The 72,089-nt window shown below is 34.0% G+C and overlaps 7 protein-coding genes and 1 pseudogene across 10 annotated transcripts; 3 read left to right on the plus strand and 5 right to left on the minus strand.

Moving 5' to 3' along the window:
* Nucleotides 1-2,048: 2,048 nt before the first annotated feature.
* LOC142526959 (protein RGF1 INDUCIBLE TRANSCRIPTION FACTOR 1-like) lies at nucleotides 2,049-4,260 on the plus strand (annotated as a pseudogene).
* Nucleotides 4,261-5,020: 760 nt separating this feature from the next.
* LOC142526086 (uncharacterized) lies at nucleotides 5,021-5,437 on the minus strand. The gene has a single exon (XM_075630355.1). It carries the CDS (start codon nucleotides 5,435-5,437, stop codon nucleotides 5,021-5,023), a length of 417 nt encoding a protein of 138 aa, XP_075486470.1.
* Nucleotides 5,438-26,867: 21,430 nt separating this feature from the next.
* Nucleotides 26,868-29,551, plus strand: LOC142527844 (scarecrow-like protein 6). The gene has a single exon (XM_075632819.1). It carries the CDS (start codon nucleotides 27,323-27,325, stop codon nucleotides 29,393-29,395), a length of 2,073 nt encoding a protein of 690 aa, XP_075488934.1. The 5' UTR covers nucleotides 26,868-27,322; the 3' UTR covers nucleotides 29,396-29,551.
* Nucleotides 29,552-31,582: 2,031 nt separating this feature from the next.
* LOC142527845 (vesicle-associated protein 1-2-like) lies at nucleotides 31,583-34,872 on the minus strand. Of its 2 annotated transcripts, XM_075632822.1 has the most exons (8): nucleotides 34,635-34,872; nucleotides 34,382-34,452; nucleotides 34,185-34,266; nucleotides 33,719-33,834; nucleotides 33,458-33,625; nucleotides 33,316-33,357; nucleotides 32,483-32,560; nucleotides 31,583-31,912 (listed from the first exon to the last, which is right to left on the minus strand). In XM_075632822.1, exons 1-8 carry the CDS (start codon nucleotides 34,684-34,686, stop codon nucleotides 31,802-31,804), a joined length of 720 nt encoding a protein of 239 aa, XP_075488937.1. In that variant the 5' UTR covers nucleotides 34,687-34,872; the 3' UTR covers nucleotides 31,583-31,801. The 2 variants fall into 2 exon arrangements, with proteins under 2 accessions (XP_075488937.1, XP_075488936.1); XM_075632821.1 differs by lacking the exons at nucleotides 31,583-31,912; nucleotides 32,483-32,560 and having other exon boundaries at nucleotides 32,567-33,357.
* Nucleotides 34,873-40,353: 5,481 nt separating this feature from the next.
* On the minus strand, nucleotides 40,354-42,663 carry LOC142526766 (SPX domain-containing protein 3-like). Its single transcript, XM_075631340.1, has 3 exons — nucleotides 42,221-42,663; nucleotides 41,038-41,182; nucleotides 40,354-40,921 (listed from the first exon to the last, which is right to left on the minus strand). The coding sequence occupies exons 1-3, from the start codon at nucleotides 42,452-42,454 to the stop codon at nucleotides 40,548-40,550; spliced, it is 753 nt and encodes a 250-aa protein (XP_075487455.1). The 5' UTR covers nucleotides 42,455-42,663; the 3' UTR covers nucleotides 40,354-40,547.
* Nucleotides 42,664-44,972: 2,309 nt separating this feature from the next.
* On the minus strand, nucleotides 44,973-54,937 carry LOC142527348 (uncharacterized). Of its 2 annotated transcripts, XM_075632121.1 has the most exons (18): nucleotides 54,046-54,937; nucleotides 53,128-53,670; nucleotides 52,916-53,035; nucleotides 52,394-52,832; nucleotides 50,862-52,300; nucleotides 50,641-50,757; nucleotides 50,317-50,499; nucleotides 50,171-50,233; nucleotides 49,237-49,308; nucleotides 48,895-49,155; nucleotides 48,670-48,789; nucleotides 48,457-48,516; nucleotides 47,383-47,423; nucleotides 47,124-47,201; nucleotides 46,957-47,041; nucleotides 45,861-46,267; nucleotides 45,680-45,717; nucleotides 44,973-45,420 (listed from the first exon to the last, which is right to left on the minus strand). In XM_075632121.1, exons 1-16 carry the CDS (start codon nucleotides 54,862-54,864, stop codon nucleotides 46,133-46,135), a joined length of 4,575 nt encoding a protein of 1,524 aa, XP_075488236.1. In that variant the 5' UTR covers nucleotides 54,865-54,937; the 3' UTR covers nucleotides 44,973-45,420; nucleotides 45,680-45,717; nucleotides 45,861-46,132. The 2 variants fall into 2 exon arrangements, with proteins under 2 accessions (XP_075488236.1, XP_075488235.1); XM_075632120.1 differs by lacking the exon at nucleotides 45,680-45,717.
* Nucleotides 54,938-57,169: 2,232 nt separating this feature from the next.
* On the minus strand, nucleotides 57,170-58,600 carry LOC142527153 (zinc finger protein ZAT9-like). Its single transcript, XM_075631878.1, has one exon. It carries the CDS (start codon nucleotides 58,430-58,432, stop codon nucleotides 57,425-57,427), a length of 1,008 nt encoding a protein of 335 aa, XP_075487993.1. The 5' UTR covers nucleotides 58,433-58,600; the 3' UTR covers nucleotides 57,170-57,424.
* A 2,812-nt stretch (nucleotides 58,601-61,412) lies between these two features.
* On the plus strand, nucleotides 61,413-63,127 carry LOC142527933 (protein transport protein Sec61 subunit beta-like). 2 transcript variants are annotated; one of them, XM_075632933.1, is made up of 2 exons: nucleotides 61,413-61,561; nucleotides 62,761-63,127. In XM_075632933.1, exon 2 carries the CDS (start codon nucleotides 62,763-62,765, stop codon nucleotides 63,006-63,008), a length of 246 nt encoding a protein of 81 aa, XP_075489048.1. In that variant the 5' UTR covers nucleotides 61,413-61,561; nucleotides 62,761-62,762; the 3' UTR covers nucleotides 63,009-63,127. The 2 variants fall into 2 exon arrangements, with proteins under 2 accessions (XP_075489048.1, XP_075489047.1); XM_075632932.1 differs by having other exon boundaries at nucleotides 61,414-61,572.
* The last annotated feature ends 8,962 nt before the right edge of the window (nucleotides 63,128-72,089 follow it).

Here is a 72,089-nt window from a genome sequence, read left to right on the forward strand (position 1 = left end):
GTTATATTATCCGAGTTCTTACTATCCGGGTTCGACTGAGATCCCGACTCCTTCCGAGCGCTGGTTGGCTTGCTGAGCCAGAATAATCCATATTGTGTAACTTTATTTTTATTTTTTATCTAGTTCCATTTAAATTTCAACAATTACAATTTTTTTTGTTTGATACTAAACATTTTAGCAGAGAAGGTAGAAAAGTCGCTTTCTCTGGTGTTGTCATTTAGCAGATATTCATAGAGAGAAAGGGTTCGGTCGACCCTACCCCTGCGGGCATTGTCTGCAGGGGTCGATCCAACGGCTCGTATTTTTTCGAGCCAATTTTTTTTTTTTTTACATGGAGGTGGGCCCGGATCACTCATGTGGAATGATCCGGGCCGTTCATTGCCCGTGCAGACAGGGTAGGATGAAACAAACCGAGAGAAAGGGATATTTACTGGTCTAGTCTGCAAGCCACCCAACTCCACGGACCACCAATTATTTAACAAGTATTATAGGTTTGTTCTTTAATTAAAACTTTTAATATTTTCCAAATATATAACCAAATTCCAAGATTGTCGCATTAAACTAAACGCTTAACCTTTGAGCACTTTTATGTATTTGTTTCTCTTTTATTTTATATATTTATTTAATTTTGTTCGTATTGTATATATAAATATAAGTAAATAAAGTAAAAAATGTTTCTCTAATTTTATATAAAATCCAATTACTGTTTAGAATAAAACTTTTAAATAATAATCTTCCAGTGCATGGAGCCATGAAATACAAGATTTTATATTGATTAATAAATTCGAGATTAATATATTTCATTTTTCATATTAGATTTTCTATCAGAGATGTCAGCGTCAAATATCTTCGAAAAGTTTCCTTTGAGTTAATATTGTTGTGTAAGTTATTTCAATATTTTGGTTCTTGTGTTAATACACAAATTGTGTCTATACATCTATGAAAATTCTGGTAGAGCTAATACATTATTCTGTAATGGATTTGAGCATTTTAATCTTTTTTATTATATTTTTTGAGTATGTAGACTCTTGTTTCTACGTGAAAATTGCGAAAAATTCTCATTGATTAATTGACTTAATTAAATAAAAAAATTGCGAGAAATTTTGATTTGTAGTAAAAGATTAGCATTTTTAGAATTAATTGGCTAACACGTTGAACTAATATCCCAATTTGTAACAATATTAGCTCAACCTCAATTCGTAACAGCATAACTCAACAATAATTTGAAATTGTTCAATATTTTAATCAATTAATTACCAAAAATTATCTTTTTTTACTGCAAATCAAGGTTTTCCACAATATTTTTAATTTAATTGCGACAACTGATCGTATATTGAATAAAAAAGAATGAAATACATGAAAAAAATATTAATAATTATTTGGCGTAATTTTCTCTCATAGATAAAAGTTTATATGCTAAAAATATATGTTTAAATATGTTACGAAGGGTGTTCTCAGCTCGACAAGATTTTTCACATGAACATTGAAATAATTTCCGTAATAACAGAGAGACTTAAAAGGTTCAAATTCGTTACATCGAAAAGAGTAGGTTTCTTGTGAGACGGTCTCACGAATATTTATCTGTGAGACGTGTCAACCCTACCGATATTCACAATAAAAAGTTATACACTTAGTATAAAAAGTAATAATTTTTCATGGATGACCTAAATAAGAGATCCGTCTAACAAAATACGACACGTAAGACCGTCTCACACAAATTTTTGTCCACCAAAAAATATTAACTTAAATTTCAAAAGTATTTCACACAATTATCACCTTCCAATCCGACTAAATTAAAAAAAACTTGAGTAAAGCTATTAAAGCAATTTTAATATTTTGTTTAAGCAAAATTTTTAAAAGTTGTCATGAAATAATTGTTTGTATATATCAATAAAATAAGATGGAAAATCCCATATTATCGGTTGTCACCGTGTACGAGAGAGAAAATATTGGTTTGGTACAAATAATGAGGCAGTCCGAACGAAAATTAGAGGAAAAAATAAATAATAAATAAAACAACAAAAATTTTAAATTAATGAGGCCAACCCCTCCACTCCAATTCCTGTTTCTGCTCCAGTTGTTGTTCTTTCATTGGTAACAGTAAACACCACAAGTCGCAGTTTTTTTTGCAGGCGCCGCTCTTCATATCCCATCCTCCATTACTCTCTCTCCCCCTCAATCTATACATACACACAGATATATATATATATATATACACTGATGTACACAAAAGAAAAACTGGCCTTAATAAGTATTTATGTACTGCCATTATATATTATATTGTTTGTTTTTTTACAGCGAAAATCTTTTCTTTTTTTTCTCTCCTGATATTCTGATCATGGGTTCCCTACATCTTTATTTATAGTGTAGATTTGCTCAATATTTCAAACCATTGAATTTTTAGTCATGGTGGGCTCCTCTCTTTTTTTCATTTTCCCTCTTCTTGTGATTGATGATAGTGATTTCATCTCTGGTTTTTTTCAGCTTTTGATGCAACTTTGGTTCTGTTCTTTGCAGTTGGATACTTCGGAGATTCCACGGTGGCTTTTGGCCCTTTTGCGGGAGAAATTCTTCAATGGGTGTATGATTCACGAGGATTCGAAGAAGAATGAAAAGAATGTTTTTTGTTTGGATTGCTGTGAGGGAATTTGCTCTCATTGCTTCGTTCATCGTCTTTCTCACCGACTCTTGCAGGTACGTCTCTAAATTAGTGAAAATTCATTCATATTTATATATATATGTTATTTACGTAATCTAATGCCATAATTTAATCGATGATTTGAATTTTTTTTGGGGTGGAGTTTGCTTTATATAATGGACCTTTTTCCAGTTTAGTGGTTGATTTGTTTGGTGTGATTTTTCAGATACGGAGGTACCTGTATCATGATGTTATAAGGCTGAGGGATGCTGATAAAGTAATGGACTGTGCTCAAGTGCAAGTAAAAATTGATATTTTTTCTTGTCTTTTACTTCTCCTTTTTACGATCTAATTTTGTGTATACAAATGCAGGTTTCTAATACTTTTGAGTGTATAATTTAACTTTTTGCAGTCTTATACAACAAATAATTCAAAAGTAGTGTTTTTGAGAGAGAGACCACAAGTCGAGGCCAGGCAGAGGCGGCGGCAACTTGTGCATCAGCTGCGACAGGAACCTGCAAGACTCATTTCTCTTTTGCTCTCTTTCTTGCAAGGTCCTTTTTCTGTTATCTGGAATTTTTTAAATTCCAAATTTGTATTTAATTTTTAAGATTTTTGAATTTTGATTCCAAGTTCTAACCCATTTTATATTTCTCCGGGTCTTGTTTTATAATCATTTATTTTTTAAAAATACAGGTCTTATTTGATTAAGTGTATAAAGAATGTGTAACGATCATATAAATGATGATAGAATGAAAAATACTTCGTGATATATAATTTTAGGAAAAAGAAAAGATTTTTTGTTTTATTTTTTTTTATTAGGAGCAAAAGTTTGATATATTTTTTATTTGAGAAAATGCAACTGAGAAGTCAAATCAATTTGAAGGCAAAACGCATGTTTTGTCTTCAAGAAAACGAATCCGTAAATTTGATCTTTTTTAAGGATGTTTTTGTTAGCACTTTAGGGTTTGAAATTTTGGAATCACTTCTAAAATTTTATTTTATTTTAAAAAAGAATTGAAAAGTTATCGACTCAAGTTTCTTGTTATTCCTGAATTTATTTTCTTGTTTTGCACAGCTTCAACATGTACTGAGCAGTGGCTGCAAAGTTTCAGACTATCTCCGAAAGTGTGAGTTTCTTGCATTGCCTGAACCAGCTTTTGATGAAGGCCAAAGGACACCCGATTCAGTGCTAGAAGCCACCGGCCCGGGAAGTTCAGACTCCGGTTCCGACTATATCGGTCCAGCTAGATTAGTGGGATACCCAGCCCTCACCAGCACGGCTACCACGGAGGTTGTGAGGACGAAAAGAAGTAATCTTGCTGGATTCCGGTCTGATTTCAATCTGGATTGTGAACCGGTTTTGGAAGTATCCGAAGTGACACTGAGCCGGAGGAAGGGAACCCCACATCGGTCTCCGTTTTACTGATTTGTACAGGAATTAGATGGAGGATATGTGAGATGAACGGAAAGGGTTGGGGGCAGATGGGTAATTTAGATATCGTCGCCAGGGGCAATAGAGGAAAAAGATTGCATTCCAAATCTTATATCCTACACTTTCATTCCCATCTTTTGTGCTGTGTAGGTCTCGGTTATAAATGTATACAACCTTCTTTGGACTAGCCATATCGACTTAATTGCTAGACTCTTTAAGAATTACCAATTTTAACCTACAGTTATAATTTTTGTCCATTTTTTTGTTTTATTATGGATATTAAAGTCTGTTTGCCTATTTTCTCGTTAGAAAATAAAAAAGGATAAATTTGTGAAAATCTCTCCATCAATGTTTGAATTAAAATTCAGTATCTAAAAACAATCTTTTAAGAATAACAATGTTATAATTTTAATTTTCTATAAACTCAAATTTACATTTTTTTTATTTTTTTAAAAATATATTATTTTATCTATAAAAATTACACGTGTCTTCGTCTAAAATACAATTTTTTAAAAATATTGTTTCTCAATTATAATTGAATAAGAGTAAATATTTATTTTGACATATAGAATATTTATCATGGTGTTTCATATACTTGATTTTGTTCTTTAAATAGTTCAAATATATAAGAAAATATTGTATTTTTGAGTAATTACTCCAAATTCAGTTATCGTAGATCTTTTCATGAAAAATGCTTTAGGATGACTTATTCATATTCAATATATTTTCTTGCAAACTCTTGTATTCCATTAAACAACCGGTGAAATTGATCTCCGGAGCATTTTCTCGCAAGATACTGTTGAATATGAGATATTCGTACAACACGTTAATATCAGTATTTGAACCTACTCGACCCCGAAGAATGCGTGTCATATCCAAAAGTCTTGAAATGCGACACCTTTAAAGTACGATTGTCACTTATCCACAATCTCTTGTAAACTGGCCGACTATTTTTTCATTTCTGGTGCATACAATTCCTTGCCTTTCTTAATGTATTTGAAGAAAACGTTGAACATCATCTGCATTCGATCTTCTGAAGTATCGATCACCAAATAACTCAACCACAATTTGGCAGAACTTGAAAGACACTCGATATCAGCTGATTCACCTATACGTAGGTACTCGTCAAGAAGGTCAGCAGACACTCCATAAGCTAATTGACGAATAGCATCCGTGTAATTTCGTAATGGTAACAATCTTTTTCTGATAGCAAAATACGATGAATAAACCTCAAGTGCATTCGTAATGCATATCTTCTTCGAAATATATGATCCAGATACACAAGTTCGTGGTAAATAATCATTGACGAGCTTCAAGTGACCGACTTCACGTTTTCTTTGGATGAACCTTCTTCTTCGTCGCATCTCGTTATTACTTTGATATGCTTCATGTATTTGTCTGCTTAGCTAAATGATGCACTACATTTTTTATCCTGGATCATAAATTTCATCAAGAACTTCAACTTGTACTCGTCTTTTCTTGTTGAGTTAGAGCTGATCGATTAATGAGACATTTGGATAAATACTAGTATTCAAGAAATAAATATTGAAAATGAAAATGAGAATACGATAATGGTCGATAACATATATAGGGTGTGATTGTGAATAGAAATGTCTTGGAATGAAGGAACGAATTTTTAGAAATTGATTAGTATTTAAAATGAGAGTTTTTATTATTTTATTATACTAGCCGATTTTAATTGTATTTAAATTTTAATATTTTAATTTTTTTATTAAGTTAAATAACTTTAGGCTCTAGGATTTTTAAATTTTTTTTAAAAAAACATCAACTACATGGAAAGAGCTAAACGACTCGTTCCAAAAAATTAATTACAAAATATAAAAAATCTAAAAGATAATCAGATTTGAAATGAATTTAGCACAATCTGACTTGTGCCTGCAGATGCTGAAGTACTCAAGCAGACGATAAATCATTATTAGTTAAAATAACATAATATTATTATTTTAAAATTTATTAGTAACGAATAATTTGGAATTAATAAAATTATATATTTTATTAAATTAAATTAAATTAAAAGAGAATTACATCAATCGAAAATTACATTCTACAATAATTTTTAAAAGTAATTTATTGATTGAAATCGAAGTATAATAAATGAAAAAAAAATTACATCAATTAAAAATTACATATTTCATTTCTTCCTAATTCGATCACACTGACGTCCATAAACCATTAGTAACTACATGGAAAGAGCCACGCGACTATATATATATATATATATATATATATATATATAAAAGACGATAATACTTTAAAGTAAATTTAGAACAATCCAACTTATGTTTCATATGCTGAAGTGAAGCGAACAGTAACATTATTTATTTATTTATTTATTATTATTATTTTATTTTTTTTAAAAAAGGGAAGAGTCAGGTGAGAGAGTCGGGTCTCGCCCTCACTTTCCCCCAAGGCGTGTGTCATGCACATGTCATACATTTGTGTTTGGCGCATGCTTTCATGATGTCTTTTCTAAAAAAAAAAAATTTACGAAAATTAATGAATTTAAACGGTTTGAATTTTTGATCTGACAACCAAAATTAATAATTAATTATCTCATATGTATGTATGAACATTAATTGGTGTTATAAATCACACCAATAATCCACCAATGTTGTGCTCTAATGATATTTTTCCTCTCTTGAATTAGTATATGCAGAATCAGGACGGATTCAGAAAGTAAAATTGAGATATGCTTGAAATTAATATAATAAATTAATTTATATATATATATATAAATATATATATATAAATAAAATATATACTGTATATATAAGACAAGTTTCACTTAGATTCAAAATTTATATTTTAAAACTATTTTTAATATATTTTAAACGTACTTTCAAAATTAAATTCTATTGAATAAAAGAATTGATAAAATAAATTTATCACTTTTATGAGTTATTTGTACCGAACTCCCTTTGAAATATCGAAAATCTACATTTATTCATTGTAAAAGTTAAATAAGTATTCTAGATATTAACTTTTATGAGTTATTTGCTCCGTGATATCTTTTAAAAAAATTAGACTGTGCTTAAATCTTTATATATATTTACCCAAAAAAAATTAGAATTGGCTCGAATCTCAATAATTCCTTGTAAAAATAAAAAAATTGGGCTAGACTACAGCCTAGGACGGGCCAAGCATAGGTCTGTCCATGTGTAGAATCAATGTAAAACAATCAGTAGCCTCCATCTTGAGATCAATGGTTAGCTCTTATATATTAGGGGATTAATTGAGGTTCTTCGCACAATTACGTCCCTTTTTTGGTGCTATTTTCTGAATAATTTAGATCATTAGTTTAATATATAATCTGAAAGTTAAATTTTCGAAAAATAATGAAGAAATGACAACAATATAATCTTTTTGAATCATGGGTTGGTTGGCAGCCATGTCCAAGTTGGAGCTGGGCCGTCCGTACATGATGTTTTTATCGTTGTCCTTAATGTCAATGTTTTGTCTATGCTAATTGTTTGTTTAATTTCACAATTTTACATCGTACGCGCCACGTTAAAGTCTCGTCAGTGTGCTATACTCCTTGGGGCATAATTTGTATCCATACACTAAGAAATTTAATTTGATCTCGAATTTTGGTTCTAGATGAAAACATTTTATCGAATTCGATCTAACAATCATGATCTATTTTAATTTTGGATTTTTTCTGGGCTTTTCTCGTAAACAGATTTTTTTGTAAATCTTGCGTACGAGTGTTTGAGGAGACGAAAGATAAAAATGTGTTTATGTTTCGTCAATCTTTGAACACACCACCAAAATGTTGGAATTGAAAAGTATTCATATTGAAACATCAGTTACCAAAATTTATTGGAATGTGACTGATAACTAAAATAGGTGTACTGGTGGCGTGTATTTCAATTATCAAAGAATTATTATGTTTAGAATTTAAATCCCACATCTTTTCAGTAGCTTAGTAATTCATATTTATTATATCAGCTAAATCACATGCACGGTATTTATTTAAAGACTAGCGCTCCTGCTATACAATTTTATGAATATAAATCTATAGAGTAAAAATAATATTTTTTACAAAAAAAAAAATTATTATATGGAAAGAGTAGAATGGGATATAAAATATATCTCACAAAATTCACTTCTGCAATCGTTTCACAGGAGTTTTGTATTATTTAAATATCAAGTAGGAGCTTTTTAGAAAGTGATTTTTTTAGATTTTTTTTGTCTTTTTAGTTTATTGTCAAGCTTTAATCTTTTTACCACACGACAAAACAATATTCTAGTTGTTTCAATAAAGTTAGATTTTAAACTTGATTTTCTTTACCTATTAGACTTCAATAAAATAACAATAATGTAGACCAAATAAATTATACCATACCCTACATTTTTGTGCCAGGCAACAAAAAAGTTGTTTTTAAATGTAAAGTTTTGGATTCACATATGGTTAAAAAAAAATTGTTATGACATACAACGTTATTGGCTTTAGGATACTTTAGGAGATTAGATTTAGAGCACGTGCCTACGACACATCTCCCACACAACTGTCTATTTTTAATGATCGATAAATATTAAGTCCTAAGGAGAAATCATTTTTTTCCTTGAGGATGATAATTTAATTAATTTCTCTATATTTTAATTAGGTAGATACGTATATATTTATATTCTAATATATGTTATGTATATTGTCGTACAATAGATTGAAAAATAGTTTTTATATGTGCTCTATATAATTGAAAATCATGGGAGCTTTACCGGTGTGGTTGGCGATCGAACTCATCATAAATTCAATGTTTTAGCAAATTGTATTTTAATTTATATAACACAAAGCTTACTGACCACTGAAATTTCATGACAATAACACTAATTTGTTCATATTAATCAGAAATTTAAAATAAAAGTTGAACAGAGAAAAATAGCGTCATCGTTGATCACTATATTATCGATTCTTCCAGCGAGAAAGAGAAGAAAAAAAAATCAAGCATCATATATTGTGAAATTAATATATATTCAACATCTGAAAATCAAACATTAATATTTACACTGGATTACAATGAAAATTTATTTGATACTTGACGGTTTAAGATATCGACATTAGTTAGAGAATGTTCCTCACTAATCGATATACTATTTTTTGGTTTTAAAAATACAAACATAGTTTTATTCTTGCCACATTGAGCTTTCGTTATAAAAACAACCTATTAATTAATATATAATATCCTTGTTAAAAAAATTTATAAATTTTAAAGAAATATGAGAAATCAAAAATAAGCATTGTTTGATAAATAATTAATTATAACACTAACTTGTTACTAGAATCACATTCGAATTGCAAAGACTCCTTAAATCGAGCATACATGGAACTTGCTAATTGCCAATAAGCTTAAAAAATTCCCCAAAATTCTCTAGACCATTTGACTTTTAGGAATCCTACATCCTACTACTTTATCATATACTCTATTTGAGAATCATCTCAATTGATTCGCATGTATCTTAATTTGGTATGTTTGAACACATTATTGAGTACACTTACAAAATAAATCAAGAAGTAGGTCTCTTGTAAGATCTGACGTTTTCACGGATCTATATTTGTGATATATGTCGACCCGATTCATATAAATACAATTTAAAGTAATATTTTTGACAAAAAAAATAAAATAAAATTCCACAAGTCGGGTTCGGTTGGAGATCCGTCTCACAAAAATAGACTTTATTTCACATTTTCACATAATGCAACATATCGCACCACATGTTACGATGGAGATATATTATTTTAAAAACTCTTTTGTATAAGTCTATTATTGCAAATCATCCCTATACCGCCGGTCTCGCTTCTGCTTTCAAGAATTGGTTCCGATGGTTATCGTTCGCTCTGTTGATGATAACTAAAGTAATTTATACAGTTTTCGACGATTTCTCCTGGTTAAACTTATTTCTGCTGGAAGCCGTAGCTTGTTTCCGCCACTTCGAATTAACTAAATTAAACTTTAGATACGATAGAAACACTTAATTCATGGTTTCTTGTCTGTCTTTCGTTATGTTGAGTTCGCAAATGCTAATGAGGCACTCCTTACGAACTAATGTTTTGTGGCATGCAATATTAAATTTTATTATTTGATATTTTTCGTGTAAAAAATATATATTATTTTATTAGAATATTATAATATAGATTAGATAATTAGTTCCGAATTTTAGATAAATTTGCGAAAAAATCGAAAAAATATGTATAAAAATTACTAACAAAATCACATCAGCAAAATTAACTAATAAATATTATTAAGGGTAAAACTACAAAGAAACTTTGGTATCACATTGACGTACCAAGTTGGTATAAAGTGTTGAAATTTAATAATGTAATATAGATAACTAAAATATTTCATCTTGGTTTTGATTGATGTTATATATGTACGTGTATCGAATTTGTAAAAGGCCAACGCACTATTTGTGTGTGGTTTCGATTTTTTCTTTTCTGGTTCGTTGACATTAAATAAGTGATAAAAATACTTCTCCAATTTGTTTCTTAGTTAATTCAACTCTTTTTATTTTGTCTCCATGTGAATTTTGATGAGGAAAAAAACAAAACATTCACATTTTATATATGGTATTGTCTCCCACTTTCTTGAATATATTATGTTGTGATGGTTGAGTAAGAGGGCGTTTGTCTCCACTAAATGCAAAATTTTCAAAAACTTAATAATGGGTATGAAATAAATTTGTCAAAATTGAGGTTGAATGTTTGATCATAATATATTCATACAAGCATGGTAAAAACATTTTTTTTAAAAGTATGTGTTTATAAAATGTTCGTAATGTATAGATTCGATAATGTTTTTGAGCCTTTGTTCGCGACACATACACTCATTCCGAATACTATTTTGTTCGATATCTCCATAACTTTTGGATCAGAAACTAGGGTGTAATTTGATTTCAATATTTTACATCAAAAGGACCGCATTATTGTTTTTCAAATCAAAGATGGAAACAGCTTTGAATAGCTCAATCTAGTGTCTCGTTTTTGTTTTATCATGAGTGTCTAAAGTTGACCATCACAATTTTATAATCAAAATATATATGGGAACCAACGTAAAATGATAAACAAAACAATTCCAATCTTGTGAAAATTACAACTGGGTCTTTTTGAAATTTATGTGAAACATTTACAACTCTCAATGAATTAATTGCTGACAAAAATCAAACCAGAACCCTACATGGCATTTTTGCAGGAGGACTTTCTGTTCATTGTTGTTGCATTCAGCCATAAGTCTGATCAAGAACTAGATAAAACAACCATTTAATTAAAGAAAACGCAAAACCTAACTAAGAAAACAAATCTTGGAGATGGAACTGTACGCCGGCTAGCTATCAAAATCGATCGAGTGCAATTACAAATGCAAGAAGGTCGGATGATCAAGAATCGGAGTCGATAAAAAGTCATTAAAAACTTATCATTATCTTAAAAATTAAGACTCTAAAAATATACATGCGTGAGGCATGATTATAATCTGGACATCATATCTAAAAAAGTGAAGCATTATAGAATAAATTATGTATCATGTAAAAATACCTAGAGACCCCCGTCTTCTGGCTAATTAAGATCAATTTAGTCCTCTTTTCCAGAACATTCCCAGCCTAAAGTTAAAGAGGTAGTGAAATGAATACACACCGCAAATTCATGACTACTCGTTGCTTGATCAATCTATATTAAGATAATACCTAACGCTGGTACGATCAAGTTCTGTGAAGAGGTATGTATATGATCATATTATCATGAGCATCAGTTATGAATCGGAGGATGAGTCTTTGGTGGCAAATAGTCTAAGTTAAACCCTGGTTCTGGATCTTCACTTTTCTTGCTAGGAACCCTCCAAGAAACACCTGCTAAAGGCTTGTTTTGTGCGGCATCCGACACTTGTATCTGATCGCCTTTGGCCTTTGTACCGTCCTTATTTCCATGGTCTTTGGTTTCACTGCCAACCCTAATCATTTCCTTGGATCTGTCTTCATTTTTCACCCCCTCGGACACTTTAGGTAGCCAAGACTTCTTGTCACGTTGAATCAAATCCCCAGTATCATTTAACTTCTCATCATTTTCCTGTATATAACCCTAAACCCACGTTAATACTTTCAAAATCATCTACCGTAGCCACAAATTGGCGATGATACTCGAATATTGTAAAATTAAAAACTGATAAACCGAAATTTTAGGTAAAAGAAAAAATTTTATAGCAAAAAATGTTAACGATTAGTATTCGAATATGGTAGAGACAAATGGTGTGGAGGGATTGTTTGCCTCAGCCTCCGATACCTATCCGATCCGCTCTTCACTACCGAGTTGGAAGAGAAGTGTAAAAAGAAAACAAGTATAAGAACTTGAACTTATTACCTGTCTTTTTGACTGAAATTCATGAGTAGGCTCCTTATTCACCACTCCAAGACTTCTAGCATTACATCCGTGGCAAGAACACATAAGAACTAACACAAGACAGGATATGACTGACATTTGAAGGAAGAAAAACAAAGATCTCCGAAATAGGCTAGCTTCAACACAAGATTAGATAAAATCGTTCGTCTCAAATCCGTATTGAAAACGAGTAATCCAGGTGGTTTCTGTACCAAAAATGAAGATCAAATGAAGGTTTTGGAGGAATCAACTAATTAGTTTCTTACTTTTCCGATAACATGCAGGCGTATGAGAATGTGAAAATTTTAGATGCATATATATATATGGGTGTGGCCAACAACTTCTTGCATGCCACTTTGAATTGGGAACCCAAGATTTGACAAAATCCCCCGCCAAAGAAGAAGCATAAATATATATGGGCTTATTCTTAACTACACGGATGTGTACTAATTAGTATATAATATTGATTAAAATTAACAATAATAAAAACCAAGCACTCGTTTACACGTGAGTATTGATTATAACTAAGAGTATGTCCGACGGTCTCAAGAATCTTTATATGTGAGACGGGTCAATGCTACTGATATTCATAATAAAAAGTGATACTCTTAGCATAAAAATTAATACATTTTCATGGATGACCCAAATAAGAGATCTGTCTCACAAAATACGATCTGTGAGACCGTCTCACACAAGTTTTTGCCTATAATTAATTCATGATTTTTTAAATCTCTCGTTTAATATAATTAGCATGTAATTAATTAATATTCAGAGATGGAGTACAAAACAAAAATTCGACCTAGCTAGTTAAATTTTTTCTAGATCCTAAATAATTTAAAATAATTTAACCATAAAATAAAGTATAATTCTTTGCGCGAAAGAACGAGAAAACCGATAAATAAGCAAGATCTTGTCCGATTTGTTTCCTCCAAGGAACTGACCCTCGTTGTCTTGTCGTTGTGTTCCGGTTTGGGGTTTCTCACTTCTTGTTCTAACTTTTCCCGAACCATGTTGCATGGAAAACATAAAAATAAATATTATATATTTTAATCTTCAATGTTAAAAAGTGAGAAGCCTTTATAAGATTGTACGAGTTCTCTAATTATTAAACAATTATATTGCATGCTATATTTTTAGTGGAATGTTCAAGTATAGGATTTTGTACTTTTGATGTATTGACGGATTGACCTTCGAATTGTTTGAAGATTAACTTATTCGCTTAAATTCGAATTGATGTCTTCCAAAGAATTTGAGAAACCATAATTGAAAATAAGAAAGAAATTGATGTCGAAAATATGAGGTCCCTGAAATATTGGAACTCGCGGCAGGACTGAATGTAGAATTGAGAATTAACATCATTTCATCAGTCTCATATTTGACTCGACTTATATGCGTCTGATGTCATGTCAAACTTCTGGTAAAAAAAACTAAAAATAAGAAAAAGAATGCAAGTTTAATTAGTTGGCAATAATCAGACAAAAAATGGAAATTGTACAAGTCATGAGACCAAAAATATCATTGTCCTTTTTTGAAGTAATGTCTCTGTATCATTTGAGTGAATAGGATAAGGTTGCGTTTAGATTAAAGTATTTGAAATCCATGTTTTTAAATTTCGTAATTGATAGGTTTAATTTAACTTATAGAAAAAATGTACGCACTTCGCGTATTCATAGTTATTATTTTGTAATAAGATACTAATTTGAGATTTCTGTTTGAAATCATTAATTTGGGATTTATGAACTAAAACTTGTTATTTAAAATCTTTAGTACATTTTTATCGTGCTATTTTAAACTTGTAATTCATTTCAATGTGTGTCTCGACCATTCGTCTGGTAAGAGAATCCGATTTCTGCTTTAGGTTCTAAATGCTTTCTTATTAACTTTTGTATGTGATAATAGAACGGTAACTTGACAATATGAAATACCTATTTTATTATTATTATTTATTTATGTATGCTATATAATCCAATTAATGAAGTGAATGAACCTAACAGATAAAGATCATAAGCGATTGATTAATCTTTTGAAAATTCAAATTTTGCTCTTTCGCATGTGATGATACTAAAATTTTACTTCGGATTCGATTTGGAGAGCATGTCTTCAAATCTTCGCAGTTGAGTGGATCAGATCGGTACTCTGGCTTCTGCACAGACAGAAATAAGGTTGGAGACGCCAAAGAATTTTCCGACATTCCCATCCGATGATTAAATAAGTCCGGAGAGCAAATTTAAGAGAAAGATATAGCAATGCTAAATTAACAAGAGAATGTGAGTGATTAAACTGTGTGACCAATGCGTGATATTTCTAGATGCAGGAGATGTTATTTACTTTGTTGGATTAGGATTTTTGCTGAGAGAATCCTACTTGAGATAGAAAACATCATACAGTAGGACTCATTAACTATGGCTCCTAGGAATCTTGATGGCGGTTAGGACTATTTTCTTATCTCGATGAGATTTTATCGAATCTCGTATTTATCGAGATATCTTGTTTATTAACGAGAATATCTTCACATTCTCTAACGGTGTTAGTGCTTGGATTTCCTGACCCCCTTGGTAGGCTCGAATTTTTAGTAAACAGGGTTGACGAGATCCACCCTATTGTAGATTCATTGACTCGGACATATGAGTTCAACCTTTGTAGTATGTCAGCAACCAAGTCTGTGCTCAAATTTGACAGTTAAAGAATCAGTTAAAACAACTAACTGTTGGTTGGATAAGGTGGAGTGGTTAGAGGTCTGCACTTGGTTACCGAATATACTCTCCTGGAGGGTTGCCTCAAAGATGATGAGATATATATGCAGGTGGAGTGCTCAAGAACTTGGTTTTGGTTATCCAGAAAAGAAAGTGAACAAGAAGCAACACGTTTTCTCACATTAGGCACGAGAGTTTTTCTTTGGAATCCATAGAAGAGGAAAACAGTGGAGTTGAGGAAATATATTGCAATTCAAATTGTTCATTTGTATACTGATTCATTAATGAAAAACACCTCCCGTGGATGTAGATCATTTTTCGATCGAACCACGTAAATCTCGTGTTCGTTTTTTTCTTTTGTTATTGTTTTGTTGATCTTCTGTGCATTGCTCTCGATTCGATTCACGGTCAAACATTAGTTCAAATCAAGTGAGGTTGGATTCAAATTCAAAACAACAACTGGTATCAGAGCCAGGTTCTTGGCTATCAAGAAACTCTAGAATGGGTTCCAAGATTGAGGTTGATCGCTTTGATGGAACTGGAGATTTCTCGCTATGGCGTAGAAGGATGCACGCCATTCTAGTCCAACAGAAAGTTGCTAAGGCATTAGGCGGTGAAAAACTACTACCAGAAACACTCACCGCTGATCAGAAGATGGACATCATGGAGACAACGTTCAGTTCACTCACTCTCCACCTAAGTGATAAAGTTCTTCGCGAAGTAGCCTCAGAAAGAACAGCCGCAGGGATCTGGGCAAAACTTGAATCACTTTATATGACAAAATCGCTGCAAGATAGAATTTATCTTAAAGGTAAATTCTTCGCTTTCAAAATGAATGACTCGAAATCTATCTGTGAAAATCTTGATGAATATAATAAACTCATTCTTGATTTGAAAAACATTGGAATCGAAATTGAGGAAGAAGACAAGTCCATCATTCTCTTAAATGCTCTTCCAAGTACCTATTCAGTATTTGTGGATACGATGAAATATGCGAAGGAGAATATGGTATTTGATGAAATTCTGAAAGCTTTGAAGGCAAACGAATCACACAAACAAGTAGAAAAGGAATTCAAAGAACAGGGAGACAGTTTGTACATAAAGGGAAAGTCAGAGAGGAAGGGCAACAATAACAAGAAGAAGGCCAAATTCAATTTTAAGCCAAAGAAACTGAAATGCTTCATATGTCACAAACTTGGCCACTTCAGAAAAGACTGTCCAGACCGATTCAAACATGGTGACAAGAAAAATGGAAATGGAGAAGCATCTGTAGCACATGATGGCTATGAGTATACATGTCATAACGGGCTGACGGGGAGGGCCAGCCCGCAACCCACCGCAATCCGCCATTAGGCGGGGCGGGGCGGGCCTCTAAATGGCCAACCCAGCCCAACCCACCTTGGGCCGCGGGCTAGGCGGGCCAACCCGCTTATTATTTTTTTAAAAAAAAATATTAAACAATATTAAAATAAATATAGAAGAAAAATATATTTCAGTTAAATATTTTCATAAAAAACTTAAAAACATTGAAATAAGACATTGAAAGCATACAACAATCAACATAATACATAAAAAAAATAAAGTGTTTATTCTAATTCACACAAGATTTCATCGTACACATGTACTAAAAATTAACTCATGTAATATTATGTTTTCAATAATACAGATAATTACTTTATTTACTATATTATTTTGATAATTCTGGATTAGTTTCGAGTTAAACATTAAAAAAAAGGGAGGGAACTGAAGAGTATAACATCTTCAAAAAAAAATAGAAGCATATAGATTTTACCAGAGTGATTGAAGTTAGGCACATGAGAAAAAATAAGGAAGAAATAGGAATTTTTATATAAAACTTAAAAATATAAAATTCTACCCTAATTTGGCGGGCCAGTCCGCAACCCAAACGGGCTCAACCCATTTGGCCCGCAACCCAAACTGGCTCAACCCGTTTGGCCCACCTCCAAACGGGCTGCTATTTTATCAACCCAACCCGCTCAATTTTATGGCGGGGCGGGCCGACCCGACGGGCCTGACCCAATTTGACAAGCCTAGCTATGAGAGTGCAGAAGTTCTGTGCGTGGTTGACCAGAAAGTAGATCTAGATTGGATCTTAGATAGTGGATGTTCTTTCCATATGTCACCAAACAGAGATTGGTTTATGTCCTTTGAAGAGATAAATGGTGGACAAGTCATCCTCGGTAATAATAAAACTTGTCAAGTCCAGGGTATTGGCACCATAAAGCTGATCATGCACGATGACACTGAACTCACACTTAAGGATGTGAGATACGTTCCTGAGTTAAAAAGAAACTTGATATCCCTTGGAAGTCTTGATCAGCTTGGATATTCTTTTAAGGCTCAAGAAGGAAAACTGTCAGTACTCAAGAACTCACTCACTGTAATGAAGGGTGTAAGATCAAATGGACTCTACACTCTCCAAGGAAGAACTCACTTAGGATCTGTCAGTGCTGCTGAACATACCCTTGACAACTCAAAGATGTGGCACCTGAGATTAGCACATGTCAGTGACAGAGGACTACAAGAACTTCAAAAACAGGGTCTTCTTGGTAACAAATCGCTAAGAAAACTTGAGTTTTGCGAGGACTGTATAAAAGGTAAATCTACGAGAGTGAAATTTAACAAAGGAGTTCATGTGTCCTCTGCCCCTTTGGAATATGTACACACTGACCTTTGGGGACCATCAAGAGTCATATCGAATGGAGGAGCAAGATACTTCATGTCAATCATTGACTACTACTCTCGAAGGGTATGGGTGTATATCTTGAAAAACAAAAATCAAGCTTTTGACAGATTCAAGCAGTGGCTCATTTTGGTTGAAAATCAGTCAAACAAAAAATTAAAGAAACTCAGAACTGACAATGGTTTAGAGTTCCGTTCAAATGAGTTCAATGATTTCTGCAGGAGTAAAGGAATAGCTAGACACCTTACGGTCCCATATACACCACAACAAAATGGCTTGGCCAAAAGGATGAATAGAACCATCCTTGAGAGAGTGAGATGCATCTTGGCACACTCAGGAGTTCCCAAGAATTTTTGGGCAGAAGCTGTAACTACAGTGTGCCAACTAATCAACAAGACCCCTTCTGTCCCATTAGGATTTATAACACCCATGAAAAAGTGGTCCAAATCACCACCACTTCTAGATGACCTCAAAGTTTTTGGTTGGGCAGCATATGCACATGTAAAACAAGGAAAACTAGAAGCAAGAGCAATCAAATGCATCTATCTGGGATATCCTGAAGGTATTAAGGGATACAAACTTTGGTGCATAGAACCTGGAAGACAAGGCACTATAATCAGCCGTGATGTCACCTTCAAGGAAGACCACTTCCCTTATAAGGACTCAACCGACGCTAATGAGCCCTTAGAAAGTGATGAAAATTCAAATAACACAAAGATTGAGGTGGAGCTAACTGATAAACCTCCACTGACCACTGAAAGAGGCACATCTGATGATAATGGATCAAAAGGACCTACATACGACATGGATAACCTCAAACACTATCAGTTGGCAAGGGACAGAAATAGGAGGGTCATTAAACCACCAAAAAGATTAGGACATGCAGACATGATCTCATACGCATTCTCAGTTGCATCACAAATTGGAGAGGATGACCCAGTAAGCCTAAGAGATGCCATGAGCTCTGATGATAAGGAATATTGGTATCAAGCAATGACAACAGAAATGAAGCTCTTTGGAAAAGAATCATACCTGGGAGTTGGTACCAAAACCTGACAACCAAAGGATAGTTGGATGCAAGTGGATATTCAAGAGAAAGGAAGGAATACCTGGGGTTGAACAACCAAGATACAAGGCAAGATTGGTTGCCAAAGGTTTCTCACAGGTAGAAGGAATAGACTTTCAAGAAGTATTCTCTCCTGTTGTTAAGCATAGGTCTATAAGAGCTGTACTGGCCCTAGCCGCAAAGGAAGATATGGAACTTGAGCAACTAGATGTCACTACAGCCTTCCTTCATGGCAAACTTGAAGAAAATATATACATGCAACAACCACATATGTTCGAAGTCAAGAGTGAGACTCCACTGGTATGCTTGTTAAAGAAATCCCTTTATGGCCTAGAGCAAGCTCCAAGGCAGTGGTATAAACGCTTCGATGACTTCATGATAAGCCGTGAATTTTCAAGGAACAATTATGATTGGTGTGTATATCATAAGATCCTGAAATCTGGCAATGCCATGTACCTACTGCTCTATGTAGACGATATGCTAATTGATTGTCCAGATATCAATGAAATTCTGTCGTTGAAGGTTGAATTAAGCATGGAATTTGAGATGAAAGACCTGGGACAAGTCAAAAGAATTCTGGGCATGGAAATCAAAAGAAACAGACATAAAAAGGAATTGGTCTTGGTACAACAGGGTTATGTGTTGAAAGTATTAAAGAGATTTGAAATGGAAAATGCTAAACCAGTAGCAGGACCAATGGCTCACCACTTCAAACTCTCAATAAACCAAGCACCAAATACAGAAAAAGAAAGAGAATACATGAAGAAGTACCTCATGCCAATGCGGTTGGTAGCCTAATGTATCTAATGGTATGTACCAGGCCTGATCTTGCTTACTCAGTAAGTTTAGTGAGTAGATTCATGGCAAATCCTGGTGAAGAGCACTGGAAAGCTGTCAAATGGATTCTAAGGTATCTTAAAGGAACTATTGACACCGGGATAATATTCAAAGACTCAAGAGATGCTGATAACCTGATAGCAGGATATGTTGACTCTGATTATGCTGGTAGCATTGACACAAGAAAGTCTTTAACTGGTTATGTCTTCACAATCAATGGCACTGCAGTAAGTTGGAAGGCAAATTTACAGCCAGTGGTAGCGCTTTCAACCACAGAAGCGGAATATGTGGCGGTCACTGAAGCATTTAAGGAAGCTAAATGGATGAAAGGCTTCATGGAAGAGCTTGGCTACAAGCAAAAGTCAGTGAATGTGTACTGTGACAACCAAAGTGCCATACACCTGTCAAAACATCAAGTCTTTCACGAGAGGACAAAGCATATAGATGTAAGGTTACACTTTGTTCGTGAAGTAATTGAATATGGTGAGGTTCAAGTGCTAAAGATAAATACCGAAGATAACCCGGCTGATATGTGTACCAAAGTGTTAGGGACAAAGAAGTTTGAGAAGTGCAGAGAGCTGGTTAATGTAACCAGATGCAGGCTGCCTTAAGATAAGGGGCAGGTGGAGGTGTGTTCGTGGAAAACTTGGGTGCAGATAAGGTGGAGAATTGTAGTATGTCAGCAACCAAGTCTGTGCTCAAATTTGACAGTTAAAGAATCAGTTAAAACAACTAACTGTTGGTTGGATAAGGTGGATTGGTTAGAGGTCTGCACTTGGTTACCGAATATACTCTCCTGGAGGGTTGCCTCAAAGAGGATGAGATATATATGCAGGTGGAGTGCTCAAGAACTCGGTTTTGGTTATCCAGAAAAGAAAGTGAACAAGAAGCAACACGTTTTCTCACATTAGGCATGAGAGTTTTTCTTTGGAATCCATAGAAGAGGAAAACAGTGGAGTTGAGGAAATATATTGCAATTCAAATTGTTCATTTGTATACTGATTCATTAATGAAAAACACCTCCCGTGGATGTAGATCATTTTTCGATCGAACCACGTAAATCTCGTGTTCGTTTTTTTCTTTTGTTATTGTTTTGTTGATCTTCTGTGCATTGCTCTCGATTCGATTCACGGTCAAACATTAGTTCAAATCAAGTGAGGTTAGATTCAAATTCAAAACAACAACCTTCTTATTGTATGATTGGGCTTGGTATCCGACCCTTGATCAACAATAAGGTATGGACATTGAAGAACTAAGACTATTTTTAAATGGACTTAAATTCCGCTCAGACGTGTCAATTTTGGGGGCATCATATTCCAAATTGGATCACTTAGGATGTTATCCTATCCTTTTTGGTAGATATTAATGGTTGATTTTCAGGTCCTTTTTACGTCCAATTAATTTGATCTGACTAACTGATCCAACAATACTTCTATAACAAGAAATTTCGTTAATTATAATCTTTAACTTAATTAAGATATAAAATCAAAACGAATATGATATTCTATTCAATGTACGTTGTCAAATAATAGAAACATTTCTAGTTCGCGCCTATTTATGGTTCATATATTAATCTAAATTGAGCAATGCACCATGCCAGCTTCTCTTGTTAACTAATGGTGAATTCTCATCCTCAGAAAATTCAAAGTGCCTCAATTGATCATTTATCTTGCAATAAACGATCTTACCACATTTATACGACAAGAAAATTTTATGATTATCTTTAACCTAATCGAGACCAACTGAAAATTGATAAGGTATTCTATTCTATATCAAAAACTTGTGTGAGACGGTCTCACGGGTCGTATTTTGTGAGACGGATCTCTTATTTGGGTCATCCATGAAAAAGTATTACTTTTTATGCTAAAATTATTACTTTTTATTGTGAATATCGGTAGGATTGACCCGTCTCACAGATAAAAATTTGTGAGACCGTCTCACAAGAGACATACTCGTATTCTATATACCAAACTGAGTCACTCCAAAACGACGGAAAACTTTGTTGATTATGTCAAACATAGGTAATTGATTCGAGATAATATCAAACATTAATATGGCAATGTTCTATTCAGCACTGAGACGAAAATAATAAAGCATTTTCGAGTTCAACAGTACATTTTTAAAGTTAAAAATATGCAATTCAAATCAAGGCTTAAATAATTCGATCGATCGATCGATCTCAAGAGCCCAACCAATGGTACTTCTAATATAATAAATTTAATTTGTTGAACAACTTTAACATAATATACGAGTCAAAATTAATAAGGTATACACATAAACAATTTATATACGGACATAATTGTTGGTGGAGGCCACGACAATTTGAGGAGTCAACCCATTATTGGGGAGAAGAGAGGCCAAAACAGTGTCTGGAAAAGTTTACAGGCTATCAAAAATTATTTGGCAAAAATATATATAGAAGAACACTTGATTATACTATGGAAAAATTTAACTGTTTTTCCTAACTTATTTCTAATAGATTTCAAATGACAATCATTTTTAGTGTACTATTGAAATTGCATGAGTTTATATCGAGTGAATTTGGTATTCAATTCGATTTTGTCTATCTAAATGGGTCAAAAAATTTGAAATTCGTCAATCTCAAATTCATCAAAACAAACACAACCTAAGAAAAATTCACAAAAACTCTTGTGAGACGATCTCACGGATCGATTTCGTGGGTCAAATCTCTTATTTGGGTCATCCATGAAAAGTATTACTTTTTATGCTAAGAGTATTACTTTTTATTGTGAATATCGATAGAGTTAACCCGTCTCACAGATAAAGATTCGTGAGATCATACTCAGAAAAACTTTAGGTTATATTTGGATTTGAAATAGCATTTGAAAGATTTGAAATGACTTTATATTTTTTAGATGAATTTAAAATCTATCAAAATTTCCGGGGATTTGAAATTCATTGTCGATTAACTTTACATAAACAAATCAATATTTGAAATATTTAGCTTCAAATACATTAATCACAACGCTTCTTTTGATCTATCATCGTAAAATATTATGCAAATTCTTTCATGATAGTAATAATAAATACAACTATAACAACAATATTAGGTACTATTAATCATATAATAAAAATATTTAAATTTGTGTTTTTTTAAGTTTTTTCAAAGCCAACAAAAAATTGTTCAAATTAAGTTTAAGTTACCATCCATTATTCTAAGCAGTAACTGGTAAGTACGTACGTGGTAACCCCTTCTTCTAAATATTGAGCTCATATTTTTCCACATCTTTTCGGCTGGGCGGTTGACGGTGGTGACTGGAGTGGCGGCGGCACGGCAACAGTTACCGAGGCGGCTGTGGGATTAGCGACACTTTCAATACATTAAACGCCTCCTTAAAACTCGGCTATGTGTCTTCTAAAACATCTGCATTCTTGGGACCTACCACCTTTGTTTGTCCCCACCCTATATATACACACATATGTGTGTGTGTATATATGTATTTATATAAATAAACATGTATTATAGTCGTGAAATTCATTTTAATCTAGTTTATAATGATAATTTACAATTTTTATTAAAGACCTCTTATAAGATATTTAGTAACTTACAAGATATTCGAAATCATATGTTAAATTTTTTAAAAAAACATATAATTTGAAAAACTAAGATAGTAATATCTTATAAAATATTTTTAATTTAAAATAATTATCGAATATTAATTTAAAAAGATTTTACTATTTTTAAAACAAAATGCCAAATTTGACCGATTGTCGGACTCGACTGCAGTAAGGAACGTTTGGGCATTTCTTTCGTCAACACACCAAATTGGGCCAAACCCGAAAGCTCAGGCTTTGCCTATGTTTGGGCCTTTTTACTGTTTATTATGTGAAGATGTTGAGTTGGTGGTCGAAATTATTTTGTCCTTCGGACCAAACTCGATTTTGAATTGTATTTTTTATAAGCTAACTTGAGTTGTAAAGATTTTACAACTTGGGAATTCAAGCAAGGCCGCCCGAGAAAATTGAACTTAAATATGAAAATGTTGTGAGGAATTCAACTCGATTATCCTAAAGAAGACCATGCATCTTATTATGGAGTAGCCAATATTCTTTAGTTACCAAGATTTTCAATTGGCGAAAGGAGAAGGACAAATAAATAAATAAATAATTAAATAAATAATAATCAGTCTCTCTCATGTTTCGAAAACTTGAGTTTCAATTTACAATTCATGAGTTAGGTTTCTGTCTCCATTGTAGCAAAGGCTCGAAATAAAACAATTCGTGGCCGCAGATATTTTATAAGAGGTTTAGGTACTTCCAAATTCATGGAAAGTATATCTTATCTGAAGCAAACTACGGAACACGTAGTAACATTGACATTTCACCAGAGTCGATAAATTATATTCAAAAGAAAACCGCCCTTGGATTGTACGCATTCATTGTCCGAAATATCAAAAACTTGCAAAATTAATATGTATGATTTGTGTGGTACCTTGAGACGAGAGCAAAGAACATGCCCTCTACTTTTTTAGTTATGTAGGATACAAGGATAAAAACACTGTGACTGATTTAATTTTTTTTTTTTAACTTATGTAAAATATTTCATTGATTAACAATAATATTGTATCTGCAAATATTACAAGTATTATACATATACATATACATATATATATATATACATGTAAATTTAATTATATATAAAAGGCTTGAGATTATAATTAATTATGGGGAAAAAATAGCTGGATATACACTTTCCACTTCATCAAGGAAGAAGGAAAATTGCAGCCCATCACATGGATTAACAAAATAAACATATATTCTTTGCACCCAAAATTATTAATCTTTTAAACCTACGCACGTTCTCTCTTATCGGACACGCAAAATAAAAAAATCTACGACTTATAATCTGTCTTTGGATAAAAAAAATAAATGGTCCCTTTTATGTTTATGATACATTCATGCTAATTTGATCTTTTAGAAATTTGACATGCATATCCCTTCTGTCTCGAATTAAAATCGAAAAATTATTATTTATGTAAATATATCAGAAATAAATTTTTTTTTTTTGAAGAAATATAATTGTATTTTCATCATATGCAATATGTTGCAATTCCAGGTTGAATGCGCAAGAGTTGGGAATTTGCGAGGAGATAGGGACGGAGACATACATTTTCTCCAGGGGGGCGAATTTTTTTTTTTATATATACTAGTTATCCTGCATGTGTTACAGTCTTTTTTATTATTATCGATGTACTAAAAGTGAAATTTGACATATTATGAAAGGACTAAATTGATATTTTAATTTTTTTAAATAAAAAAATAAAAATAAAAGTGTGTATTGAATATTAAAACAAAAACCAAAACAAAAACAAAAACAAAAAACAAAAGTTTAATATTATTATCTTATAAGGATAAAGTTGAAAGAAAAAGTTGGTGTCATTTTCTACGTGATTATTATCATTCCATCAACCTTAATAAAATACGAGTGCACCGACGCACGCGTTGCTGCGTTGTATAATATTTTTATACTTTATTTGATTTATATTTAAATGATGATCAAAATATAATTATAAGAAATAGCGAGGGACTACACTGTAATTTCGATATATAAATTAAAAAATAAATTGAAAAATAAAATAATAAAAAAATGACTTCAACAAGAATTGAACATAAAACCTAAACCTAAGAAACAATCTCTATCCGTTGCAATACATATAACTTGCATTACAATTTTAACATTTTATTAATATATATAATTATTAAAACAGATCATGACACTAAAGTTAGTTACTCTAACTATTTCAGACTTAATAAAATAGTATAAATAATAAAAACTAATCGATAAAAAAATTAAAATAAAGATACCACTTGTCTCCGAATAATAGAGTTAGACATTTAATTACAATGTATGACAAATATTTATGAGGAAAATTGGAAAATTATACTTGAAAATAATTTTAATAAAATAAAATTATCAATTCAAAATAATTTACTTGAAGATCAGAAGTATTTAGAAAGAAAAATTATACGATACTTTATCCAAAAAAAATCGAAAAACCAGTTTTATTTTAAGAACGACATATCTTATAATAATAATCCATTTTCTCATTAATGAATTATAACTAACATAGAATTAGTACTTAAAAAAATGTTATGAAAAAAAAATAAAAATAATAATAATAATAATAATAATCAAATTCTCATGAATGAATCAGAACTAACATAGAATTAGTACTTTAAAAAATGTTATGAAAAAAATTAATAATAATAATAATAATAATCTAACATCTTCGAGAATTAAAAATTATGGCAAAAATATTATATTTGTTTAGGCAAAAACCAAATTCGCAGATTTTAACATATTTTACTTATGAATGGCTCACTTTTCCATTTTCCCGTTTGTTAATAGAAAGCGACAGTCGATTCATAGGAACCCATTGGTTCACAGAACTCAAATGACCACAAAAAACATGAAATCACGACCGTAGATTCCCACCCATCTGGCCATATCCTGTACGTTAATCTTCCTCCAGATAAGCTTGATTCATTACCTCGTGCCGTCAGATTCAGTTCTCCTGAAAGTACGGATTTGCCCCCAGCATTGAAATGTGAGTGGTGGCAGGGGGCAAGGGTAATTTCGGATGGAAAAAAGCCACCGGTTAATCCCTCAAATCCTATTTTATTGCTGGTCCCTGTTGGAAAAGTACTGGAGAAGAGCTCTCGTTTTCAGTTTACCCACGCTCCTAGTTGCGCGTGTAATTGTTTGTAGCATTATATAAAAACTTGTGTCACATCCAAGTTTTATTTTGTGAGACATATATTTTATTTGAATTATCTATGAAAAATTATTATTTTTTATGTTAAAATTATTATTTTTTATTGTGAATATCAATAAGATTCTCACCACGTCTTACAAGAGGTTTACTTTTATCATTATTTTAGGTTGTTTATGATGTGGAATTGTGGATTCAATGAGTGATCACGGTAAGATATGAATAAGGAAAACAGATATAATTTAGACACATTTCCATTTCGTGACAGTCACGCGCGAGTTCTTGACGTGGTTGCGGGTAGAACGATAAGAAACCCTTCCAAGAAACGTCTACAGACAAACCACATAAATTAACTAAAAAGAGTGAAAAGGGAAAACAATTGAACAAGAAAGAGAGAGACAGAGAGCAAGGCGGGGGTTTTTTTTTTTATGTTCCACGCATCCATGGCAGTAAACACAAGGCAAGGACATCTCTACTTCTTCGTAGATTAGAGGAGAGAATTATTGACTGTGAAATGAAATTGCTTCGAACCTCCATTTTCATATTTTCTTGACCATCCATCCAATTTATTCATTATCCCATTATAATGATACTGAAAGGATAGCCGCAGCTACAGATTGATACATGTTCTTGTGGGTATACATGCGCATACATGCACATAGGTACTTGTATATATTCCCGAGTTTCCTGCATTTGCAAAGATTTTATCTTGTGGATTCATATCAAAGATTTTAATTATCTTCTAAAATATTCTGGCCCGTCTTGTTTTGGTTGGTTGAATCTAGAGGGATTGAAGTAGGTGGTGGGTTTTTGGGTCTTTAGTTCTTAAATGAAGGGGATGCCCTCACCCTTTGATTTTGAGGGGACGGGGGTGTTAGATTTGGAGCTGATTTTGAAAAATAGAGGTTTCTTCTCAGATTATTGCAACAAAAGTCACTTCTTTAACGGTAATTGTGGTGAGCCTACTTCTGTCCTGGATTCTGCGCGGGTTCCTAGCCGGCCTTCATCTTCCTCAACCCTGAGTTCTTCTTTCGGCGGCGGCGGCGGCACGCCGGGGGTGGTGGCTGTTTCTGACACAAACCCATCTCCCATTTGGCTGCATGACTCTACTACTGCCACCAGCTCCAATGCTGGAGGAGCTGATAGGGAACTCCTCCCTGTTCCTCCGTCTCTTGAGATCGAAACTGCCTGCCGGGGAGGAAATGCGGAGAAATGTGGTATGTGGGACTGGGAGAGTGTGTTTTCAGGGTCTGTCGCCCCTTCTCCGAGCCAAGAACAACCCGTTTTCAGGTGGATCACGGGGGATGTTGAAGACCCTGTGTTGGGATGTCTGAATAAGGTTCTTCAAATCTCCGGCGGCGGTTCAGCTGCAGCGGGGTTTGAGTCTGGTGGTGGTTTCGGGGTTATGGATCAAAGCTTTGGTGGAGACCAATTTGGTGCGATTCCTACCAGCCAATTATCTTCAAATCTCCATACTAATCTTGTGTACCCTTCTATATCTAACAATCTAGGATCTTTTGCTCTTAATCAGCAACCTAGTTATGATTCTTCCACAGAAATGAAGTCTCCCATTTTCAATCCACAGCTGCTGTCGAACCAAAGCCAAAGTCAGTATTCTCAGAATTCATTATTTTTCTTACCTCTAACTTATTCGCAACACCAAGAACCGGTCATTTTCGCTACACCTCAGGCCAAAAGGCTCAATTCTGGCTCCATTGGCGGATTCGTCGAGCTTCCCGTTGACCATATCCCTAAAGGGTCTTCTTTTTTACTTCCACAGAATCTGCATCAGAAGCCAATTGAGTCAGAACAGCAGGCGATTGACCAGCTATACGAGGTAGCGGAGCTGGTCCAGACAGGGAATCCTATACTCGCGCAAGGGATATTGGCGCGGCTCAATCACCAGTTCTCTGCCATTGGCAAGCCTTTTCTAAGGGCTGCTTTTTACTGTAAGGAGGCATTGCAAATGCTCCTTCACACGAATAACACCACCAACACCTCCATCATTAATTCATCCCCATATAGTCTCGTTTCCAAGATTGGTGCTTATAAGGCTTTCTCTGAGATTTCACCCCTAGTACAATTTACTAACTTCACTTGTAACCAAGCCATTCTTGAAGCCTTGGATGGATTTGATGGAATTCATATTGTAGATTTTGATATTGGGTATGGTGGACAATGGGCCTCTCTTATCCATGAGCTAGCATCAAGGGGGAGGGGCGTAACACTTTTGAAAATAACCGCAGTTGTCTCCCCCTTGACATATGATCAGATAGAATTAGGCCTTGCTAGAGAAAATCTCATTCAATTTGCAGGTGAAATCAATCTTGAATTTGAGTTTGAGGTTATGAGTATTGATTCCTTGAATTCTAGTTCATGGTCTCCATCTTTTCTTGCATCTGGAAATAAAGCTGTTGCAGTGAATCTACCATTTGGTTCCTTTATGAATCACCAATTATCAGCTCCTTCAGTTCTTCACCGAGTCAAGCAATTGTCACCAAGAATAGTGGTCTCTGTGAACGAAGGATGTGATAGAACTGACCTTTCGTTTTCTGGCCGGGTAATCCACACTGTTCAATCATATTCGAGCCTGCTCGAATCTCTTGATGCTGTTAGCATGAATACTGATGCCTTGCAGAAGATTGAGCGTTTCTTGATCCAACCTGGAATCCAAAAGTCTATAATGGGTCATTTTCATACTGAAAAACTCCAGAACTGGAGGAGTGCATTTTTGTCGTCTGGATTTACCCCGGCAACATTTAGCAATATCAACGAATCACAAGCTGAATGCGTCCTGAAGAGGACCCCGGTTCGAGGATTCCACCTAGAAAAGGTCCAATCTTCTCTGGTTCTTTGTTGGCAGAAGATGGAGTTGATATCTGCTTCAGCTTGGAGATGCTAATAGTAATTAGCTGAATTTAATCCCTCCCTTCAACTTTACGAATTTCCTTTTGCTAATTCTATATTTGGCTTAGGCAGGATTTTAGTACTTAATGTTCTGATATTAATCTTGATTATTGGCCTTTGCTGGTATATTTTAACTTTTCTTAGTATCGAATATAGTGTTCACCAATTTGGATGTTTGTCAGTTCTAATCTTGTCCTTCAAATCTTGTTTTACCATCAAGATTTCGCCATTAAGCCTCCTGTACCATTTTCCTGAAATTGTAGTTTGAGAAATCCTCTGTTTTGCATCGACACTTACTTCATATTGACGCTGTCTTGTCTTTGTATCAAGCCGAGATTTCTTCTTGTCTTTACTCGAATTAAGCTTATGCTCTGTGCGTTTTCACGTGATTTCAATGCTCATACCTCCACTTTACTTGATGTTATTGAAATTTTCCCAATTAAAACGTCTTTGAGTCGATGTTTTTTCACATAATATCCTATTTCTTGCGAGTTTTTTTTCCCTTCGTTTTTTGAGACAGGAAATACAAATCGCACGCACGCTTGTGGAATATCAGTTCATTAAATGTATGTTTATACTTTAGTACTCTTTAAATGTACAAATTTTACTAGAAATTATAAGTTTTTCCCTGCAAATGACCTCTACGAGGTCTAATCCTTAGATTAATCAAAACCTAGTTACTTCCCTAGTATAATTTAAAAAGTTTGTCACCGCCATAAATTTCGGGGATTTAATAATAGATGGTAGGCTTAAACTATAATGGATGAAAGACAAAATTCTATTTAGTACATGCATCTGCAATAGGGTATGCTCTGTCTCCATCATTAGTTTATATAAAACAAATTATATAACTTGATAATCCTACAGAAATTGAATGTCAGCTTTTGTAATATAATTACATTGAACTTTAAGACTAATTAGTTTCTTAATAACGTCTGTCCAAATCAAATCACATGGGACTCGTACCATTCTTGATTAGTTTTAGCCATGTCTTTCATTTTCCTTTGGAGTTTTTTATTCATCAATTTAATGTTCAATTGTATGATTTTTATTTTAAGAGAGAAAAACCATGTTGTGACATTGAGTTAGAAATTACTGATCGAGGACAAATAATAAAATTCAAGTACAACTTAAAGAAGAATTTCTATAATAAAATACTGTTAAATAGTCATTGTACATATAACCCATCTGAAATTGTGTTAGGGTGATGTTAATGAGCATTAAGCAATCTACCAATTGGCCGTAGGTCGTGCGGTCACTTCTTTAAAAACGACAGATTGAGGGTATTCACGAACATTTGCCAAATGCTCTCCTGATTTACCAACAACTAATATCCATGTATATCGAGAACTATTAGTTCTAAGCCTTTACACGAAGCTGAAAAAATCCATGTTATTATGCACTGTATATAGATAAAGTTTGATGCTCCGTAACTTGTTTTGCGAGTTAACATCTTTTTAGATAACCCTGGACGACTTCCGCAAGATCGTATGTCGATGCAACATGCTAAAAAAATCCGATCAAGACATGAATGGTAAGATGTCCTCACACTAGAATGTTGCAACTTGACACTGTAATAGTTTCTTGCTTGTGGGGTTTGATAAACTTGGAGAAAAAATATAGTTTGAATTTTGCAACTCATAGTTGCCATAATCTAGCGCCTTGATCATACATGTGTAGCAGTAGAATTGTAACTTTGATTTGACAGAGGTGCCAAGTACTGTTTCATTGCATTGTCGTACTGATAGCGTAAAACTTGTTGAAATCACTAATTCACTATATATCTTTGGTCTCCCAGTTTTCAAATTGAGTTTGATGCCCAGATTGTGTTTTTTTTTTTAAATCCTATAGATTATAAATTGCTTGCAAGTTTGAATGCATTCATGAAAATGTCACAAATGTATCTAGAATCGAGGGAGACGACTTAAGCCATAATTCAATATCTTGTTAATAGAAATTCATAGTTAATGATAAATAAAATCTCCCTTCTTTTTGTTTGCATAATCATCCCCAAGCCTAGCCGTACCGCACGTATCTTCCAAATCATGAAATGAAATAATTTCTGAGCTATTTTAACTTGCCACTGAGCTGTCGAAAAAGAGCGCCATTGCAATCTCGCCTTCATGTAAAAGATGAAAAAGGAGACCTATCCATGTTTCGAAACATAAGAGAATATACCTGCTTAAGTTATGGAAATAACCATGTTGAATTTGTTAGTCACCCATTTCCAACAAATTACAAAGAACATGAAACCCAATCTAGGCATATTTTCTACAGTCAAACAAACTTCTAAATTCAATAATAAGTAACTTACAAGCAACACATTTTCTTCAACGACCTAAATCTTTTAACAGACAGGCATAAACTGTGGTTTCCCTTCGAGCAGATCGAGTTTCATCCTTCATGTTCTTTTAAACAGATACCCAACCAGAATCCCAATCAAGCCAATGATGATGACATACTTAAACGGTATACCACCATGGCTTCTATTGCCTTGACGTTTCAAAAGTTCCTGTACATCATTAGTAAAATAGAATAAAAATGACAAGAACAAAGGACAAAATATTAGCATCATGCACGAACTGCACGTGGTGTGTAAAAGACATCAGTATAATACACATAAGCATACTCCATGGTAGCCCAACCAATCTCATTTCCAAAAACTCAACTGGGATTTTCGCAAGTAATACCACATTTCAACATAAATTTGGACTCAAACCCGATGCAAATTCTTTGGTTGAGAATTTAGCGAGAGGTTTCAAATCATCGATTTTCATTCATCGCTTGAGCAATTTCCTAACAAAATGAAACTAAATAATTTCAAAGAAACCCCTACATAACCCAGTCGTTTCTCAATCCACGACTTAAAAATCAACAATTATTTAAGAACATCATGAATCATGTTGTTTCTCGTTCTTCATACTTCCCATTTGTAAAAAGCTTGTCAACCGAAAGATATTTTTTACTTTTATTCTATTTTGGGGCAGGGTTGTTAAGAGGAGACAGTTACAAGCTCATCAAATCCTTGTTCGTCTAACAAATCAAATCATTAAGTACCAGAAAGCAAACAACGAAGTGTTACCATTTCTTGGTGAAGCTTCTTATTTTGCTGAATAGCATTTTTTTTCTCCTCGGTCAACTTAGAAATAATGGCCTTAACCTACAGTTGAGACGAAAATAAATCCTTCTTGATAGAGAAAAATATTCAGAAGATTTCATCATTTCTACCAAAGCACAACCATATTATCCACAAATGTGCTCCAACAATAGATGAGTAATTGATGGGTCGGAAAGCACGACTCTAGATTGAGGGAGTGTTTGCACCCCTCTAAGTGATTAACTTGTGAAAGAAAAATCCATAATCACTTGTTTTTAGGGGTTGCACGAGTAACTTGTTAGTAACAGCTAGCTGGCTACAGATAGAGTAGTTTAAGTACATGCCAGGCTCAGACATTCGTCAACAAATTATAAGTCAAAGCAGTAGCTGACAACTGCGATCTGCTAGTCATGATATGAATGCTCACTTTGTCTCTTTAATCCCAAGGCGTTTTACAGTATACAAGTATTCAGTCAGGATTCAATCAACAGAAAGGACATCTGAGCTATATCAAAACAGACCATGTAAATACGAGTAATGTCTAAAAGAACAAAAAAATTCACATAAACAGAAATTAAAATATCTTAAACCGACCCAAAACGTGCAACAAATGAGATATAAAGCAGAGACAAATATGTCCATAACAATAAAAGCCAGCATATGCAGAGGGAATACTCGAAAAAAAGGCAATGATGTGAATAACCTTGTAGGCTGTAATGGTTAATGCTAGTAGATGCCAAGGTGAGGATATCTTTGCACACTAGTAATAATATTATAATAATAACAAGCAATAAATTACAAAAAATGATGGATATAACCTCTGGTATGCTCTCGCGAGACTCACTAAATGGTTTGGACATCTGCGAAATTATCAAAAAAAAAAGTTCACTTAGACATTCATGTACTTGACAAATACTATTATGATTAAAATCGAGACTCAATCAAGAATCCAAAACTCACAATGTTGAATTCAGGAGTCTGATTCACCGTCCCGTTGTCTGATACTGAAGCCCGAGGTGAAGAGCCTTCCTCTGACCCTTCTCGCACAGGAGAAGGTGGTTGTGGCGGTGGAACATAGGTAACCTTCAACTTACATTCATCAACGTTATTTCCCGAGTCTTTGTTGAACTATCATACAGCTCACACATGAAAACCTTTTACTTTTTTTTAATAACAAACATAACTTATCTGATGAAGCACATGAAAGTAATATAATATTACCATTTCTGGAGTAATATCCTTTGAAGCAATACCGGGTCTCACCACTACGCTCTGAAGGAGAAATTTATCCCTGCATTGCATGTCTGGCGGTGCCTCTTTTTGGGCTTGCATAGTAACTGAATGACAGAACTACTAAAGATCAGCAATCGGTCTAATTCTTAAAAGAAGCACCTCAACATTAAATAAATATTTCAAAGTCTTTCAGCATCCATTAACTTCTAAATTTTACATGCGAATGATAAATAAATGAATAAAACATGAAAATATAAAATAATTAATTGACAGGGACAGCATATGCACGCGGACACGGGGGCAGAACAGGATTTTAGCGAGGGGAATGACGTGTCCATTTATCCTAACCATTCAGAAATACACAAAAATTGAATCTTCCATCTTCAGCACGGAGATCTCCCCCACAGCCTGCCGGCCGGTTATACACATACCAGAGAGAGAGAAGAAGAGATACCTATGACATCACAAGACGAGCGAGGAATAACTACACCAGTATTCGGCCTCACACAATACTTCTTCGGATTTGTAGTCTTCACCTGAATATCACAAATTAAACAGAATAGAATAAAAAAAATCAAAAATTCAGATACCCCAAGAGAATGAATGATTCTTCAGTTGTTTCGTATCCAACTGAACACAAACAACTTATACCTTGAAAGCGACATATTCATCTGATTTGTTGGTTAATTGCATGGAACAAGAGATCTGCTTCTTCAATTCGACTTATTTTGCAAAAACAAGAAATAAAATTTATTAAAAACAAATAACTCGAAATAAACTCAACGCGCAGATCTAAACAAACAGAAATTAAGGCAATTATTCATCTAAATGTTAACATAAGACAAAGGAATTTGAAACCATAATAGACACAGGATACAAATATATTAAAAAAAAAAAAACTTACATGGGAATTGAAGTTCAAGAGGATCGATTAGGAGAAGGTCCCCGTTACTCATTTTCAAGCGGATCGCTGATCTACACGCCTATAATTGATCGTTCGGATATTACCGGAGGCGGAGAAGAGCTTTTCCGGCAGCGGCGATGGAACTTAAGTACGGTGTCACCGCAAAAATATCGATATTATTTATTTATTTAAGAGAGGAAAGGCCGAGGCAGATAATATAAATATAAATATAAATAAATATAAACATGAATGTGAAACGTGGAAAGGGCAATCTCTATCTCTACTAAATAAATTAGCAGTTTTTCTAAACGAAGTCGCATCCGGAACTGTTGTAGCTAAACATATTTCTGCGTAAAAACGCGTTTTATATATATAGCATTTTCAATTTTTTTACACAGTAAATCAAATTTTCATTTCAATTTCAATTTCAATTTCAATTTCAATTTCTTTTGCTGATAAATCACGGTACAGTTAAAAAAAATAATAATAATAATTTTAGCCGTCTCCAATATAATTCGTAACATGGAGGAGGTTTATTTCTCAAAAAAAAAATATTTGACGAAAAATTTACCATTTTCGATTTTTTCTATGTTTATGTTGCAAAAGATTTAAATGTGGAGGCGTGGGCCATTTTAAGTCGACTTCAAAATTGGGAAATAGTGAATGATCTACATAAATCTTACAAGTGTAAAAACTACCTTGGGACCATGAAATTAAAGGGCACAGTAAATGAAGACGTGGCTTTTGGCGCAATCAATCCCCCGAGCTGACGAAGGTTTTCGGATCCAATTATTTGGCCCACTTCATGACATAAATAAATCCAGATGAATTTAGGAATATTCGTGAAGATTGAGGAAATATCGTATGAGCAGAAAGCCAGAAACAAGACAAGTTTTAAATTTTCTAAAGATAAAAAGACATATCTAATATTTGTAAATAGGTCATGTATTTTAATTGTAGATCCATTCACATTTTAATTTACACAGTTTTAATTAATTCCAATATCTTCAGTTCTTGAATAGCTATTCCATGCTCAAGTCGAGTTAGCTTGTGAAGCTGGTGAACTAGTTCGACTCGTCTTACAGCTTAAACATATTACTTTCATCAATTTGTTGCTTACAACTAAGCAAATTGCGAATTCTCAGACTTTTATATGATAATGTGTTTTTTTATTACATACTGATTGAATGTTTAATTATGCATCAAACATGACAACTCCGTTCCAATAACTAAATACTTGCAACGTATCATCTGATAATAGGACAGAAGATTAACATAGTAAATTAAAATACATCAACAATGTACTTGTTACGCATAAGCCTGGCTTGACAGCGATGCTAAGCATAATGAGCATTTCTATCATTTTCTCAACACCAACTTGGAAGTACATGTATATACACATATATATTGTATCTAACCGATACAAAGACCAGTTGTAACGATAAGCCAATCTTGGCAGGAAGTTTTGTCATACTACTCTATTTGACAAATGCATCCTGCTTTTCGGTATGCTGTTTGAAAAATATAAATTATGGTTTTTGCTCCTACAAACTTTTGTACTTGAAATGGACATCACTGTTGATCATGCACCATCATGAGCTGTATGCCAAGAACCAACACCCAACAACATACCAATCCCCGAATGGTATTGAGTTCAGCACCAAGCTTCAGCGTTCTCATCAGCTGCAACAAACGATATGACTTGTAAACAACCGGTGTCACTAACCATACGGATGATTGCCGGTGCCATGTTAACAACTCAGTAAGCATTTGCAGAAATAAAAGCAGAAAGTAATGACCTAATAGGATCGCAAATGAAATGAAGGGCAGTTGAGGCTGAAGAAATCCCTTTTGAAAATCGAAAACTATTGCTAAGGCGACACCATACCCGGTAACATTTGCAACCGTGTTCCAGAACTAATGACTCGAGGGAGGTTTGCTGATGCAACCTTGCGTATTATCCTTGGACCGGGAAGTAGTATCCGCCATGAGAAGAAAGAGGGAGGAGCCAAGATTGAAAATACAGTCTACTCATGTTAATGAAAGATGGCTAGCTATGTTGGGAACCATGCCTGTGACTAAAAGAACAGTTTGTCCAAGAAACTATAAAGGCCATCTAAGGTACTGGAGCTGCATGCGTGGCTGATTGTTTGTATCTAGAAGGTGTTCATTTTTAGTTATTGAAGCATCTGCTGGATCACCAGCAGAATTTACGGTCTCAAAGTTCAGTAATTTTACTTCATTTTCAGGGCACACGTTGTAGGAGCAGGTTCCCATGGAGACATATTTGCATGAACAATAGCGCAGCATTTCCTACTAATACAAGGAAAATTAATCCTATATTGCTGATTTTGAAATTTCCATGACTTTGTAAGAAAACGAGAGAGTAAATATTGGAACACTAGATAAAGGCTGGGTCAATTATGTCTTCGGTTCTTGAACTGAAGATTAATTGTAAAAATATCCGATTAAGCTTTCAGATTACCTGAAACCTCAATACAAACACCACGCATCATTTTTACTAAATTGTCGAGGTGGGTGATTATGGTTACAGAACAGCAGAATCCAAAAACTTTCTGAAAATAGATAGGTCCTAGTTCTTCAAAGTCAAAAGCAAGCTTATGTTAAGGAAAGCGCCACATAAAACTTTTGGGCATTCCAGTTCAAAGCAAACTCAATCTCTAATAAAAACATTTAAAAATTGATTCGACAGTTAGTTTACAACTCCATCTAGTACAGTCCACGTATTTACATGCTTATGATAACAATAGCCCATAAATAACTCAAAGAGCACATTCCCCACCTTCTGTAGCACATAAATAGAAATGTTTCATCCCATTTGATCCTAGCTATTTCAGCTGCACATTCACATCAGTATTTATCTGCCAAAACCTATTTACCCTTCCCCCGAAAGTTATCACAGTGATATATACTTCAGCAGTAGCAAATAAAGAATCTTCAGCGCATAAAAAAGTAAAGGTAATTCAATCTTTCCGGTAGCGGAGAGGAGAGGAGATACACAAATTAAAATTACTCACTGATTCGAAACCTTGAGTATTAACCTGATTGATTTTGAAGTTTGAATAGATGGATTAATCAAAGGTTTACCATTACTAATCGAAATCGAAATTCCCCGGCATACCGAACAGAAAGCTATGAGATTCAGATTGTGACGAGAAGAGATGCTAACCTCGTAATCATAAAAGCACCTTCGATGGAGAATTCCTGAGGATCAGAATCGAATATTTTCTTATGATGGAGCGAAATTGAGAAACGGAAGAGGACGATCGAAGCTCAAAGTTCCTCGGCTTCTTTAATTAAACCTTAATTAAACTAGCATCGCCTCATATACCATATGAAACTAGTGCACCGACCCACGCGTAGTTATATAATATTTTTTTTATAATTTATTTGATTTATATTTAAATAGAGATCAAAATATAATTATAAGAAATAGTGAGAAACTACACTGTAATTTTGATATATATAAATTAAAAAATAAATTGAAAAATAAAAGAATAACCTCAAGGAGAGTTGAACCTATAACCTAAACTTCAAGAAACAATGACTCCATCCACGTGAACAACATATAACTTACAATAAAAATTTAACATTTTATTAATATATATAATTAGTAAAACAGATCATGACACCAAAGTTAGTTATTTTAAGTGCCTCAAACTGAATAAAATAGTATAGATATTAACTAATAGATATTTTAAATTTCAGTAGGTCTCTTGTGAGACGTCTCACGAATCTTATGTGAGAAAAAAGATCAACCCTATCGATATTCATAATACAAAGTAATACTTTTAGTATAAAAAGTAATATTTTTTCATGGATGATCCAAATAAGAGATCCGTCTCACAAAATACGATTCGTGAGATCGTCTCAAACAAATTTTTGCAGAGATTAAAATATGTCGTGGAAACGAGTGTTGAAGATAAATGAAAGTTGTTTGTTTTTATTTATAAATGAAAATATATTGTGGAATTAAAAACTTTGTTAATTAATTATCTTAACATGAGGTGCATAATTTGATGAGGTAAGGGTTTTTTTATTTAAAAAAAAACAAAAAATAGAAAAACCAATCATCTCACCAATTTAGTAGCGATCAAATCGCTAGTCTACATGCACATGATCGTTGACTTTGCTATTATTAGAGAATACATGTTGAATGATTGGGTTAATTTATTAATATTTTTTTTTCCTACTCTGACAAAAAATAATTTTGTTCGTTCTGTGTGCTCATGGGTTTTCATATATTTTCACTAAAGCATTGGAACGAAGGCTATTCAAAGAAGTTGAATTGGTGAATTTTTGTGAGTTTGTAGGACCGAATGCTTACTATTTTATCAAAAACTATAGCGAGTCGGTAATGGTGCAACTCAAATCTTTAAATTGCATAGCAGTTCAAGCATCACGGTTCGATCGCTCTACCAAGCAGAGCAGGACAATTATTGCACTCAACAATCTCCCTCCCAATAATTGCACTCATTGCAATCAATGAAAATCGAACTCGTGACCTTGACTCTGATACCAATGGTAGGGATCGAGTGCTTACCGCTTTACCAAAAACTACAGTCGGTGTTAATGTTGCAACTCAAATCTTTTAAACTGCATAGCAGCTCAACCACGGTTCGATCATTCTACCAAACAGGGACAATATTGCACCCAACACAGTTGTTTCTTGTCTTTTTTTTTGCAGACGATAACTTAATCTTTTCCGAGCAACTCGGGAAGATTGCTTAAATGTTCGTCGGTGTATTCAGCTTCTACCAGCCATTGCCTCTTGTTTTGCCCGGTGGTTAGAAAAGTTTGGAAAAACACCTCATGTTGGTCTGTATTAATTTGCTTCGTGAAGCTCTTTTTTTATTGTGCTTTATTTCCACTGAAGAATGTTAAGAGATAAGAGTTTGAATTGTTTGCTATCCTTTATTGGGCGATTTGGAATGAGATTTGTAAAATTATACATGACTCTTCAGGAAAGAATCATAAAATTCAAGTGGATTGGGCTTATGTTTTTTTTTAAAAGAAATATTCGAAAAAACAAGTTTGGAGTGCTCTATTGCTAGTTCTGATATGATGCAGCTATCGGAACATTCTTCCAAATCACTTCAGATTGAATATTGATTCGGGTTTTTATTCTAACAGCAATAGATATAGCGTGGGGTAGTGATATGTGATGATCAGGAACGTGTGTGTGGTGCTTGACTTGTATCAGAAATCCAGGTACTGTGGCAGGTGCGGAGCTGATGGCTATCAGACGCGGTATATCTTGGTTTGACTAATGTGTGTATCGATCTTCTTGGATTGTCTTGCTGCTGTGCGTGTGGATGATTCATCCTACTGACGAAGAGCTTTGGCATTACAAATTTGTTTCATGTTACAATTTTTTCTGCGTTCATTTCTATCAAACACTTGCGACCAAACACATGCGACGGACTGATAGCCCTTAAAGCTTTGTGTTTATCTTTGAATGTTGAATGGGTGTAATGATGTTTTACTATCTTGGCTTATGAATGGACTTTCTGATCTCATTTTAGCGATGGTTTTTGACTATATTAGCGACGGAAACCATATTATAAACCGTCGTTAATTAGCGACGATTTTTGACGATTTTTTAAAAAAACCGTCGCAATATGATAGTACGACAACGGTTTTTATTCGTTGTCGTTTAGCGTTTCTCTTGTAGTGTGTATTGGAAAAATATAGGACATACAAAAATTATTAATATTATTTCAACCGTGGAAGAAAACAATCCATACGCGCATATTAGTTCCCATTGTTACATATCACACTGCAAATTGCAACAAATATGAAACCAAAAACATTAACCCTAATATATATATATATATATATATATATAGTTAGATATTTATAAAAAGAGAGTAAGTTGTCCTAAAAATATCATCAAGGGATTTGTATAGGTGGAAGAATCTGCAAGGTGTGGAGTATGTCGGAATCAGGAAATTTCAGCGGCGGCAATGAGAAATGGCTATGAGTAGAGCTCCCCCTTCTCATCTCCTGCATGGTGAGAAGTGCCGCCACGGTGTTCTGGAATATTCCTTCACCGGCCAAGGCTAAAGCTTCCTTTTCTCCACGGAGTGTTCCGGCATCCGATACCGATGGCGGGAACACGGAGTCTAAGGTGTTTTCACACTCTTTGATTAGCTTTGAGATTAAATCCGTGGTGAAAAAGGGCTGTTCCAGTACTTTTTGGATGAAAGGCAAACGCAGTACTCCACCTGTTCTCTTGTCATATTTCTTGAGTATCTTAGCCAATCCTGAGGTTTACATATATAGTGATTTCAGTATTTTTAATTTGCGTTTCATTAAAAACTTTTATTCAAATATAAATTAACAAAGACATACATATATTTAAAAATAGTAAAACTTGTACCTGTGTAATTAATGTTGCTGTAATTCATTAAGAGGACCATTTCACCATGGAAATTAACAATGTCTTTTCTGATCTTTGCCAACTCCTCCTTGTAATCCTTTTCAATCCCATTTTCCATCACTTTCTCTATTCTCTGCTGCAATTCCTGCATCATTTTAGAATAACCACTTTTCATTAATTAATTCTGAACCATCCTGCTTCACCACTAACCAACTTGCTAACAGTGTCAGGAACAAAACTACAAATTTAACCACAAAAGGCCAAGCCTCGTATCCATAGAACAATATTGGGTATATCATTATAATATTAGCAAGCTACTTGAAATATGTCGAGCCATATTTGGCAGCTCTATGCTTTTTTCGTTTAGGTAAATTCGATCGCATTACGCAATCAATACTCATCGTCTAACCCACATGCTAGATCCAACGTGATCACACATGGGCTAAGGATTATGACCTTCGGGTAAGGCCAGAATCGAATTTTCTCTTGGATCCCCTCGACCCCACATAAATTCATGGGGGACTCCCATTTATTTTGGGCATCCAAAAGCTTATGTTACACACTGAAGTAGCATAGTCAAAGCCGCAATATAATATCCCATTGGGTTTGAGTTACAACGACGCTATTACACAGAGCTCTAATGATTTGTTCAAAAACTTTTCAAAAAAGAAAAACACAAACAAACAAACATACACCACATGATTGTCAAAAGAATTTCGAAATACCGACACCCTTTTATCGTATTTACGTCAAACCGGTAGTGCTCCACTCATGTTATTGTAGCCAATAAAGTAGCTGGTTCAACCGAAGCGAAATTGGGGAATATACTCTTGATAAGGTGAATATCCAACACATTGGAACACACAATATGCGTCTGATTATAAATATTGTACTCATCTTCCTAGTCGAAGACCCATTTTCATGCACGCTGTGAAAAAGTGAACATACTAAAATATCGACGCAAAAAAATGCCACACACGAAAATGAAATTGCTGCGCTTGAAACGAATTAATTACAATGACTGAAACTGGGAATTCAGCAGGAGAAAAACACAGTGGATCTAAGGAGTTTGAAACTAAAATAGAGCATAACCATCAATATCGATCGATGAATTTTTCAAATTTATCTCAAGCACTTGCATCGCTATGCATCAAACAGAAAATGGATCGGAATTAACACCAACCTTATGGTGAATAATGAAATCCTCCTCTTGCTCCATGAAGAACGAATTGAACTTGTCAATCTCGTCGTTCAACAAGCACACAAACTCAGCCTCCGCCTTCCCACACTCCAACGGCGGCGACGCCGAGGAGATCAACCTCACCAGTTTCTTCAAATCCTTGTAGGACAGGAAATAGTCCCGCCATCCCGGAAGAGACTGTTCGATTTGCTGCTTCAATCTCTTCCCGAATTTCATATTCCCCGTGAAACGGGAAAAAAGCAGATTTGACGCGATAGATTTATGGAGGGAAATCGGAAACTGGGAAGTGGTCGGTTTTATTATTGGGAAAAGAGAGAATATTTGGGGAGCATATGCTTGGCGTGATGAGAGTAGCGGGTAGAGAAAAGGTATAAAAACAGCGTGGAGAAGAGTGAATTCCTCAGCATATTCGCTTCTTCAAGTCACACCTGCGACCTAGCCAATTAATGACTTTTCCTATAATAATTAATGTCGAATTTGGTGGGGTGGCTTAAAGTGACGTCTAAATCAAAATTAATTAATTATACACACCTGATAAACCAACAAAGTTTATCGTTGCGAAATAAACTGCATCAAACAAACTCAACGAGTAACATTTTGGTTTCGTGCTTTGTTAGTTGTCCTACATCGAGTGGATAAAATACCTGAGAGTTATATATATGGTTTTGGACAATCCTTCCCCTTTGAGTTAGCTTTTGGGGTTGAATTAGGTCCAAGTTCCAATTTTAACATGATATCAGAGCTCATGTTCCATCGTTATGTGTTGGATTGCCCATAGTAGTTGGGTCATTTGTAAACTTCACGCTCCAGATGCTCATTCCTGGACGTGAGTGAGGTGTGTTAGTTGTCCCACATCGGTTGGATAAAATACCTCCCCCTTGAGCTAGCTTTTGGGGTTGAGTTGGGTTCAAGTTTCAATCTTAATATGTTTATATATTCAATCAACTCGGATTCTCATCAAAGATTTAATAACAACATAAAGAAACTAGAGGTCTTAATTCTTCAAATGAAATGTATGCTCTAGCAAATCAATTTTGATTGAATTATCTTGTGGTTATTTTGAATTTGTTTTTTATTACACGTAAAAAGATGAATATGAAAATAAGGATCAAAATTGGAATTTTAAAAAGGATCAAAATTGGGATATTTTAATTGAAAATGGAAACTTGTAAGAAATACTTTTAATAGAATATAATAACAATTCTTCAAATAGGGAACGAGAATATGTAAGAGGATGATTCCTAGGAATCTCCTGGGATTCTCCCATTGGGCTGGAAGGTGGCAACAATTCAAACGTGGGGTGGGTACGGTACGGTATATCGTACCGAACTACGGTACCGTATAGCGTATCGAAAATATCGGTATGGAATTTTTTCATGCCGATACCGATACCGAAGATTCGATATACCGAATTTTCGGTATGGAAAAATTTCATACCGGTACCGTACCGACACCGAAAATTTTGTCGGTATACCGAAAAAATTTCGGTATACCGAAAAAATTTCGGTATACCGACATTTTTTCGGTATACCGAACTTACATTTAAAAAATAATAATAATAAAAAAAAAATTCGGTATTTCGGTATATACCGAAATACCGAAAAAAAAAAAATTTCATACCGATACCGAAAATTTCGATACGGTATCATATGTTCGGTATACCGATTTTTTCGGTAAGTTCGATATTTTTTCGGTACGATTTTTCGGTATTTCGGTATTTCTTCCCACCCCCTATTGAAACGTGTACAGATTTTTCCTTTGTTCTCTAACCCTAGTTAAAACATGGTAACGAATAAAAAAATGGCTAGAGTAGTTCTCTTGTAAGACAGTCATACTTATATGTGAAACGGGTCAATCCTATCGATATTCACAATAAAAAATAATACTTTTAGCATAAAAAGTAATATTTTTCATGGATGATCCAAATAAAATATATATCTCACAAAATACGATCCATGAGACCGTCTCACACAATTTTTTGTCAAATGACTATAGTTGGATTAATAAGTTGACGTGGCACTATGCAAAATTATACATTTATCTTTGTTTTTTACTAAACTTAATTGAATAGGCCTTTTGTGAGACGGTCTCACGAATTTTTATCTGTGAGACGGGTCAACCCTACCGATATTCGCAATAAAATGTAATATTTTTTCATGGATGACCCAAATAAGATATCCGTCTCACAAAATACGACCCGTGAGACCATCTCACACAATATATTAAAATAAGGGACAATTGAAATTTCATTTATGTTACCAATCCAAATATTTCTTTTATGATAAGAAATCTTATAATAGAATTTATATACTTATTTCATTTTAAATTTGATTTCATTTGTAACATATTCTATTTGAGTATACCAATCATGATATCACACAATACCGCGGTGACTAAAATCAACTCCGAATTTTAAAATGAAAAGAAACAAGTTGAAAACAAAAACATTTAATATGTTATGGAAGAAGAATACTTTATTCGACTATTTCAGGGTCCCACACCTTCAATAAAGCTGACGGATACAGCCGTATATATTTAATTATTTATATTCCTAAAAGAAAGTATTATTTAACTAAATAATTTAAAAGTAGTGAAGAAAAAATTTATATAAAACAAATAACTTCATGTTCAAGTCTAGGATTATTCACACCCTTTCAACTTAAAATCTGTGTATCAAATCATAGGTGATGTTTATCATTAAGTCCACTATTTACCGAAGGAGCGATCCCGGGAAGGAATGCAGTTGACTTTGAGATAGTCATGCCGAGTCAACCTAGGAAGCTTCGGCTAAAAACATGTGTACATAGAGAGCTGGTACCAGGATGAAACTTCCGTTTCAGAAAAAAGGAGGAAAAAAAGGAAAGTAGCAGCGACCATCTTTGCCTTCCTGTCTTGCTGCTCTTAAAGCTAGTCTCTGACAATGCGGGCTTGTTTCAAGTCAGAATGGTCATAAGCTTCAGATAGCTCATTCCCTTCACAACGGGCTAGTTTTATTACCCGAAATGACTACGACGGATTCATATCCAGTCCCTTACAGTGGAAGAACAACTGACAGGAAATTAGGGCAATCGAATGAATCATCCACCTCAACAAATAGTCAAATACCTATGTCACCGTTGCACGACCACAAAAAAGCAGGAGCAAACATTGACTGACAAACTTTTCCAGAGGATCGAGAAAATCTGAAACAAAAAACATAACAAGATGCTACATATAAAATGGATACAGCAAATGATTGCAATAAATTCAGATAACTAACATAGTATTGATTGCGTATGATTCTATCCCGAAATGAAAGTTTATGAAAAGATATTTACACGTTTCGACTTCAGCACTCAAAGGTCGGACTAAGTTCTATAAGCAACAAGAAGATGAATATTAACAGGAAGGCAGAAAGGCAAATTCTATGTTAGTTGCCTTGTGCAAAAGGTGATCCCTTACTTTTATCCAGCATTGTTGTGGTTGCGAACGTGTTTCATCTACGAGTTAATTAAAGATAAAAATGCCAATTAATATCTAAAAAATCTTAAGAATTGCTTGTCAAATAGAATCACCAGCTAATATTATCATTCACTAACATAAAAAAATAAGAAGAAGAAGAAAGAAACATGCCAGCTCGAACCTCTTAATGGAAGGAAACTGTATTTCACCAGCTGGAACCGGAAGCATCCCCTCATGGGGCACTGTGAGTCAGAGAGTTGTTCCATCTTCTAGAGATGATTGTTCTGGATATGAAACTTCGGGGATTAATATTCCAATTTCAGAATATCCGGAAGTTCGGGTGACTAAAATGGTTGGTGATCAATGGCGAAGGCTGTCAGGGTGGATTGGTTGGAGATGAACAAGAATTCGAAGGCTTCTGAAAATATTTTGCTCAGGGTGATTCCACAGCTATCAGGAACCGGCCAAATTTCCGATGCTCGGAATGATCTTCGGAAGTAGTTTCAATATAAGTTTGGCATTTGAGTCATCATTTCTAGGAAGACATGCGAGCTCATTCTCAAGCATTGTATAAGCATCCGCAAATGCCTGCATAAAGCAATTATATTTGGATATAAGTACTCAAATGTTAAAAGAACAAGGTAATGATGCTGACACCCTATCTAACTCAGCACATCATCGGATGTATTTTGTGGAAGAATTAGTTCCTCGAGCAGGTATTCTTTTTTTTTGATAGTAAACAACCTCGAGCAGGTATTCTTGCTCTTCTGAATCTAGATAGGAACGTTTTCCCATATTTTAGGAATTAGATTTGATTTAGTGTTCTTTATAATGTTTTCAAGAGATTTTGATTCAATCCTTCTATCTCGCTCTCAGGTTCATTTTCGTTTTATTTATCGATGGTTTCAAGCAAACTTCCCGCCTAAGCACAAAAATGTGTCAGAAAAAATAAAAACCTGTCCCTAATCCATTTCGATATTCATCAGACACTACACGCAGAGCAAAAAAAAGTAGAAGCAAAAATTAAATTCTGGACACACCTAAGTGTTCAGAGATTCACCTTGACATTAACCGAAAGTAATTGATAATTAAAGATCGATAAAAGCTGGAAATGACGAAGAGGTCTTAGGTTGAATAGGTGCTATATGTTCTCTAATTTTATATTTGACAAGAAGTAAAGAAATCCCCTTGTTGGAAGGAAAACTCAGTGATATTTTTTCTTCAAATGTAAAAATATCAAGCCAGTAGGAATACACAAATTAAGAATAAAGGCTGACCTTGATACACTGATGTATGCGGAAGCAATTCCGCCCGACATTATCGGTTAGAAGAAGAGGATCATCAATGTAAAGTGGATCGATGCTGCAAATGTAGATAATAAATTATAAAAAGAAAATAAAACCGTTAATTTCATTACAGAAAATCAACCAAACTTTGGCTTCACCTGCACCCACGTTCCCTGTTTAAATATACCCCACTTCCTCGTACTGAAACACACATTTGACGTGGGTCAAACACATTCCTGAAGCAAAGAGGTTCAAATCATAGCCAAGGCAAGGCATTTTCATTATAGGAAATTAGGGGATACTGAAAACTACGGAAAACGTGAAGGAACATAAAAGCATGCTAGCTGGTTGGTCTATGGAAACATGATATAATGCAAAATTGTTAATTATGTTACTTTCTGAGAAGGTTTTACTTACCCAAAGAAGTAGAGAAAATCCATCAGAAGGCTTCCATAATTCTACAGACAACATGTTAAATAACATGAAACAAAGCAGGAGCCAAATACATCCATTAAACAGTAAGGTAAGATTTAAACTAGCTCAAACTTGAACCATGGTTTCTGTTAACCCTAAAGAATGACAAGACGAGAGCTAGTAAGACAGTAGACATGGATAATATCATAGAGAAAATAAGATGATAATGTCACATGACACAACTATATGCGCATACTTTTGTTAGACCATATGTAACATTGTCAAAGCATGGGGGAGAAAAGAAAAGATAGCTTGGCGATGTGAAGTAGACATCAAAATAACCCATAAAGCACACGACAATCCAAGAACAGAAGTAACACTGAGCCCAACATCCCCAAAAAATGCCTAAATACATGGGAAAATAACATGGCTGCCAAAAAACCTCACATTCAGACTCCTTTTTGCTTGGGAATGAAATTATGCTCCCCCCCTTTTTCCGCCTGACTTTTTGGTCTTAAAAATTAAGATCCAAAATCGTTATAGAAGTATTAGCTAAGTGAAAATCAGAGATATGAGATGCTTCTATTTTTTTAACTGAATAATAAAACGCCTTCTTCTATTTCTCATTTCTCCTTTTCTAATTGCTACGTGGGCTGTAGTGAGCATACACTCGGAGTAAAGAAATTAAATATCTTTCCAAGAAACTGAGAATTGCATAATAAAAAATATTTTTTTTATATGTAATGTGCCATTTAATCTCACATTTCAACAAATACATCATGAAAGATCTTGCTGCCAGCACTGGAAAGAACCGTTTTCACTTTTAAGTTTTACCTTCAAGTTCAAAGGATATAAGTACAACACACAATTTTCATAATATTCAATAGTTGGATTCTTTGATTAATTATGGAGATGAGATCATCCTCCATGCTCTGGCTGAGCTTATGGCTCTATGCTAAACTTTTATGTGGTAGTATCAAGCCAATACAGCGTAAACGAGAAAAAGTACAGGCTGATACACACTTGAGAAATAATATGCAAGAAAGAGGAGTCAGCATAACTGGCAACTAAGCATACTTGATTAATAGGCCGGCCTTGATGATGTTCATGCTGCAGAAAACGTGTGATTAATAATACCTGTCAAACAGAAACACAGTCCTCGATACGAATGAGAAAGTAAAACAGATTCCAGGTTAATTCCACTCCAAAACCAACAAAGTACTGAATATTCAAAAGATTATAAATAATAAAGCAACAATGATAGCAGCCTCCTATCGGAGAAGAACTAACCAGGCAATATGAACTCAAACCACCGGAATAAGATTGGTCCAGGCTACGATCAGCCAAGAACTGTTTCAGCACCAAAGTAAGAGGTGTGACAGCAGGAAACCGATCCGCCAGATCTTTAACCTAGATGGAGAACTCACAACATCAGAAGAGATTATCAATTGTCATCTATGAAGCTTGTGTGAACGTGTTGAAAGGCCACTCAAAGGGAAAGATTTGACTGACTACCAGTCCAGTTGTCTGAAGTCCAGTGTGTGTGGGAGACTTGAAACTAATGTCAAGACGAACGGATTTGGCACCACAATCAATACCATTTCTCGTGCTACACCACTTCAGTGAAGTAGAGCTCTCAGAATCAGCTGTATTCGTCTGAAAAAGTTTTTCTTCTTCAGAAGCTGCACAATGGGCTTCTCGTGGCATTTGAGCATTTGACATAGCAGAAGAAGTCAGATCACAAGGAACTTCTACCACAAGCATGATGATAGGTATCTGAAATAATAGAAGTTGTTACAGAAAAACATTTTAAAGAACTAAATAAACGTGACCAACAATATAAGAAGTTGTAATTACAGCAGTATTTTCAACAATCTTGAGAGAATCACTTTTGACCCATTCCTGGTTTGCAAGATATCTAGCAGCATGCTGCAGGGGTAAAAACACAAGTCAACAAACTCGAAAAGGTAGATTCGTACAAAGTTGGAAATGCTGGACTACACTAGTATATAAACATATTCAAATTTATTTTTGCTTTTATATGAGGTGAATTGGGAGGAAAATCAATTTATTAAAGAAACAGTGCAACACAAAGCAAAAACCATGAGGTATCTGGAAGAATAACTGAGGAAAAAATTGGTCCACTAGTGAAAAAAAAAAGGAATTGACAGCAACCACAGCCCACCAAAAAAGAGGATTGCAACTTAAAAAAATAATAAGGAAAAAGAGTAGATCAATTACGGACTTTCTCCTCTTTTCACTTGCTAACGGAAGTACCAAAAAAAGAAAATCAAATATTTTATATGACAAACAAAGAGTCAAATCGACTTAGAAGCTTACGAATCTTCCACTTTTCTTTATCGTTTCTCAACATTATTGTCCACCGATGCAGCCGCTTTTTAATTCTCATTTTCTTCGTTTTTCGGTTTAAAATAATAATTTATTTAACCAAGAAAACTTACAGCTTAAGTTTGCAAAACAAGAAAGGTCGTGCCATGCAGAAAATGAGTTTGAAAGTGGTAACTACAGTGACTAAAACTATCTAAGTATAATAGATCATGCTTAACCCATGGGCACCGCTTTTCACTTCAAGTTCATGACATAATTTGTTTGAAATCACAGACAATAAATGGAACAGTCGACTAAAATTGGACCTAGACGTTGGTATTGTGTGCATAAACATCTAATAGACTGGATTCAGTGCTCTTAGACTACTTGCCTCAACCATTCAACTATCCACTTGGCGTGAAGAAAAATTAAGTGAGATCCCTACATGAGGAATCCGGACTACCTGAAGGCAAGTTTCTTTGATGCCATTTCGTCCTTCTAAAATCCCAGCCTCTTTAATAGGTTCCTGAAAAGTGACCACATTTTAGTTCTCATTTCTTTAGTTTTCGTTACAAAACATAAAGAAACCATCTAAATTAACTTTCTCACCAAATTCCGCACAGGGGGGAGACAAACCACAAGGTCCACATCACTAGATGGCAGAGACAAACCAGTTGCATTAGAACCAAAAATATTAGTCCTAGAGCGTGGCCACAACACTTGAAGAGACCGTGCAACACGCTTAACAGCCCAACTAATGTAAGGCTTCCTAATTAAATTCTCTGTAGCAACCTTACGAATCGCAACATAAAAAAGTTTGTCAGTAACTTGAAAATAACAGCTCAATTCAAATCATAGAGAGATGAATTAGACTTAATCATCAATCACTTAAATTTCAAATAAGTAGAAGTTCCTCATCTATCCTTTTTACACCTGCTTGCAGAAAGAGTTGATCTCATTGTGGAGAATGTCATGAATCAGTGTCAGAGATGCCTCGTGAGTGGAACAGTTCAGTGATGTAGCTGGTTGCAAAGGAAATGTACAATCTGGCTGAGTAATTAAAGAGTCAAGGACAAAGTAGAAAGTCAACAAACATGGCGAATATAAGCTCACAGATTCAGTAGAAGAAAATATGACACAAGAATAATGCTCACGTGTTCCTGATCAAGAGCTAGCTGTGAAATTGCAATAAGGTGGTCCTGAAGCAGTGTTCCTGCCAAAGGCTGAGTCAATTGACGAGCTGAAATGTTTTTGTTTCTCCAAGAAGGCCAAACTACTTCACTCCCATGCATGGGTACGCTAGCTTCTTCAAAATTGACTCCATCATGGAACCAGCCTTTGACACCCCAGTGTCTTGGGCTTGAGCTACCAGATCGAACGGTAGGAAAACCTCTGTGTTTTCCAGAATCGCCAACAGGAGAGGGCGGAGGTGGGCGAGGAGCACGAGGAGCACAGAGGACTACAGGAGAAGGAGGCCTTTTAACCCAAGGTTGTTCCCGAGTATTTGGAGGAACGCAAGGGCTTTTGTGATCAAAAGTACGCTTAAAATCTGCTCTTGATATGTCTCTTGACATATTTGGTATGATTATTGGCCTCAAAATTGGGTAAGGAAGTGAATCCACAGTCTTCACTTCTCCGTCACCCGAAATATTGGACATAGATCCTGACACACTCTCCTCTGCAGCATCAGTCATTGTTGAGGAAGAATGCAGCATCTTGCCACTAATTTCACTTCCAGGTATAACAAAACCTAGAGCCCCTGAACCCAAAGAATCAAAAGGGGAGCAAAAGGAAGCAGCAGATGGAGAGGTCAAACCATTCGTACTATAAGAGGAGGAGAAAGCCACCATATCATCGACAGCGCTGTTCATATCTGCTTCCCGCCACGCCCAAGAGCTATCATCTGAACAAAGAGAGGGAGGACGAGAGAAACTGGTTGCTGGATGATCCGAGGGGTTCCAATACATCACACCTCCACCAAAATACTGATTATAATCCATCGCAGAGATGGCATGTGCCTCTAATTCTTCCTCAGACATCCAGTGTTTATCGTGCTCCTCCACCATTTCCTGTGAATTTGTAACATCAATAAAGTCCATCAGTTCACCAGAAAGGGTCCTTTCATCCTCAGAAGTTGTTGCACCGCACTGTACATTTTGAGCAGCAAAGCCTCGCTGAAAAGTAGACTGCCTCCGTAGAATGAATTCAGAATCATAATTGCAAGTAACTGATGAAACTAGTCTATTAACACCACGCACCGAAGGGGGCCATTCTGAACTCATTGGCAAAGGTCTAGACATAATCCCACTATAAGCATTGTCCATGGGAGAATTTCTCACTTGTAAAGTTGGTATAAAAGATCGGTGAAAATGATTTTGCCAATTGTGACCAACATCAAGATGTAATCTGTCGTTGGCAGCAGGAAGATGAGTATTGGCATAATGATGAATGGGGGCTACATTAGGCCATTCGTAAGAAATGTATGCTGGTGAACTTAAGGCCCCAACTCGAAGTACACTTAAAGTTCTTTGCTCCTGAAAAACACTAGGTTTTCCTTCTGGTTCGCCACCTTTCATTTGTTTTCCTATATTACCTGTCTTCAAGAAATTTTCATTAGAATTTATCACTTCCATGATGATGAATAACACCAATGACCAATAGTCATCAAGCTCTAACACAGGCTTACCAGGTGTTGTGCAATAGGTCAAATCACATTTCAAAGAACGATCTGAAGAAGTTTTAGCACCACTTTGGCCTGGGTTGGATGAGCCTCGACGGCTCTTTGAGCCGATTTTACCACTTAAACCAACAGAATAGTCACTGTTGACTTGTGACATAATAGTTGTACTTGCAGAACTACATGCATTTGAATTTGCATCAAGCCTGTCATTCCCAACCATAGTACTGTCTGACAAAGACTCAAAAGTTGATCCTCTAGATGTATAACTAGACATGGAGGACCCATAATGAGAACTAGTAGAGGTCACGGAAACTCCAGTGATTCTTGATTGACTATCACCAATATCTGCACCATTGGACCTAGAGCTTTTAAGCTTTTTTCTCTCTTTCCTATTCTTCCTAGAAGCACTTCTTATTTTTTCGTTAGTTACTCCGTTAACAGGCTCCTGGAGATAGTCAATAAGTTAGTAACCATTCAATATCACTTATTGGCTGTCATTAACTACGTGAAAGAAAAGACAAGGACAACCATAATATCATCAGATAAGATATTCCCTTGAGTAAGATCCATTTCCCGATCTTTAAAATCAAACTTACTGGACTGTCTACCATCTTTACCGCTGCTACAAGATAATCCACATTCTTTACCCTGTAACATGAACCAAATTAGAAAAGATTTTTCAAAACAAAACTTATGTTCAAAAGAATATCTAAAATGGTTGTGGGGGAACAAATACGAACCTCGGTAGGCTCAATTGGCTTTGAGCCATCTTGACAAGGTCTTGGAACACCATTTACCTTTTTGTTGCGGTTCTTCCCTTTTTTCTTGTGGTTTCCAGTGACATGTTTCTTGTTAAGTTTCTCTCTTGGAGAGTTTGTGAGTTCCTCCCCCAATAACTCAATTTTTGCGGAATCAAGTGAAATAACCATGAGTAACTCTCGCAATTTTCTTAGTATACCATCTGAAATACTATTTACATTGTCCAAAGAGCTGAAAAAAAGTCCCTCTTTGCCATATTCTCCATGCCTAGATTCTAATAACATAGCAGAAATAACCTGAATAATACACAAACTCTTTAATTTACAATCTAGAAGAGATTGATTTCTAGATCCTTGTGCACGGTTGGTGTTCCGTTTAACTTCCAAATCTGTGCCCTTGAAGGTTGGGAAGTCTCGCCTACCCAGCCTAGCAGAATTGCATCTTATTGGCTGCTTACCAGGATAATCACAGCACCACGTTTTATCATCCCAGATACAATCTTTGTCCTTTATTACATCAACAACCTGAGATTTACAACAATACATATCAGCGCACCCAAAAAGCCAAAAATTACAAGACAATGAAATGCATAAACAAAGCAAGCATCTAAGACAGATTTCCGCATAACCAAACTTTGTTCATGTCACAATTAATTAACCAACAGTTGTCCTACTATATCAACGATATGAAATACATGAAAAACAAAATAATATGTAATGAGCAAGCTGCAAGCTACCACCAAACTATTTCCAATTAGCTCCACGACAAAGCTATTAAATGGTAGCCTGAATATTATTACCCAATGCAGGTTTCATCGCCCTGCGCTCCACTTATTCACCACATTAATCATAGAAACAAGACAAAAACACACGATTCAAAAAGAATTTCATGACAAATACCAGTGACTTTGCGGCTTTTCCCAAGTAAGCACAAAACACTTTCTTTTTCACTGAACAATCCAGCTTCTCCCACCAATCAACACACCTTTTCTTCCTCCAAAACAAATTTGCCGCCATGCCAGCAGCACTCAATCTTTCCTTCAACCTCAAACCTCGTTTCTTCCCACTGTTACAACTCATCCAAGCCAACCTAAGAGCAACCTCCATTTTATTCACAACAAACTCCTCCAAGCTATAATATCCCTTCCCCTTCAACCACCCCAGCTCCACCCACTCCCCCGCGATTTCCCCCTCCTCCCCACCCCTCAAGAACTCCCCTCCCGCGAGTTCATCCATAATCTGGAAAAACTTACAGCCGTCAGTCACCAAATCCTCACTCACTGTCATCGCATCAATAGGAAGAAACCCAGTAATTTTCTCGTTTCCCGCCCCTTCTCCCGAGCTGAACAGCTCCACAGAACCACGAATCGCGCGTTCAGCGTGATTGAACTCGGAGAATCTCCGCAATAAACCGTCAGATTTCCGGTAACAGAGAGTGGGCAGGGCCGAATCGTCGTTCTGGGGGAGGTCTGGGAGAATGATGAAACGGCCGGAGCCGCTGGATAGAATCTTCTGTCGCATTTGAAGGAGGATTTTGATGAAATTGGGGTCGACGGTTGTCAGGAATGAGCGGCGCTGGTGCACCGAGAGAGAAGAGAACCATCGGAGCACAGCTGACCGTTGATTCGAGTTCGGGTTCTGGTTTGGCTCCGGGATTTGGGAATGGTAAAGAGAAATATGAGCAGTGAGGGAATCGACAAGATTCCGGTTGGAATTCATCGGCGTTCGGAATTTCAGGATTCGGACAAATGGAACAACGTTAGTCTATAACAGCGTCCGTCCTGTGTTGTAAAAATATTTTTTTCGGTGTTTTATGTACATTAATTTTGGTCAATAGAAAAACTTATTACGATTTTTTGTAGAAAAAGTTCATTCATATTATCTAAATATTTCTTTTAAACAAATATAATATCACCAAATCTGATTCAATCGCAACTAATTAATCTCCTAATTCAATATATATATATATATATATATATATATATAGCAATTTCCAATCGGACAACCTTCCCCAGTATAATGAAATTAAAGTTTTTAGTTTTTTTAAATAAAAAAATCTCCACAAAACTCTATCATTTTCTTATTATTGCATCATTATATTGAATAGAGAGTTACGTTAGCAGGAATAGCTTCTATAAAGATAGATAAATAATAATAATTTACAATATAGTCAAATGTCAGTCTTTAGAACATCAACATATATGTCAACTTCTATAAAAATGTGAAAGACTCACATGATATAATGAAAGTAGAATAAAATGATAAACAAATCATGTTGTAATATAAACTAACATCTATAAATATTAGTTAATCAAATAACGAAAATTTGAAATATCATTGAGGAAGAAAATGTATTAAACTTTAAATAATAAAACAAACTTATATGAATATTGAGAAGTAAAATTTTTTATATATTAAATATTATTTTTCTCATAAATTTTATAATATTTTTACTATCTTGTTTATATTTTATGTAGCACGAAAGGTTCGGCTAACCAATTTGATATATGATGCATGAAAAAATAAACTACTAGAGTAGGAGTGACAAAGGATAATATATTTTAATTATCTTGAACAAACATCATGGGAATTTTTTTTAAAAAAAAAAAGGTTTGCAATTGAGCTTTTTTATCGACTTATATTATATAGAAGAGTAGGTCTCTTGTGAGACGGTCTAATGGATCATCTAAGAGACAGGTCAATATTACCGATATTCACAATAAAAAGTAATATTTTTTCATGGATTACCTAAGTAAGATATCCGTCTCACAAAATACGACACGTAAGACCATCTCACACAATTGTCAAATATTTTTGTGGTGGAAATAAGAATTCTCCGGTACTCAAATAGTTAGGTTAATCATTTTTTTAAATACCTGCCAAATTGGTTTCATCGTTTCGGTTTTGATTTTGAATATAAAAAATCGGTTAAACCAAAATTTCATATATATAATTATTATTAGGCTGGAATTTTTGCATTTTTTTATTTTTTTGGTATTAGGCTTTAACTATATCTAAAAAAAAGTATTGAGCTTTAAACAAAAGTCTGATTTTATTATTGTCATGTCATTATAATTATTCAACAACTTATTATTTTATTTATTTTGTTGAGTGTTTGAATTAAATAAAATTAGATGACGAGTTAAAAAAACATAGGTTATTTCGGTTATCGGTTCAGTTTAATAAGTTTTAATGGCTAAAATCTCTCAGTTCGGTCCAAACCGATTGCACACCCCATCTCTTATGAACCATTAAAACAACTTTCTATCTCATGGTTTCCTAGACGTGTCAACTCTCATTGATCACCTTCATAAAATATCTACAAATTGCATGGAGCTGATTCTGGAAGTGGCCACTCGGACCAAACTCATCCACTGTTATCTTGTTGGTAATTAAGAGTTGGAGTGTTTGGGAGGTGACTTGAATAATTGTTTGAAATTAATTTGGAAATCAGTCTATTGTTTGGACAATCACATTGTTGTTGGCTCCAAATCATTTTTAGATGATATGTCTTGTCCAAGAAGGTTAAACGTGCTTTAATTATCAAAGAGAGATGCAAACTTAATTTCATATTGACAAAAACTTGTGTGAGACGGTCTCATGGGTCATATTTTGTGAGACGGATATCTTATTTGGGTCATCCATGAAAAAAAAATATTATTTTTTATGCGAAAAGTATTATTTTTTATTGTGAATATCGGTAGTGTTGACTCGTCTCACAGATTTCACAAAAGACCTACTCATATTTTCACTTGATAAACAAGGATTACCCTTTGCATGTGTTGCAGTCATTTACTATCTACTATTTTATTCACTATTCCTGCATGAGCAGCCGAATACTTCTAAAACCAAGCAACATTTTTTGCTATAAGCCTCCCATTTTTCTGACTTGGGCAAATAAATTAATTCTCAAATTTCAAATCAAACAGTCCTTTAACACAAAATTTAGGCAAAAACATGTTATTGTTATTTAGCGTTCACTTTGCAACTCAAGTAATCAGATTATATCAATGAAAATCCTTGCTTTGTTGTTACGGTAACAAGAACATAATTCTTGGTAAAAAAAAAAAAAATTCAGTTTATATTGGAGGGGGGCCGGAAAATGAAAAGAAACCATTCTTTTTCCTAAACATTGCCCCTGATCCAAGAAGTTAAAGATCACTACTTCACCACTAAAAAACCAATCTCTTATTTTACCCAAAATAAGATTAATCAAAACCATCTAACTCAGTGGGTGTAATTCTGCATCAGAAACAATCGAATGCACGCTTTTACTAATCTAGTCGTCGTCGTTAAATGGGGCTGGGAGATTAAGATCTATATTCAAATTTTTGCCAACTCTTGAATATGGCTTCGTCATTAAAGGGCCAACAGTATTCTTCACAACATGATTTCTTGAAATTCCAAGAAAATGTGTTCTTTTATGGCCTCCAAGTGCCTGCCCAGATTTAAAGACTCTGGGGCAAAAAGGGCACTCGTGTACTTTCTCCTCCAGCACGACTGCCACCTCAGACACCACTGCGGCCTTTGAACCACCACCGGAATTTTCGCTCCTCCCTGTCTCCATCCCGATCTTCTTGTGGCTTGCCCTGTGCCCACCAAGAGCTTGATAGGACCTAAACAATTTATCACATGCTTCACATTTATACTTTCCTCTAACTTTGTTACTCCTTGTAACCTTTTGAAATTCTTCTGAAAAATCATCTTCACTTCTCTTATCTTTTTCTATCTGAATTCGAGCTCGATATTCAAGTTTATGATCCCTTTCCCACTTGTCCTTGGACAGCATGATCAAACAATAAGCAACATCTTCTTCTGATGTTGCGTCTAAAATTGAACTCACTGGTTCATTCTCCACGTATGAAGAACAGTGAATACTAGCATTTTTTCCCTTCTCTTCTTCAAAACACTTCGATTTCTTAACTTGAAAGAAACCCTCCATTTCCATCCTTTCAAAATCACTAGTTCTTGATCTTCCAACCCTCTTGGATCTTCTGCGACTGGGGTACTTCTTCTTCGATGAATCTGTTTCACTTTCTCTATCTTGAAGAACAACAGAACCCACAGCATCAAAAGAGGAATCCTCTTCATAATTTTCATCATCTGATGTTGAAGAATATGTGGAATTTGAATTATGAGAACCATCATGATCCCCTTTCATCTTTGAATCAAAGGGATCCTTTCTCGCTGCATAAAGATTCATCATGTGAGATTTCATGTGCCCGCCTAAAGCTCTTCCATTAATGAAGCTTCTGGAACAAAGTTTGCATCTGTATTTCTCCTCCATCACAAGAAACACAGCGAAAAGTGGAAAAAAAGTATTCAATCTCTTTTTTCCACACGCAGTGAGTGTGTTGAAAATGTTGGAGAATTATTAGAGATTTGAAGTTTTTCACAAGTGAGGGGAAAGTAGAATTAGGAGTAGGTGACAAGCGTTCCCCCTTCCCAGGGAATATATGTGGAAACCTGTAAAATTAGTGTTGTTTACGTTTTTCCCTAAATAAGATTCTTCGTTACATCTCAACTCTCTAAATAAATATTAATAGTAGTAAAATTATATTAATAATTTAATTATTTCTTTAATTATATAAAAAAATAATGGTAAAAAAAACTATATATATACATACATACATATATCTATATCAACGGCAAATTGATTTTAATTAATAAGAAAAAAATTTATTAAAAACGATGCTTGCAGGCATAGACAATACAAATGTATCATGCAAACTTTAAATCTCACGTCCTTAAATTTCCCAAAAATCCTTTGACTCTCGTGTGGATTACATATTTTTCCTCGGAAAGTCAAAAAAGTTGTATTTAGTTTTAATATTTAGTGTTTAGTTTTTTGGTTTATCTGTATACACATGCTTGTTGCATAGATAAAGTTCGTGAATATACAATTCCATAAATGTTTTAAATACACATATTAACATATTTTACAGTATTCAAGGTACTGTCATGAATATCAAGCTGAGTTAAATGTCGAAGGACATGAAAATTAGGAGCCATAATAACTGAACTTAAATGTGATTAACCTCAATTAAAGAAACATATTAATCACTTAAACCGATTTACAAATCTTGTAATTCGGTTACTATTTTACAAAGGACCAGCAATATTTAGTGCATGGGGTTTGGGGATGCCGGCTTTGACTAAAATGCCATTTCCCATTTAATAAATTCTTGCTTAATGGGGGGCATAATAAATGTAGAATTAATTGGAGTTGAACTTTAATAAAATTTTGCATTGATTTTGGTTAATTTTTTGGTTGAAATGTTTGGATTGGAGGTGGGAAACGGGTAGGAACCAAGCCAACTCATTACATTGCAAGGGCCTAATTTCAAAACCATTTCATTTAACTTCTCAAACCCATTATTTTGTAATAAAAAAAATACTTATCAATGTTAATGTATTTACCTACGTTTGAAAGTATAAAATACATTTAAATATGTGCGTCAATTAAGATATTTCATTGAATTTCAATATGGTTTTTTATTTTTCTATAATTTTAAATTTAATTTTTTTATTTTATGATTTATAATCAATTTAGTTGATTTATATTTTAAGTGATCATTATTCAAAATTCATACTTATTGATTTTAATCATTAGTTATATATAATAATATCATGTGTATAACACGGGTGAGATTACTAGTTAATTTATATAAATATATTTTTAATCAAACTATAATCACAGAAGTATGATATATATGTCCTCTTCTTTGACTAAAAACTTTTATATGTCGACAAGTTTTCAGCCTTGTTTCTCAATTTGATTGGAACGTTTTTTCACAATACTATTTTTATAATGTATTTTATTTTTTTATGGATAAAAAACCTGTGAGATCGTATCGTAAAAGACCTAATATTTTTACAATGTATTTTATTTTTTATGCATGTATCTTCAAGATTCAAAATATTAGAAAATTAATATGCATCAATATATTTAATTTGTTGAGTATTTGTTTTCAATGAATGAATGTGGATTTCTTTAAAGGGCTAGTTTTTTTGCCACTTTTAACCCTTTTTAAAAAAAAAATCCTCTTTGCTTTAGATTGTCGAGTAGGTCTCTTGTGAGACGGTCTCACGAATCTTTATCTGTAAGACGGGTCAATCCTACCGATTTTCACAATAAAAAATAATACTCTTAGCATAAAAAATAATATTTTTTCATGGATGACCCAAATAAGAGATCCGTCTCACAAAATACGACCCGTGAGACCGTCTCACACAAGTTTTTGCCTAGATTGTGTGCGCAAAGTGGCACATCTAAAATCAAGAAACATAAAATTTAAGTTATAAAATACAATGAAGTAGATAAATGATCTACATATGCATTGTTTGTTTTGTGAAATAACTGTTGTATATATTAGGATTAATTAAATTTATTAAATAATTTAAATTTGTTCGGAAAAATAAATGAAAAGATAAATACAGTTAGTTTTTTAAATTACGTATTTATTGGTAGTTAAATAAGAAAGTACAACACTTAAGTTATTAAAGCTTTAATATACCATATTATAGATTTTTTAAATCCTATCGCATGATGCTTTAGTTTTAAGACGACACTAAACTTTACACGGAGAAGTTTTAACGTAAAATGTTTAATTTTTTTATAAATTAAAATCGTGTTTGAAATGACGTTTTTTTCAAAAATTTATTTAACGTAGTATCTATAATATAAATATTTTTACTATTATATATAAATATTCAGGCTCTCAGTGATCTTATTTTGTGAAACAAACTTGTTTTCGAGAAAAAATTCATTTAGATAAGTAATGTTTTTCATATAATTTACTTATAATTTTAATATCTAATTCACTTTAGAAATCCGAAAATTCGTATATTATAAAGTTGGGGAATTAATGGTCCAATTTTGTGACATCGATTAGTTTTTACAAAATTACCATAAATAATGTTTTCATATAATTTATTAACAACTACAATATCTAATCGACTTTAAATTTCCAAAATTTAAATATCATCTCTACAAGTCATATATTTAATATAAGTATATTGTTTTTATCCAAATAATAATTAAAACTATAACAAAATTATATATATATATATATATATATATAATCATCATTTTACACATGCATTGCGTGTGAGTTTATTCGTAGTTACTTTAATGGAAGAAAAACAAAAAATAATAAATAATAGAATTTTAAATAAATCTGAGAAAAATGTCTAATTGGGAGTATTACACAAAGAATTTTATATATTTTTTGGTATTCCGATTATATTATTGTTATTAAAAATAAAAGTATTTACGATATTAAGTTGGGTATTTTAGAAAATTGATTGATGTATAGATAGACGGAGGTATAAAGACGAGATTGAAGAATCTTAATCGAAAACCCTAGAGGAGCGTAAAATCAATTGAATTCTCAGTTTTAAATTGTCGCGAACGGTTGGTTGTTGGTATGCATACTCTACAATATTTGTTCTTCCATTCGATACTTGATTGTAATTCGATGAATTTATGGGTGTTTTATTTGTTCATTCATATGGGGCAATGGATTTGTTCTCTCTCTTTTTTTTTTGGTATCTGGATGAACACTGCATATTCCGATCTAGAAAGTTTTGTCTTTTTGTTTCGATTGGAAGCATGAGATCTGGGCATTAAGATCTATTTGGAGTTTAGAGACGATGAAATTACTCTGTGTACATGACATTATTCTTTGGTCAAATACTTTGCGTTGAATTAACTTTTCGGTCAAAACTACTTGAGCGATGATTGTTACAGTTTGATCTGATAGATTTTATTCTATTATACTGAAATATATATCTCTGTATGTGATTTTTTGCTGCTATAAAGACCTCATATGATCCACCCATGAAACTGTAGTGGTGTGAGCATGAAAGTTCAAGCTTTAAACTTCCATCCCGGTTGTTGAATTTTAGTTGATTTTAGGCGTTTATGGTAAATCTGTTCTCTGGTTAATGAGATTCAAACGATATATATTGATAAAGAATTCAGTTTGCGGTAGCAATTGTGTGTTACACCATTGTGTGAGCAGCATGGGGGGAGTTAATTAGAAGACCTGAATGATGCATTGCAAACCAATGTTTAATTTTATCAAAGCCTCTAATGTATGCTATGCTCTCTTTTTCTTCATTCTGACCCTTTCTTAGCAAGTGTGATCTGGGAATATCGTATTTTGCCTTGTACATGTGTCATATTATGTCAGTTTGTTGCGCTTTAAAATGTCTCTAACAGTTGTTGGAGAGTATCGTTGATTTTTTTGAACGAATATGAGATTTTTGATAGCCACGAACATTACATTTTTCATATCATACTAGTTTTGTCATTGGAAGCCATTAATTTCACCCCTTGAACAAGTTTGTCGGCCAGTAGTTAGTGTGCGTTTTGTTTCGGAGTGTTAGTTCATTAGTTTGTCGGCATATGCCTGCTCGAAGTTTCCGTTACCTGAAGAATATACTTGTTTGGCGACGTAAACATGCCCGTGCTTCCCTTTTATTAAATAACTGCTTTTATTTATTCACTCCCCCTTTATTTAACTGCTATTGTGCTTATATGCGCTTGCTTCTTGTTCATCTTGGGAGTGCAGTATGCCTTTTTCTTGAGAATTGAAATTTTCGGTGCAGAAATGGCCACAGGTGGAACTGGTCCCCAGAGAGGCTCTGCAGCAGCTGCTGCAGCCAATCTTCGTAGGAGGAGAACAGGGAGCGGAGCCTCTGGTGGTGCAAGTGGGACGATGCTCCAGTTTTACACGGATGACGCTCCAGGACTCAAGATTTCTCCCAATGTTGTGCTTATAATGAGCATTGGTTTCATAGCTTTCGTTGCCATACTTCATGTTATGGGTAAGTTGTACTTCGTTCGCAAAGATTAGATGTTGTCTGAGTGGCGACTTTTGGATGGAAAAAATTTGGGAGAAGTTTATTTTTTTACCAGGTGTTGTTTTGATAAAATGTTGATGTTATGTAAAAGAACCAGCCCAATTTATACTTTTGCATTTTCTTTCAAAAGTTTCAACTCATGCTGCTGATATACTATTAGCCATTGAGCATAAGGACGCCACTCCTGAGTTAATCAAATTCCCGACTGAAATTTAAGATGTTCTTTGCAACCTAAGCAAAATTTACATGGAAAATTTAGAATATCATTAAATTAATAAATGTTCCTAAATTTATCAGAATTATTCTAAACTTCATTGGATAGAATCAAAGTCGAATGTATTTGCCTATTTTACCATTTTCAGTAAATTGAAGATCTATTAGTCGTCTTTGTTTTGATATATAAATACACATGAATGGGCATGGCCAAAGAATCGAAAAAAGTGTGAGCTGAAGTAACTGAGATAAGACTGTTGATTACAGCGCAAGTATGTCAACTAGCTAGAGTACATGCACAAAATGATACCATCTCGTGCCTAAGTTACGAAGGGTCGAGCTGGCTCAAATATTCTTCAGTTAGTAATGAAAATTATTGAATTCGACCAAAAGATTATGTCTTCAGTTACACTAACATCAAGCATAAAAGTCTCAGTGGTTCACCAGCTTCAATATGTTTATGAACACTTTATAATATAAGTGATATCAAACAAGCTCATGAACACGAGTCATAATCCAATTTTTTGTTTCACAGAATTTGATAATTAAGTTCGAACAAAATGAATCGGATCTCCTCAAAATTTTTGGTTTCCGAGTTTCGGACCAAGGAAATCCGAGTTCCAGTAGTATTTGACTCGAGCTAGTTCTTTTATATACCTGCAATCGAACTGTAACGTTTGAAGAAGACTGGTATACATAGCGCGGGAATTTTTGTTACTGCTTGTTTGAATCTTTTATTTGTTTTTCCCCATGATCAAACATTCCTATGTTTTGTTATCCACGGATATGTTGAATTTGGGCTGCAGATTGTTTATTCTAAAATCCTATTATTTCGAAAGTCTAACATCTCATGATAAAATCAATTAACTCGAATTAGCTGAACCAACTGGAAGCTCCATTCAACTCCGTCCGATTTCATGACCAATTATTAGTCTAAGAACTGGACTACACACCCCTATCATGATCAAACGGGCGATGGGTAGGATCTTTAGATCGATCACTTGTATTGAAAAAATGATGTTCATGTCACTAGCCTTTGGCTCCGTTGTCATGTTGCTTCTCAATATATTGAGATGTCTCGGTCTGAGATTTACCCCACCTCCACTTGAAATTAAAAAGAATAAAAGAAAACGATGTTTCCTAGTTTGGGAAATAAAAATTTCTGTAATGATTTTAATTTAACTCCGATTGATTTTAATTCAAACTAACAATACATGCACGTGATAATTCGTGTTCATAGATTTTGTTGGGTTCAGAAACTCTAATAATCTTGATTTTCATGATAACAAAAAAAAAATTATTATGTTTCTAACATTTTTACTCAAGTGTGAAGTTATTAACTCAAAATGAAAGATGAAACTTGAATTTAGCCAAACTGAAAATCTGGCGAGCTTGAGTTTTTCAACGATATCTCACAGTTTAGTAAAGCAAATTACCAGTTGTTAAACCACTAAACAGAAAACTCAATTATGTACAAGTTGTATTTCACATCAGTTGGTCAAAATCAGATGTTACTAGGCAAAGCTCATCAGTTTGGCTGTTCAGAAAAGATCAGTTGGACATAAACAATTACGGTATTTTGGTCAGCCTGATCAAATCGGTTATCCAAATAAAATGATTCAATATGTGTTACGAATTTAAGAAGATGATTTAAACTACTGATAAATGACGATGAAACTATTTTTGCATAGACTATGTAGACCTCATCAATTTGGTTCAGTCTAGCTGACGAGCCCAGCTGAATGATCGGTCTAGCTTAAGAGCCCAACTGACAGTAGACATTGAAATCAGTTAGGCTCGAAAAAAGTTGTCAGCAAGGTGGAAATGAACGTTTCAATATCAAAAACAATACATAAATTTTCTTAATTGTCATAATGCAAATGATGAATAATACATCATTGATGGACACAGAAATAAATACAACATATAAACAATATGTCAAAACTATATATATATATATTAAAATGTCCCTGTCAAGTATACATACAATATTTTATATAAGAAGGATTTGGAGGCTTGCATCATCACATCCACGATTACGAACGCATCCAACGGTCCATAACACAGTCCGTGTTTCGTGAGCTTCGTCGCAATGGGCCCATTTGGTTATGGTGTCAAATTAGGCCTATGAACCAAAATCTTTATAAGCCCGATTGAAAGTGAACCAATCGGGTCCACCGTTTCCCCAAATGTGGTGCTGCTTTCTTCAAACAAAGCTTCCCCTAAAGTGCATAATTGTTGATTTTTTTTTCTTTTCAAAAGATGAAGGGCCACCACATGCAAGTGAACCAAGGAGTGATATTATATTATAAAGTTGCAATCCATTAAGGATTTTAAATATATATAATCACAAATTTATTGATTATATGAGTAAATTCACTTGATAATGATTCTAATATCGATAATAAATTTTGAGTAAGTGTTATTTCAAATTATTCTTTCATGGCAAAAAACTTGTGTGAGACGGTCTCACGGGTCGTATTTTGTGAGACAAATATCTTATTTGGGTCATCCATTAAAAAATATTACTTTTTATGCTAATAATATTACTTTTTATTGTGAATATCGGTAGGGTCGACCCTGTTTCACAGATAAAGATTCGTGAGACCGTCTCACATGAGACGTACTCTTCTTTCATATAGTCCCTCAAATCCAAATAATTTTTTTTAGACTTTTTATTATACGACTCAATAAATTTAAGAATGTGATATAAATTAATGTAATTAAATATGATAATTTGTTTCCTAAGTATTCATCCAATGTTATTATGGATAATGTTTTTAAATTTTAAAATATGAAAAATTATAATTCTAAAAATCGATCTTAAGAAAACAACTATTTTCCCTCATTCTAATATTTTATTGTGCATCCTTAACCGATTTCTTTGATTGATCTTATAGGTATGAACTTCTCATTTCTTATAGTTATTTCTGATGTATTTTTTATTAATACTATTTTATTAATTGAAAAGTGCAATACTCGACGTGAACAATATTGATTTGGATTTTAAAATTTAATTAAAAACCTTTGTATATCCTTTTTAATGAAAAATATAAAAATCAAATAAATTCCTTTTTTTAAATAAATAAAATTTCGTAAAAAGTGAATGGCCCATTAATGAAAGTTATTGGGTCCCATTTTGTGCTTATCGCGTCTTCCCTGTCTCTAGTGTGTTGTGTATTACAGTGAAGATTTGATCATTTACAATTAAATTCAAACTAATCCCTTTATTAATTAAAAATTAATAAATAAATTCAAATTGCAAGGTCTACATGGTAAATCCTATGAATGGAGTCATTCGTTCGAATCATTCGACCTTTTTTTTAATCATCATTAATTACGACCAAATTCCATACGTTAATTAATCTCCTTTTCACAATGCCAGAGTTTTATTTCTTAAATTTTAAAGGCAAAAACTTGTGTGAAACGGTCTCACGGGTCGTATTTGTGAGACAGATCTCTTATTTGGATCATCCATGAAAAATTATTACTTTTTATGTTAAGAGTATTACTTTTTATTGTGAATATCGGTAAGATTTACTCGTCTCACAGATAAAGATTCGTGAGACCGTCTCACAAGAGTCATATTCAACTTTAAATTATTCCTTCTTAAGAATTATTAATTAGAAACCACTAGTTCATAAAATATCGAGTTTGGGAATAATTATCCTTAAACTTTCAATACACGCACGTTATAATTAATCGATTATTCTCATGATTTGATGTACTAATATTTTAAGTAGAGTAGTTCTATTGTGAGACGATCTCACGAATCTTTATCTGTGAGACGAGTCAACACTATCGATATTCACAATAAAAAATAATACTCTTAGCATAAAAAATAATATTTTTTCATGGATGACCAAAATAAGAAATTCGTCTCACAAAATATGATCTGTGAGACAATCTCACACAAGTTTTACAAACAATTTCCTCCTAGTTTTTTTCCCATTAAATATTTAATTATTTTTATGACCATACAAAAAAATCAATAATTATTAAAACAAATTATTAAGATATAATTATACTAAGTAATGATGTGATAATAATTTTTCACAAAAACTCCTTAAACAGTCACACAAATTAAATTTATGAAACTGATCTCAAACTCGAGCTATTTTATGAAAATATCAATTTTTATGTAAAAAGTTATTATTTTTTATCTTAAATATAAATCGAAAAAATAGATATATGATACTATCTCACGAAAAACTTACTCATGATATATAATATAATAATTATTAAAAGGTTTGAAGTGAAAACACACCGTACTTTAAATTCTCGGCAGTTTTAATGTTTTTAGTTCCCAATAAATAAAGATTAAACGACAATTGTATCCCAACTGTATAATTATTATCATTACCATGACAACTAATGATACCAAGTTGACCGCAATTTCTTATCTTATAATTCTAAAGTATCCAACTTAATTTAAACAAATCATTTTTATATTTGAAAATGTGTAATGTTTTCTTGATTAACATTAAACTATCGCACAGAACATATATGTTTGTATGTGCATCTAATATACGTTAAAAGTTCTTTTTGTAAATTTGACGTTAATTATACGTTTGAGCAGGTCTCTTATGAGACGGTCTCTTATGAGACGGTCTCTTAGGCTACGTTTGGTTGGAAGATAAAATTATGAAGTGATTAAGAGATAAATGATAAAAAGAATGATTGAAGTAGATAATGATAAAATAATATTATGTTTTGTATGATTATTAAGAATAGATAAATAATAATCTTTTAATGAATTGACAAAATTTCCCTCCAACTTTTGCGACGGTGGTGATCAGCCGGCGATGTGATTGCCGGCCGGAGGCGGGCGACAGGAGGAGGGGGCGGTCGGCGGCTGGCAGGGGTCGGAGGGGGTGATCGGCGATGGTCGGCGGCCGGCAAAGTTGGCGGCGTGAGGCGGCGGTCGGCGTCCGGTGACGGCCGACGGTGGTCGGCGGCGGGCGGCAGGGGTCGGCCGGCGGCAGGGGTGGTCGGTCGGCGGTCGGTGGAGGGAAGTGGTGGCGAGTTTGGATTTAGGAGAAAGGTAAAATTGAAAAAATAGGATGGATTAAGAGTATGATAAATAATCCTGGGGTGAGAAGTGATTATTTTATCTCAATTAATATAACCTAATCATTTATAAGAGGGATTGATTTGTTAAATAAAAATCGTACCAAACATGGGATAAGGTGGGTTAAAAATTCATAAACCCACCTTATCACCTCAACCAAACGCATCCTTAGTATAAAAAGTAATACATTTTCAAAGATGACTCAAATAAGAAATCCGCCTCACACAAGTTTTTGTTTATACGTTTTGCTTTCATGTTAAGATAACGTAGGAAGTTTCCGAGAGAACAGTTTATTTTTTGAACATTAATTATTAAATTTCTTGGATGGATAAATTTGGACATTCATTAAAATTGGTAAATATAGTTTTTCGAAGAGGTTTATAGTAAAGAAGAGCAAGAGTTTTTTTTTTTTGGGGGGGTTGGAAATTATGTCCTTTGTAAGTAATTTGCAAGTTCTCCATTTTTTGTCGCATCCTTGGATAATTTGCATCAACAATTTTGTAATGATGTCGTTATTTCGATGAAAAACGATTAAAATTAGAAAAAAAAATATACATTACTGGACTAAATTTATCGTAAAACAAAAAATATATAATTTTCAATTATATTTATTAAAAAATATTTTAAATTTTTTTAAAACCTGAATTAAGTGAGTATCCAATACATGTGATGTGGACACGATTAAAATAATTGATTGCCATCCTTTTGACAATGAAAGAAACGAGACAAAAATTATATGGGATGGTCTCATGGATCGTATTTTGTAAGACATATATCTTATTTGTGTAATACATGAAAAAATATTATTTTTTATGCTACGAGTGTTACTTTTTATTGTGAATATCGGGAGGATTGACGGTTGACACATCTCACATATAAAACTTCGTAAGACCGTGTCACAAATAAAACTTCATGAAACTCACAAAAGACATAATCAAAAAACGAAGCGGTGCCTCACGCTCTTTGGAAGGTACAAACTTTCTGTCTCATAAAAGGAAATAATAAATTAAACAAGGACAAAATTGTCCTTTCATTTCATCCACACTAAGCCTCACTCGCACCTGTCTCCAACCACAAGCAACCTGTGGTCTATCTATCAATACAAAATTATTATACGTTGAGTCATTAATATATGGATCCGTGAGATCGTCTCGTACATATTTATCTGAGCAATTAAAACATTTTTTACAGTTTTAATTTATTCATAAACATATTTATCAAATATTTAAACTTGAAATTGATAATTAATTCAAAGCCCCGCGAACATCAGCGTACTAACGTAACATCTCGGTGACATTAGACAAAGGAGTCGTGATTCCAAAATCTACTTGGAGTATATAAATTGCGACTTTTTGAAAGAAATTATATAAATATTAATTGACTGTGGTGATATAATTTTTCTTATTCAGGTCGGCATCATAAATAATATTTCCACATAAAAAGCCAATTCTATATTTTATTTTTTAATTCATGTGGGACTATAAATATCAGAGATACTCCTAACCGACTAAAAAAACATGTATATTATGCATAATTAATTTCTTCCTCCGACGACTGGCCTATATATATATATATATATATATATATATATATATATATAACTAAATATTTCTTCGTCGATCAGCTGAGCAAAAAAAAAAATGGTGGATCTCCAGACTGTGTGCTCTATGTGCGGCGACGTCGGCTTCCAGGACAAGCTCTTCCGCTGCTCACGCTGTCGCAACCGCTTCCAACACTCGTACTCCGCCTCTATCTCTCCACACACACACACACACACACACACATATGTTTTTTTTTGTCCAGATTGAGCAATCCCAGAAATCATTCACTTTAATTTAAAACAAGAAATTTATTACAGTCTTTAATTTTTCAGTCGTATTTTTTTTTCCTGTTGTCGGGAGCAATACTCGACCGATTCATCAAAATATGATGATTCTCACTAGTGGTGTTTTGAGGTCCACTTTTTTTTTTATAGTTATTTTGATTGTTTTTTCCATTTGTCTGACATGTTTTCTTACAAAAACAATATTCTCGTTTGATATCATATATGGTTTTCTGGTAGGGAAAGGAAAGAAGTACTATTTTATACATCATTGCTAGCTTATCAAGCATCATCATTCTGACTTGATCACACACAGCGACAGACATATTTAATTGTTATAATTAAAGAAATCCCGTGTGATTATGTCGCCTAATCCATTTTCTAATCAAGTAATTATTACAACTCTTGGAAAAAATAATATGTACTGATATTTATTTTGTGGATGGATATGTGATAGGTACTGCAGCAACTTTTACAGTGAACTAGCGGGTCCTATTGAAATGTGCGATTGGTGCCAATATGAGCAAAAGAATTCATCACCAAGGAGTGCAAACTCTTCATCTTCAACAAGTTATAAATCCGGATATGCCAATGAAGTGCGGTCGCCCTATTCCGGCGATAAAATCAAGCAACACGTTCGCCACGAGGGCAGGACTACTGCCTCCACGGAGAAGGCCGCCGCGGGAAAAATCACGTCGCCTCGGCCCGCCACCCGTAGGTATAAGCTTCTCAAGGATGTTATATGCTAATTCAATCAAGGAAGCACGCCAATTTAACTATTTAAGATATATGTCGTTCATGTAAATACATACCTAGCAAGTTTTTCGTGAAATCAGTAACTCTATCATATTTACGATAAGAAGTAATGTTTTTTAGAATAAAAAATAATACTTTTCATGGATGATCCAAATAAGATATTTGCTTCACAAAATTAATTCGTGAGATCGTCTTATAAAAGTTTTTATGTGACAGTAATAAATTGTAATGCATGATAATATAATATTGATAGCTCAGGGGTTGTCCTACTTTTGGTGTTTCATTTAATAGATATCAATGTTGTATCGTGACATGTATTAAACTTAATATAATTTAGTTGGAACTTTATAATTTGGGTGTGAATTTAAATTTTGTAAAGTGTAATTTAGTACGAGATTAATATCTAACGCATGCATGTTAACAATATTTCTAATGAAAATTACGATAAATTGTAAAAGTAGTGCAAATTATATTTGTAGCTTGAGTATTTTAGAAGAAGATACACATATTGATTATTCTCATCCTTTACAAATATACACTTAGTTTCATGATTGCCTTAATTACGATATAATTATTTATAATATATTCAAGATCTTTATCTGCGCATGTTGGAAGTGTATACAGATACGTAAAATATTGTTAAAATATGTTTATATTCAGCTTTAATCATCGCAATTGACTACGTACTTTTATATATTAATCTGTTTTATTTGAATAAATTCGTGCGTGTCATGACATCCAACGTCCCTCCTGCATTATTTAGAGCAACTTGGTGGAATATTGAAAGAACACGTTTCTTTTTCAAAATATTAATTAATTAATGTTTTGTAATTAATTAACGATGTTTTATAACATCGAGAGACTAAGGTTTATTTTTACACGGGTTTTGTCTGTGTCCCATTACAATGGCTTGGTCTGTTCGATCGAGAACTTAATGCTAGCTCGACTTTTTCTTCAAAAGAATGTGAAATATTCATAGTACCTAAATCTGATAACTTTTCCAGATTCATTGAAAGTATTTATGAATCTATCTCAATCATAGGTTTTTCTTTCGAAATAGATATTATGTATGTAGATTTCTCACATGTTCGACTTTTATAACAAGTTCTTCCTATAACGTAATATGTCAAATATTGGTGAAAATTACACTTTTGGTAGGATCACATATATACGCTTTGACTCTTTGCGGTTTTTGATATGTGTTGTCAAATT

The sequence above is a fragment of the Primulina tabacum genome, chromosome 15 (genome assembly GCF_025594145.1).
Source record: "Primulina tabacum isolate GXHZ01 chromosome 15, ASM2559414v2, whole genome shotgun sequence".
Lineage (NCBI taxonomy): Eukaryota > Viridiplantae > Streptophyta > Magnoliopsida > Lamiales > Gesneriaceae > Primulina > Primulina tabacum.

Coding starts and splice junctions, on each gene's coding strand:
- LOC142526766 (XM_075631340.1), bottom strand. CDS start 42,454: ATGAAATTCGGGAAGAGATTGAAGCAGCAAATCGAACAGTCTCTTCCG. Junction 41,183..42,220: donor ATTTCATTATTCACCATAAG/GTTGGTGTTAAT, acceptor AAAATGATGCAG/GAATTGCAGCAGAGAATAGA. Junction 40,922..41,037: donor CAGCAACATTAATTACACAG/GTACAAGTTTTA, acceptor TGTAAACCTCAG/GATTGGCTAAGATACTCAAG.
- LOC142526086 (XM_075630355.1), bottom strand. CDS start 5,437: ATGCGACGAAGAAGAAGGTTCATCCAAAGAAAACGTGAAGTCGGTCAC.
- LOC142527348 (XM_075632120.1), bottom strand. CDS start 54,864: ATGAATTCCAACCGGAATCTTGTCGATTCCCTCACTGCTCATATTTCT. Junction 52,301..52,393: donor GACCTATTGCACAACACCTG/GTAAGCCTGTGT, acceptor TCTTGAAGACAG/GTAATATAGGAAAACAAATG. Junction 50,234..50,316: donor TCCCCCCTGTGCGGAATTTG/GTGAGAAAGTTA, acceptor GTCACTTTTCAG/GAACCTATTAAAGAGGCTGG.
- LOC142527933 (XM_075632933.1), top strand. CDS start 62,763: ATGGCCACAGGTGGAACTGGTCCCCAGAGAGGCTCTGCAGCAGCTGCT.
- LOC142527153 (XM_075631878.1), bottom strand. CDS start 58,432: ATGGAGGAGAAATACAGATGCAAACTTTGTTCCAGAAGCTTCATTAAT.
- LOC142527844 (XM_075632819.1), top strand. CDS start 27,323: ATGAAGGGGATGCCCTCACCCTTTGATTTTGAGGGGACGGGGGTGTTA.
- LOC142527845 (XM_075632821.1), bottom strand. CDS start 34,686: ATGAGTAACGGGGACCTTCTCCTAATCGATCCTCTTGAACTTCAATTC. Junction 33,835..34,184: donor CTCGTCTTGTGATGTCATAG/GTATCTCTTCTT, acceptor TCTGTCATTCAG/TTACTATGCAAGCCCAAAAA. Junction 33,358..33,457: donor AGACTCCTGAATTCAACATT/GTGAGTTTTGGA, acceptor ATAATTTCGCAG/ATGTCCAAACCATTTAGTGA.